The following is a 72,089-nucleotide window of genomic DNA, read 5'->3' as shown; positions in this document are numbered from 1 at the left end:
TTGGTTTGTGTCCTATTGTTAATTTTTCCCCCCAATTGATTTTATTTTCAGTTTCTTTTGTTTTGCTTTTTAGATTTGGGAGCTATCTTTCACTACATGTGGTTATTGGTTATGTAATGAATATGCTTATTTTGTTTTCTGAGCAAATAAGTGAATGCCACAAAGTGTTCATCTTCAAAAATACAACATTGATCTTAGCAAACATAAAAATTAGAGCAGATCAATCATAGATTATGGATAAAAAAACTATCTGGAAACTCTACTTTAAGACTGGCATTTAGTTTGGCTCAGTGGATAGAACATAGGCCTGCAGACTGAAAGGTCCCAGGTTTGATTCTGGTCAAGGTTATATACTTTGGTTGTGGACACAACTCCAGTGAGGGGTGTGCAGGAGGCAGCTGATCAATGTTTCTCTTTCACTGATGTTTCTAACTCTCTATCCCTCTCCCTTCCTCTCTGTAAAAAAATCAATAAAATACATTAAAAAAAGAAATATTAAATATGAGAATAATTGATTAGCTGCCTCAACTTCCATTAATTGGCTGCATGTCCCCACAACTCAGGTATATGCCCTGACTGGAAATTGAACCATGACCTCCTGGTTCATAGGTTGATACTCAATCACTAAGCCACACTGGCCAGGCTTCTCTGATGTTTTTTTGTGTGTTTTTTTAAATCTCTATTTTAAATTTTTTTTAAATGATGGCTGTAATTCAGTAAGTTGATCTGTGACCCATTAATGGACAGTGATCTGCAGTTTAAAAATATATATATGTATACATACTATATATTATATACTATATACTATATACTTATACTATATACTAATATATATGATTGACCTCAGAATAGGTACATCCAAGTATCAATGATCCATGTTGCAATGAAGCAACTCTACTGTGGATAGTTGCTTTTTGAAATCAACAGCAATATTGATCCTTTTTCATAGTCAATAAAGGCCTAGGCCAGGAGCCATTATTGTCCCTTGCAAAGACTATTCCTTGATGTCAGTGGCTTCCTCTGGACCCCAGAGTTTCTGCTGAGAGTGGGTTTATCTGATCTGACTTGGAGAAACAGGAGCCTCTCCCATTGTGGGCTTGGGGCATAGAAATGATGACAGGGAGAGGGTGGGGCTGTGGACAAAACTCCACTGTGACTGACTGGTTGGCCTGATACACTGCACTGACCTGGGAGGGAGAAGTATCATTGTAAGGCTCCATTGCCATTGATCCACTGACAGTCCCTGGGAAACTCACTGAGATAGTGTTGCTCATTGTTTCTTGTTTGCATAGCATGGACTCAGCTATTTCAGAGATTAAGATGCTCATCAATATCCAGGCTTTTCTCTTCTTTCTGGGCACATAGTTCGACCACTTTCCATGGCAATTAGATGTGGTTATGTGACTGAGTTTTGTCCAAGAATGTAACTGGAAGGGATGTGTGTCCCTTGCAGGCTTGGCCCATATAAACCTTCCACCACAGCCTGGCCCTCTTCCCACAAATGCTGCTTGGAAAGGCAAGAACACTGATGATCATCTGTCAGCCCACACTGTACTGTGACATGAGCATGGGATTCTCCTTTATTATGGTTAAGTCCTTGAAATTTTGGTTCTTAAAGTACTTTTCCTACCTCCAAATGTTGGTCTCCTTCAACAGTATCCTAAGTGTGCATTTGAATCCCATTTTGTCTTCCTTCAATCCATTCTTCATAGTGTGGCTTCAGTGGTCTTCTCCTATGAACTAACCATGTCAACTCTGCCACCTCCATCTTGTCTTCATCAAGCCTAAAATTCAGATTTCTTCTAGGATAAAGCTAAAACTACTTAAAAAAAATCTCAATGGTTTGGGCCTGCCTGTCCCTCTACCTTCATCTCTCATCATGTTTACCATGTCTCCCCACTTTGATTATATAAGCCTCCTCAAGTAGTCCCCATTTTGTTCTCTTTCTGGCCACAGAGCTTTTTGCATATCCTGTTTCTTCTGCTTAGAATACAGGCCAATAAAATATTTTTCTTTAAATGATAAAGTGGTAAATATTTTAGACTTTGCAAACCATATGGCATATGTTCCAACCAACTGCTTGAATTTGCCATTTTAGTGCCAAGGCAGTCTTAAACAATTTGTAAATAAATGGGTGTGGCTGTGAACCAATCAAATTTTATTTATAAAAGCATGTGATGAGCTGGATTTGAACCATTGGTCATATTTTGCTGACTCCTGGTGCAGAATGTTCTTTCTACACTTTTATGCCCTAATAAACAGTCCTATAAATTCTTTATCTCTTCACCAAGGCAGCCTTCACTGATGCCTCTGACTAGATCAGATCCTTCTAGTGTATGTTCTCATAATACTTGTTATAGTGGAAATTTTACATTGTTCATATTAGTCATCAGAAGAAGCTACTAAGCCTCTTGTTTATTCATTGTTCTTCACTGTTAACTGAGCAATAAGTGGACACCTCTGATTTGTTGTCTAGTACATAGGACAGAGGAAAAAAAGGTCATTGTCCTAGCTTCTGTGATTTAAAATAATGTATTCATTTATTTGTTCAATCGACAAATATTAATTGAAGTTCTATTGAGTTGCAAGGAGCATTCCAAGGTGTATAAAAACATGAGACACTGAGTATTATTTCAGATATCTTGGTGCTTGTTCTCCCATCTGGGGAGAAAAAAAAGAAGATAAAATGAGAAGGGAAAATGAAGAAATGGGAGCAATAAAGACAATGCACTGGCATAATAAGTATAATATTTTTATGATATTGTAGAGATGTAGAATTTGATTTGCAGGATACCATGATATGGAATGTTTTGCTGACACATATAGCTTTCTTCTCCCCACATGCTGTTCAACCTGGGCAAGTTTCATAGGTTTCTTTTTGGCATTCTAAACCTAAAAATCTAGAGCCTTTTCCATCACCTGCGCGACTTGAGAAGTTGCTGCACCTTCGAATCAGAATCAGACGCTGCTCTCTCCATACAGACATTGGTCAGAGCCACATGTGCTCACCCAGCTCTCTTGAATCCTCATGTTTCATAGCAGCTATTTTCTGAAAAGAAGCCCAGGAAAAACAATACTCCAGAATCAGACTTTCCAGATGCTTCTGGGTGTTCCTGGCTATGTATGTAAGTTTATATATATGGGGACTCAGAACACCTTGAGCAAGCTCAACATTATTGCCACATTTCAGCTGAAGAGAGAAGCTGTTGCTGAGCAAAGACAATGTCCGGGACTGTTAAGCATATAGTTGGCCCTGATTGATTTCAACAGCCTACAAGTGAAAACTACCTTAAACGCAGAGTTACTTTAAATCTAATGCAAAAAAAATCATATGTTCCACTCTGTCTTTCCCCAACCAGCTGCATCTGGCCCTTAGATTGTTTGGTTTGGCTTTCACAGTATTTAAACAACAGCAACCACCAAAAATTGGATTTGTGGATGTGGGAGATTTCATGTAAAAATCTGAGTTTCTGGCATCTGAGCGACCTGGCAGCCCTGGGTGTCATTCCAGTGTGGGACTGTGGCTGGATACTGCCCTGCTCAGATGAGCCATGAGCTTGTCAGGACGCTGACCCTAACTGACCGCCTTCCCTCACTTATTTTACCTTCCTGGCACAGCATTTACATTTGCGCTTGCCAGATGGAAAGGAGGATCAGTGGCACAGAAATATTTTTTAGAAAGAAAACAATTCTTATTATTAAATGCTACTGTGTTATTTCGGTATTTGTATATCACCTTGTGTTTTTTATAGTATCTGCCCCTCAAGGAACTCAAAAGATCTTGCTAAAGTTCCAGGGCAAAAAAGCCATTGACCCCTCTTGTCTGGGTGGACTGGTGTCCTAAAGATCTGAAGAATCTGGGGAAGTGTCTGATGAGAAGAATATGCCTAAAAGGACGTTCTGCCAGAGACAAAGTTCTCTCAAGGGCCCTTTGTTTCTTTGTTTCTTTGTTTTTAAATGTATTTTATCGAGTTTTTACAGAGAGGAAGAGATAGAGAGTTAGAACCATCGATGAGAGAGAAACATCGATCTGGGGATGTGCCCACAACCAAGGTACATGCCCTTGACCAGAACTGAACCTGGGACCCTTCAGTCTGCTGGCCGATGCTCTATCCACTGAGCCAAATGAGTTAGGGCATCAAGGGCCCTTTGATGGGTACTGAGCAGCTGAGTCAAATAAGGATGGGCAGAGGAGCCAGTGGAAGCAGAAATGTCCCATTCAGTCTACAGAGGCTTATTTAGGGACCTGGCCACCTGCATCACTGGGCAGGCCTACTCCCAGAAGACCTGGCTTTGGAGATAAACTTCAGAGGATAAGTAGCAATTTAAAAGAAGGAGGTGGACTTTAGAGAGCAAGTCAGCAGGAAGGAAATGAGCTTTAGCTTAGAAACATGAAAAACAAGATTGGGTTGGTAGGTGGGATGGGGACTGAGTTTATGAAACATTCTTATCCAATTTGTGTCCCCTATAATATGGGAGCATTCAGACCAGATACACTGTTATGCCCAGAATCCTTTCAGAGTCAGCTACTCAAAGAGTGGTTCATGGACCAGTAGCATCAGCACCTATTGGAAGCTTATTAGAAACAGAATCACAAACCTTATTCTATACCCACTGAGTTAGATGCCCAGTAAATGATATAATTACTATTACTTAGGTTTGTTTTTATTTTAAAGAACTAAGTCATTCTTTTTCTAAAAAAAAAAAAAAAAAAAAAAAAATGGAGTCTTTGTTTGCTTATTATTATTATTATTATTATTTAATCATGTGGATAGTTGTTATAATAAAGACCAGGTAGAAATAGTCTCTTAAAAATAGAGCCCACTCTTGCCCTTTGGACTCAAACACTAATAAAAAAAACACAGATTATTGAGTTATTTATTACATTCATGAGTTTACTTAAATTCCAGTTTATGGCAGGAAGCTATGTACAAATACTCTCATTTTTTACTTAATAAGTAATGAGGATGATAAATTAATGGCTTTGTAAGATAAAGATATCATTATTGAATGGGTATTGTGTGCGTAATACTTCACTTACTTTCCATCCTTCAACCAGCCTTAATTTATAAATGAAGGCTTAAAGGTTATAGACATTAAGTTGCTTACGTAAGATCACGCAGTTATTGCTTTGTAGTTAATATCTAAACACACACTTGAATCTGAGTCCCACATTATTTGCCATTCCCTACAAGTACTCCTAATGAACTTCAGATTTTTTAAAACTATTCTGTGATCTGGCCAGTTGTTGTTTTTTCCTTTTGATTTTGATTGTCAAAATTTGATTTCATCTTTTCTACTTAAAGAAAACAATTTTTAAAACTACTGGTTGTACTTTCAGAGAAAAGGGTAGTAGTGAGAATTGTTGTTACATTATTTCTTTACTTTTTTTTTTTCTTTTCAAGTCTTTGTCCTTTCTTCTTCCCTCCCTTCTTCCCTTCCTTCCGTTGTTTTACTAACACTTAGTTGCTTGATTTTACTCACCAGGACCAAGTTGGACTAAAACACATATACTATTTTAAGAGAAGAAAAGAAGCCTAGTTTCATAGTGCCAATAAAGCCTGCAGGCATCTCAAAACAATATGCATTACAACTTCAAAGAATAAAGATATTGAGTGGTGAGAATTTAAACATATCAAAGGGACTTTCAGGTGGCTACTTTACAATGTGAAACACACTTTTAACTTAAAAAGCCAGATTTTTATAACCTAAGCTGTCTCTTTATGCATGCATAAAACCATGGAAATTTTATGGAAAAATAAATCTTTTCTTTAGAAAAAAACTTGGAAATTTAAAAACTATAAGTTGACATTTGTTTCCCAGAGCTGATACTGAAACAGTAAACCACAATGAAACTGCTGGATGACATTAAGAAAAGCAATAATGGCAACTTTCTGAGGTCTGCCTGCTGGAAATAGGAAGTACACACTTCTGCAATTGAACTGACAACTGAAACTACTCAGGAATCCCAGGTTTGCTTAACTAGACCAGTCTGGCTGCTAACAGAGCTTCCTAACAAGTAGGCCATGGAACAATGGAGACCAACAATCAAGATGCCAAAGCCATCAGCAAGTCCTGCCACTGGATCCCTGAAGACCTTGCTGTGAGGGCTGGTATTACCACTGAAATTGTACATAGCAGTGCCAAGTCCTACGTGATCATTATCATATATTTATCTCATTTTGCTCCACTGAGATTATTTTACTAATGAGTGATTGAAACAAATATAGGAAGATGGTTACAAACAAAATATTTGGAGTAGTTTGAGGGTTAAACTCTAGCTCTGTCATATATTATTGTGGACATTTTGTGTGTTTTTGCCAGCCCAGCATCCTTTCCTCCATCTTCCAAAAATATCACCTTCTTTTTCCCTTAAGGAACTTCTCTTCCCCTATTTTGTGTTAATAATCAAAATCCCTGCCCTTCCCTTAAAAATAGGAAGGCATGTGATCCAAGATGAGCCAAACAAACTCAGTCTCACAGAAATTCAAACTGTGAGCCATACCAACAGGAACTGACCAGAGTTGATCATCTCTAGGTTGTTTTCCTGAAGAAACTGGCCCAGTAGTTCCTGCTACTTAGATGCTTGGAATTTTTTTAAATTTCATATTCTTCCAATGATCCAGTTGTTCAGACTTGATCCTGTGAACTTCTGCATACCCTTCCAATAAGTTTCAGTTTTACTTGGGTTAACCAGAATCTCTTTTCCTTGTTTGTGACCAAAGAACTTGAATATTCTAAATAAAGCAAATCATAACTCTAACCTTCACAAACTTCAGCAAATGTAAAATGTGTGGTTAAACCTAATACCTTTATAATAATGACTTCAAAATAGTTGACAGTTAAAAAATATTATGTTGGGAATTATGAAATACTACTTAATATTTCTAAGAAGTTATATGTAAAATTTGAAAATAATGCCTGCTTTCCGGATTCGTGAGAATTGAGAACGTGTCTAGAAAATGTCTTGCACAGTGCCCCCTAAAGTAAGCAATCAATTCTATTGACCCTTACCTAGGGTCTATACATTTGAACATCTTAGTCCCAGGCAAATTCAAAAATTAAGTGAATTATGTTAATAGTTTGTCTTTTAGCAACTTCTCTGAGTTTTTGGCAGGAATGACTGCTGGATAGTTGTATTTACACTAAAAAACTGGTAATTTGAACATTTTAGTGGGACACTAATTATATTGGCATTCAGTTAAAAAATTAGATTTAATCCCCCTCCCCCCCTCAAAAGAAGGAACTTGCTTGTTTGAATAAGATCATTTAAACAAGATTTTCACTTTAAAATGAGAAGTTTTGAATTTCCCCAGAAATTTATGGTATTTCATTCTAAATTATGAAGTAATCTAGTGGATAACATTTTTAGATTTATGGCAACCAAGCAAATGATTAATTTAGTTTTTATTGTACATATATTTTTAACATGGATGTACACATGGACACACAACAAAGCCACTCAGATTGTTCTTAAGCTTTTGTAGAATATAAATGTGCAGAAAAATTTTAAAAATCTGAGATGTCCTCAGCTATTTGTTCTAATTGACTCATGTGCCTGAAGGCTTAGAGGTTTGTATAGTATTGGTCTCACTCTAATAGGCATTTGGCATAAATACTAGCTAAAGCTTCTTTTTTGAAGCTAACATTTAAGAGTGTCAGGTCATTTGTCTCTACTTCCTCAGCTTTTAAAATTTTACCCAGTGTGGAGAAAACACATGGTGGTCTCTTTTCCCAAGAGCCTTTTGAATGAGCTAGTACTAAATTAGCCCTCTCTGATGAGGCAGTCCAGTTTTGCCAGCAGAATGAGAGGAGAAAGGTATTGTGAAAGATACTCGTCCAACAACCATTTCCTCATTGCAAGCTAACAGAATTCTGATTTCATGTAGATTTTTTAAATCTCAAGGCAGGTGGTGATCTCCAGGGCATCATATCTCTTAAGTCTTAGCCAGTCATGGTAATTTGTTTCCCCATTTGCTAGTATTTGGTCTAATGTCTGATATATAATCAACTTTCAACAGAAAAGATGTAGGAAATCTGTTGTGGTGGGAGGAATTCTAGAACAGATTTTCATCCTGGTTAAAAATATAGAGATTTGTGAGAAGGGCCCTTGATTTTAAACCTTTTTTCTTCTTCTTCTCCTTTTCCTCTTTCTCCTCCTTTTCCTCCTCCTCCTCCTCCTTCTTCTCTTAAAAAAATATTTTTATTGATTTCAGCGAGGAAGGGAGGAGAGATAGAAACATTAGTAATGAGAGAGAATCATTGATCAGCTGCCTCCTGCATGCCCCCCCTCCCCCCCCCCCGCCCTTCCCTCCCCCGACTGGGTGTTGAGCTCACAACCTGGGTGAGCTCTGACCAGGAATTGAATTGTGAACTCCTGCTTCATAGGTTGACACTCAATTGAGCCATACCAGTAGGGCTAAACTTTTTTCTTCTTGTCTTGAAAGTAGCTAAGTGAGGACAACTTGCTTGTAGCTACATCACCTATCTGTAACCACAAAGTCACAAGATAATTGAATAAAAAGCTGATGTACTAAAGATGGCAGAGTTGAAATATAAAAAGAGCCTGAATTCTAGAGGTCACTTTTAGCTACCATCCTCAAAATGGAACCACAACTGCCTTCCTAAGGACAATTTGTTAGCTGAGGGAATTAAATGCCTTCATTCATTTGCTGTTGAAAGCATTCCTAAGGCATTAACACTTATATAACTTCTCTAAACTCCTTAATTTTAAAGACTTTAAGTCACCAGATGAAAGTATTATTAACTAACAATAAGGTGAAGAAAGGTGGGAAAGCCCCTCAAATATAATCTTTCAAAAATGAGCTCAAAATTCTACTTATCGTGTTTACTGCCAGATATCAGAGGGCCGCTTGTATTTGCTGGAACTGTCAGAGTAAATTCCTGCTAATACAGCAAACTGGGATGGCAGAAGGAATTTTACAAGGGCCTGTGATATGCCTGATGATAACACTCAAAAATCCTCTTAGAATTTTAGAAACAGGATAAATCAGTTACTGTTAACTTGGAAATAAGCATCTTTTAGTATCTGCTCTTTTAGGAGTGGGACATTTGTTTGCATAGAAAGGGGCACAACTTTGAAAATACATCTGATATTAAAGAATAAAAATAATTGAGAAAGATTTTATTATTATAGAGAGAACTATAGTCTCTTGAATCATGTGGCCTTTTTTCCACAGATAGAGAACTGTAGACCATGAAGACTGTTGTACTATTGAGATGTCCTGCAGGCTTTCAATACTAGGAAGATTCCCTGAATGCATAATATCCCAGTAAAGAAGTTTCTGAGGGGGAGCATTCTTTGTTAGTTAGCACAGTGACTTTCATTTTTTTTCTTCACTATGACTCACAGAAATAAATGAACATGTCTTGTATAAGTGTACATGTGTAGGTGTACACACATGATTAAAAGTTTCATAAAAGATACTTATTTTTTTATTCTATGATGCTCTCATATGTTCTATTCTATTAATTTCTGTGAGTTTTTTTCCATTTATTTTTAATGTGTTGGTTTTAACCTACTAAACTGGTTTCACAACCAACTAATATGTTATCACTTGTAGTTTGAAAAAGAAGTGAGTCAAGATAGTTTCTGCTGCAGGTTACAGCTCCTGTTGGAACTGGAACCAAAGTTTGGCTCCCTGCTTCCATGAGAGCCAAACTCATGAGACAAATGCTGGTGAAAAAGGAACGTGGCTTATTAAAGTGCCAGACACCTAAGAAGATGGGGAACTCTTGCCACAAAGTCCTTCTCAGCATCTCAGAGCAAGCAGACATTTTTATAAGGAGGTGGAGGGAAAGCTGAACAAAGAAATAAAGGGGAAGGGGTTGAAAAGTTCTCCACATGCAGACCAGCACAGCCCACTCTGATAAGGACCTCAAAACTGGTCAAGTGATGGTCTATTGTGCATCATTCTGGTCTTTGTTATCCTGGTTCTGTGTCATCTTGGTTACACATTTGAAGTTTAGCAAATCTCCCAAAACTGGGATGACTGAAGGTCAGAGTCTGTACCTTCTGAAGTTAGTTCCTAAGATTCTTATACAAACATGCCATTTGTCTACAAGCTTCATATTAGTCAGAGTCACTATTTATGGAGACAATGTCAATGGAATGGAGGGCTGGGTTACAATTTCTCACTGTTACACTATGAATTACACTGGCTTGCCCTTTATGGAAACTTGTCTCACAGAGCAGAAAGCCCTGTGATAGGGCAGACTCCATGGTTGCTTATCATGTCACCTCGGTACTTTGTCTTCTGATTTCTATGGTGATGCTCCAATCTTAGGCTGCCTTCTCTTGTAGCTTGTCATAGAGGACAGAGTGTTGAATATCATCAGTTATTCCTTCAGACCCACCCTCTACCCTTTTGTATCTACTCTGTGCCCCACGAGGTCCACAGCATAAATTACATGAATATGTTTCCTCACCTGTTGGCTTCTGCCTAGATCTAATTAATGGGGAGCCCCTGAGGGAAACTGAGAAGAGAGAAGGGAATAAAGCTGGCTCCCTCCCTATGAGGTCAAGTTGTGCTGACAATGTTCCTTAATGACAGTTCACTGCTCTTCTCAAGTTGGCCTTATCTCCACCATACTCTCCCCATTCTAGGAACCCTGGTCCATGTGTTTTTGAGCATAGGAGTGATGAAAGAAAACTTCTTAAAGGGGCTTTCTCTTTATATCTCTATCACCATATTAGGCTGAAGGTAGGTATTAGGGGCAGAAAAACTTCCTAGAATGCTGAGAGGTCTGGAGAAATGGTCTCCAGGCTGAAAGTCAGGAATGAGTGTCCAGAATGACTGCATTGGATATATCTCAGGAATCTCCATATTTACTAGATGCTCCAGGTCACTACTATTGTTTCTATGATAAAGACACAGAACATTCTTCTTTTAATTGGCCAAAAGTAGCCTTAAAACACTAAAATCTTGGTGGTCACCAGAGGCTAGGAACAAAGTGGGTGGGGGTCAAGGGATAGGGCATAACTGTTTAATATGTGCAGGGGTTTTCTTTAGGGGAAATGTTTTAGAATTAGGTAGAGGTGATAATGAGTGAATATACTAAATGCCACTGAATTGTGCACTTTACAATGGCTAATTTTGTATTCCATAGATTGCACCTCAATTTAAAAAATCTACTGAGAAAGAAAAACAAACCTTATTTAGTGCTCTATAGCAGGAAATGCTTAATAATATTTTGATTGGTTGCTCATTAGTGAATAAAATTATAATTAATTAATGAGAAAGATGGGTTCATGAGTAGTCTAGAAGTTTTCTTGATTAACAACACGTTGGACCATGAGGATTCATTAGTAAAGTAAACTTGATTTATATCTAACTTGTCCTGGGGTCTATTATTTATCTTCATTGGGCCTCTAGGAAGGAAAATAAAGTAATATTTTGAGCTATATGGAAAAAATGTTTTCATTATATCCTTTAACCAATTTGGAAAAGTGCTGTTTGCACACATGACACTAAATATTAAAACAAGTAAGTAAATAATATAAAACATGGAAAGAAGAAAAAAGGCTATAATTATTCAGCGATTTCTAGACTACTGTATTTCAGCTTCAGTTTCCTGCCATCTCGTTTTAAGATGGAAGAGAGCTGCACATTGGGGACTAATTTGCATTGACAACAAGCTGTGCCCTAATGGACCCTCTGCAAAAGCCAAGATGATGAATGGGATCGATGCTGCATATTCTTTACTAAGGCTCCTTAATGCATGTAACCTCATTTGAGTATAAGTCTTAATAAGCTTTCTAAACTTTGACTATTATTGTTCCTTAGAGTATTAATATGAAACCAAGAATTGCAGATTGTATGCCCATTAAGTAAACAAAATCGTGTTAGAAATCACTATTAAAACAAATAATTTAGAAAAAGGAAAGTCATGCTGCTGGTTGAGAAATCTTGATATTATCTTCCCAGGATATGAAAAATATCCTTCATTCCTGGTGCATCTTCCCCAAAGCTATGTCTGAGTATATTTCCCCAAGCCAAGCCACTCCTTTTGCTTCTCTGCATAAGGGGAAAGTCCACAGCCTGCATGAACTTGATTTTCTTGCGTTAGGAGGCCTCCCCAAGGGCGAGGATGACCTGCAAGTCGGGCAGGTGGACTGTTACGGTCGTGGACTCTTCACTGGGTGCTCCCCGTGGCACCTGCCATTGATTTCCCGCTTGCCCTGTGCACCTCACATCTGCTAGCTTGTTCATTCCCCACAAACAGCAATCCTGGCTTCACAAGCCAGAAAACAGTCCACACATCTAGAAAGGGGGAGCTAAATTCCACACATGGGTTGGTAAAGCCCTTAAATTCTTTATTCCCTTGGTGGCCCAAACCCCTCTTTGCTGGGAATTCGCAAAAGGAAAACATCCTCTCTCCCCAGACAGACTGGGAGTAGCATGGCGGCTTCCTGTTTCCCCAAGGGTTGGGTGTGCCGGTGCTCAGTGACCGGCGAGGACCTGGGAGATGGGAGGCTGTGCTGGCCTCCTTCCTTAGAAGAGTGCATTATTGAACGTGGAAAGAGGATTGGAGTTATTCATTTGGCTCCCTGACACTTTCTAGGAAAAGGTAAATATTGCTGTTTTTCTGTTAGAGAAACATTAAGGCAGAAAGAGGTATTTAAGAAGCATCTCCCAAAGTTAGGGAGGTGGGAGGGGAGTGATGGCAAGAAGCCAGATATGAATTTTTGACTTTCAGATTTCTTACTTTAATTACTACACTATATTTTCAAACATTCACATGTCTCTTAAGCTTTTGGCAAGAAGTTTTAAAACATCAAAATTCAATTCTCTGCCAATTAACAGTCATTTAATTTAGGAGTACCTAACTGAGTTTTCTAGAAACTCAAATGCCATATTTTAGCCCAAAGCTATTTTTTATGGGCAAATCATAAGCTTGCTAATAGACCTTGCACTGCAGTAACTTTCCTTTGCAGGTCTAACTATAATGAGCTTTGATCCCTTGCTTGAGTGTGTTCTATACCTGGACTTGAATCTGTAATGAATCATCAGCTGGAGTCCAAGTTGCCATCTCAGGAGGACAGCTGGGCGAAAAGGTCAGGGGAAATTGGTCTTTGTTTAAAGTGGCTCCAGCAAAAATACCTCATTTAAAATCTGCTGGAGGTTGGCATTTTCTTTTCTTTATATCAGTGCCTGCATTCTGATGAGCAGGGCAAGAGAGAAGCAACATTTTAATGTAATGAGAAGTAAGGATCTAAGAAACCCCAGAAAGCAGAGACAATATATTACATTTCAAATACTAGATTGTATTTTGGATATCGTGGGGATGTTTTTGAACTAGTGTGACTTCATATGATACAGATAAATTTGGATGATGATGAGTCACATTCAAGTTTAAGGTATACGTGTGTGTATGACTAAGCTTTGTCCAAATGTTTCTACAAGAAACTGCTTCTTACAGTCAAGCAGAATTCAAGGTTTCCAAAGATGAAAACAACCTGAGTGTTTAATGCAAAGTGGCATGTTTCAACCTTCCTAGTTTTATTATAGTGATTGGAGAGATAAAATTATTATATAGAAATGGAGCTCCTGACACAGTGTCTTACAGGTAGTCAAGGCTATACACCTGTTTGTTGAATGAATACATGAATATATGAATACATAATAAAGTGTGACAGAACTAACCAAGTTCCTTCTGTGTCACATTGACTTTTAAAGGTTTTTTTTTTAAGTTGAATCCAAAAGCACTCTCAAGGTCACTATGACTTTATTACAGAAATAATCCTTGGGCAGAATAAGTTCTCTCAGTAAGAATTCCTACAGAGAAAATTAGCGTTGATGTCCTCAGAGTTTGGTTGGCTGAACCACTAAGGCCTTCTGAGGTAAAGGCAGCTTGCCCTTAGCCTCCAGTAGGACACGTATGGGTAGGTCTCCCTACTTCCAGGTATGACCCTATGACTGGAAAGGAGAAACTCCCTACAAGAAAAGGTGTCTTCATACATAGATGCATCCAAATGCTAGGGATCTTCTTACAAGGATTTCCTATGGACTCAAGAAGATGTTGTAGGCACTCTGGCTTTCCTCTATGATTGAGTCACTGTGAGGAGATTCACAGCTCCCTTAAAAGACCCTGAGTCCCTAAAATTGAACATGTGAGGAATAATAGAAACCTCACCATGAGCTTTGAAATCACAATTTAAATAAAAGCATAATCCTTAGCTACAACTCTTACTTCATTTATTTGAGACATATATATTTTTTAATGTGTAAAATGAAGGAAATTCTCTTAGGAGTTGCTTGATAAACAGTAACTATTAATAATACCAAATAGATACACATCCTACCTTGAAATGTTCATTACCTGCCTCTACCTCTTTAAATAGTCACACAATTTTATTGTGCACCTATTATAAGCCATAGTATGCTAGGTATCACTCAAAAAGTGTTGACTAAAAAGCATAGCTCCTGTTCTTATGGAGTTTACAATGTATGAGGAAGAGGAACATCAAACCAGTAATCCTTAGACAGAAAAAATAGAAAATGTGAAATGAACATTGATGACCCAATAATCTAAGCTTATTTTGAGCTGTTTTTAACCCTCCCTTTATTATTATTATTTTTTTATCCAATCTCTTTCCATGGACTCTAGAGAAATTCAGAAGAAATGTAGTGCTATCCATTTCCCTAATCTTAATAATTTTAAAGGCTTGAAGAATGCTTAAAATGGGCAATTCAATATAGTAATCAATATTCTTATTGCATACTAGTGGCCCAGTACATGAAATTCATGCACGGGGTTGAGGGAGGTCCCTCAACCCAGCCTGTACCCTCTCCAATCAGGGATCCCTTGGGGGATGTTCAATTGTCAGTTCAGGTCCAATCCCATAGGCAGTCTGACATCCCTCTCGAAATCTGGGACACCTGGCTCCTAATCTCTCACCTTCCTGCCTGGCTGATCATCCCTAATTGCTTCTGCCTGCCTGCCTGATTGCCCCTAATCCCTCTGCCTGTCTGCCTAATCACCCCTAAGTGCCCTCCCTACTGGCCTGATCTCACCCCCAACTGCCCTCCCTACTGGCCTGATCTCACTCCCAACTGCCCTCCCCTGTCAGCCTGATCTCACCACCAACTGCCCTCCCTTGCAGGCCTGGATCTTGGCCCCCAACTGAGCCTGATCAGCCCTTAACTACCTCTGCCATGGCCCCCACCACCATGACTTTGTCCAGAAGGAAGTCAAATGTTCGGAAGATGGCCTATCAACCTCGTCTAATTAGCATATAACCCTTTTAATAGTATAGATAGATTATATAGGATAGGATTGCTTAAATGGGGGTGGGGGAAACCTTTTTCAGCAGGAGAAAATGCTCTTGGCAGACAAAAATACATAATCCCTATATCTGGACTGATAACCAGTCATATGCACTATACTGCCAAACTGGTCATTAAAAAATTGAACCACTTTCTTATGCCTTATAGCAAACAGCTGTTGTTTTTAAAACACCTCCTGAGTCCCCACCTTAGGTACTGCCTTCTCAGTTCACCCAGATTCGGTTCTGATTGGTTAGTTTCTATGCCAGTCAGCATCAAAAGCTTCGCCTTCTAGGCAGCCATTGGTACCTCACAGTTCACCCAGATTTGGTTCTGATTGGTCGGTTTATATGTCAGTCAGGGTCTCCAGGCCTATCTCTGGGCCTGATCAGAGAGATGGGGCTGATCAGCAGCCGCCCCGCCCCCCCCCGCCCCCCCCCCCCCCCCCAGTTAGCCAGCTGAACTGCTAACCTCTTGGAGAGAGACAGAGAGAGAGAGAGAGAGAGAGAGAGAGAGAGAGAGAGAGAGAGAGAGAGAGAGAGAGAGAGAGAGAGAGAGAGAGAGAGAGAGAGAGAAAGCGAAAGAGAGAGAGAGACAGCTGCAGGCGAAACCCTTCAGTTGTATTAGATATTAGGGACCCTGGCTTTTTATATAGATAGATAGTTGTCCCACTACACTGCCAGTTTTTGAAATCCCTGAAGCCAACTTTTTTTTTTTTTTTTTTTAACTGTTTAGTATTATAACTCAGCTCAATTTATAATAAACTAGTGGCCCAGTGCATGAAATTTCTGGACATTAAAAGGGAATTAATTAGAGGAAATATCTTAATATTGCTATTTGCATTTAAAACACAGAAATTACAAAACTGAACATGTCCAACTCTTTTGATAATACTCTTGATAATGCTGCATAATCTAGAAATGCTGGATATTGCCACATGACATCTAAGCTTTAGGGTGAGAAATATAGAATCCAATATGTCACAATCTGTATCACTACCTATTGTCTTAACTGTTACTGAGTTTGATTTTCAGTTGCCATTTATTATCTTTCTTGTGCTGTTGCTTTTCTTATAACTGAGAAACATGAATTTTTTATATGTCTTCATAAAAAGTAAAGAAATGAAATATGCACTGAGAAGCTTATACATTCCAAGAGAATGTGAGAGAGTGCATTATTTTTTGAGCTGACCTCCTTCTCGCATTTACATTACCTGCCTGACCTCTGCAGCTGCCCATTTGTGGTTTCTACTCCAAGGAAGAGATGTTCAGTGGACAAAATAATTATCCTGGTTAGTCTTTTATAGAAATTGTCTTACTGAATAGAGAACTTAAGATGCTTCTTCTCATATATACAGCCATTTAAACATGTTTTCAAGGGATATTTGTTGACATGAAAACTATTCATTCAATTAAATTACTAGAATACAAGGTTTACCTTATGGAGTCTATATATACCTGTATGTTATGTTATGATACCAGTTAGGTAAGAAATATGTTACATATTAAAAAAAAAAAAAAGAAAGCACATCAAATATTTAAAAATTTTTATTATATAAATCTATTGGGGGTGACATTGGTTAACAAGAATATAAAGGTTTTAAATGTAAAATTCTATGATATATCATCTATACTTTGCATTGTATGTTCACTACCTAAAGTCAAGTCTCTTTCCATCACCATATATTTGACCCCCTTTACCCTTTTCTACCTCCCCACTCCCTTTTCCCTTTGGTAACCATTATACTATTGGAAACGCACCAAATATTAACACTCCAAAAAACAAGAATCTCTTTTTTTCTTACCTATTTACGTACTGACCTCAGACACATAAACCCTGCTGTGCGTCCTATAAATAAAAGGTCAAACTCTCCAGAGGTCTTTGTTAGACTTTCCATTGTTATGTTGTCCTCATTCAGAAACTTTAAAACATGAAAACTCCAAACTTGTAGATCAGGAATTGGTAAAAAAAAAAACAAAAACAAAAACAAAAAACAACCACCACCCAAAACACAATAACAACAAACAAACAAAAACATTTCTTGGAAAGAGCCATAGAGTAAATATTTTTGGTTTTACTAGTGCAGGCCTGTGATCTCTGCCCCAACTTCTCAGATCTGTTATACTGAGAAGACTACCAGAGACAATAACACAGAAGCAAATGAAGGTGGGTAGGTACTAATAATAATTTTTATGGACACTGGCATTTTATTTTCATATAATTTTAATGTTTACAAAATATTTCTTTAAAATATTTTCTCAACACTTAAAAAAAGGTAAAAAGCCATTTTTGGCTCAAAAAATAAAACAAAACAAAAAAGCCTGTATGTGTACAAGCAGGTGGTGGGCCAGATTTGACCATCTGGCTCGAGTGTGCCAACTACTGTTAGATATTGTTAGTGTTTCTCTCATTTAGGCTGAAGGCTCATGGATCCTGACAAGCCTTAGAGGTAACCTCTAGGGTGACAGTGTATTATTATGATCTCTTCTATGGAAACAAATACTATTACATAAAGATGCTACAACCACAAAACCGGATGTGACTGCATTGTATATGAAGTGTCCACGGAGGGAGGGAGGTATGGATTCACATCTGGCAAGCAAAGTGGCACGTTCACAACTGACTCACCCCAATACTGCCCCACTTAGTAGTTACATCTGCAAGAGTATACACTAAACTCACTTTGAGGAAACATTTCTAATGCGGACAGTGTAGCAGCATGATGCACCTGGATATTGAGTCATTGATTAATGGTTTGTATACCCTGTGAAATTGATGGATCGGCTTTAATTTTCCCCAGCTATAAAATTTTTTCATAAAGGGCAAGGAGAGAAATCATGGGTTCAGGGAGTGACAGAAAATTTTTCTCAGGGCTGCTCCTAGGGACAGGAGCTTGCTGGACTTTAAAGATGAAAAAAAAAAAACAAAACAAAAAAAAACCCCCAAAAAACAAACTAGGATTGCCTATTTTTAGAAACAAAATTTCTATTATGCTTATTTGCAAGGAAAAGACCCGCCTGGACTTTGCTTCACCTTTCCCAATGTTTCTGAGTGGAGTACTGCATCTGTTATGGTGTGGATATCTGAGCTCCTCCTGCAGCTACTACTCACTCAGAAGAGTACTTTTCAACAGGTGATTTTTCTGCCCAGGAGAAGCTTCTGGTCTCTATGAGTCTCCTACAGCCCTGGAATAAAGCGTCCTTCAGGCCCAGAGCCTTGCTTCCTGTCCATATTTGGAGGGTAAAGAACTCTCTCGAGAGGCCGAGAACCCCAAGCCTGCAGGTGCAGTGGTTGCTCTGTGCACGTTGGGCCTTCCCCTCAGGGTCCTGCCACCTCCTGGCTCTGCTAGAGGAGACACTGCTGTGGGTTCCCTCACTCTGCCACATTCTCTTCCTCCCATCTCACTGCTTACCAAGCCACAGCCCATGTCCACTGTGCCCACTCCCCATCTTCTCTGCTCTCTCTCCCCTTGCCCTTCAATAAACGCCAGCTTTCCCAGATGTCAGACCGACGTTGCTTTTGTTCTCAGCCCTGCAACAATGAGGCCATGCCAGGCTAACTACTAGGAAGAAAGCATGGAGAAAATGCAGAGAACACAGAATAATACCTTAACAAAGTATCCTGCCACATGCTGAGGCCTGAAAACCACAGCAATACATGCATCGGTTAGTGCGAAAGTGATGCTCTGAGTCAGAAAGCCTGCTGGCCAGCATGTGGCTGGCATGGAGGGGTGGCGGTCCGGTCCTGCCTGGAGATCACTGCACTCATCCCCTTACCAAAGCCAAAACTTCCTGTTGTTACCAGAAAAAAACAACACACACACACACACACACACACACACACACACACACACAAAACAGCTGCACTGTGGCTCTGAGGCAAGAGAGATCTAGAAAGCCCTGGGCAGACACTCAAGTCCAAGGCATTGAGTCACTCCCCACGCTTCCCTAGTCCTGATCTTAAGTCCAGTGTGGATAATGGGGCTTCGGGCTATTTCAGGCTGAAGGCAGAACCAGGCTGCCGAGAGCCCCGGTTCTCACAAGGGCCTTGCACTTATTTTCAGTCCAGGATTCTGCTTTCTAACTCACTGTGCCCTCAACCCCTGTGATACCGGGGTGCCGCCTCTATGGTTCTTGGATTGCATGTGGGAGATGGATCCTGCTCTGAACTGATTCCATTCCCTATTGACAGAGTTCCCCAAGCAAGCCTCCTTGTTTTTGAATTCAACTGCTCCTCAATTCTTTACTGCTGGCTTGGCCACCAGCTTACCTAGACTCCTGCCTATTGGTTTTGCTTACTCCTAGTAACTACCCAGGTCCTGTGGTTCTGAAACTTCAGTGTGCATCAGAATCTCTTGGAGGACCTCCTAAAATACAGATTGCTGGGCTCCAACTCTGATTTCCTGGTTCTGCAGGCCTGAGGTGGGGGGCAGGGAGCCTGCATTTCTTACTTGTTCCCAGGCAATGCTGAGACCAGCACGTTGAGAACCACCATAAGCCCAGTAAACGATTGTTACAATACAAGTTTCTCCCCCAGAAGCCTTCTATCCCCAGGAAGCCAACCTCATCCACGGTACCAGGGCTGATGATTTTTCCAGGTTCTGTTTCAGCTTATGAGGTCATGTCGATGATGACCTATGATGACCTATGATGACCTATGATGAAAGTAGGTTTTATTTAGTGGGTCTTTGACTGAATTCATTCATGCATTTCACTTCCAAGCCACTTTGTAGTGATATAGAATCACCTTTTTATAGGTTATTTCCCCTGCAGAGCAAGAAACAGGGCCACCCAAAGCACTGTCGAAAGCTGACCCTGATCACAGCGTCTGTGGACATCATCCCCATCTGCTGAGCCTCTAAGTATGGAACCAGGTGCTCACACAACTATCATTCAGGATCCTGGTGGAAAAGAGGCTCTGGAGCCCACCAGGTATTTCAGGAGAGTTCAATCAAGTATGGCCAAGAGCCTAAGGAAACCACACAGGACGGTGTAAAACTCTGGTGCTAGAAAGAGTGGGACCCCGGGGCGGGAACCCACAGAGTGGAGCTGCTTGGGCCCCACGGGGGCTATGGGCTTCCGTGTGAGAAGTGGCAAATCCACAGTAACCTGGTGGGGAGGAAGCTGCAAAAGTAACGCCTGAATCTCTCTCTCCTCACACCCTTGGCTTCCACTGCTGCCTCCACAGGCACAAATTACAGAGTTAGGCAGCTACTCTTGACTGCAGTTGATTCGTTGCTACTTAGGAGTATGTGCCCTAAACTTCCCAATCTAATGTCTCTTATAAAGCCAGGATCTGAAATATAAATTTTTATATTTGACCATCTATACTAATAAAAGGGTAATATATTAATTAGATTGGACATCTTCTGGATGTCCTTCTGGACAAAGCTATAGTGGTGGGGCCAAGGCAGAGGCAGTTAAGGGCGATCAGGTTTTCAGGGAGAGCAATTAGGGTGATTAGGCTGGCAGGGGAGAGCAGTTAGGGGCAACTAGACAGGCAAGCAGGTGAGCAGTTAGGAGCCGGATTGCAAGAGTGTGCAGGCTGGGCTGAGGGCCCCCCCTCCCATGCATGAATTTTGTGCACCAGGCCTATAGTTAAAAAATAATGGACTAAATAAAACATGTTTAAAATAAATGTAGCAAAATTCAAAACACTAAAAGAAACACACTCTAGATAAAATGAATCTAATATTGTCTGTCCCCCTGAGTCCAAGTCAGATAATCTAAGAATAAAAACCCATTATTCTAAACATAAAGAGACTTTGAATGAACTATCTCTAGTCTTAAAATATAAAACTTATCTTCCAGGATTAAAGTTTATGAGGAATGTGGGGCTAAATATGAAGAACATCATTCTTGGAAACTAACTTTACTTAGGGATATTTGCTCTGATACCATCTTTGACCTTTCCCCCCCTTTGTGAAGAACAGAGGTACTACTTACATATTTGCTCTTAATATATGTTTTAAATTCAGACTGGAAAGCAAAAGCCCCTTGCCTCTCAATCGCTTAAGTCTGTTAGGCAAAAATAGTTCTCTTTTCCATTGCCATTTGCACACACCATCTATTAATGAATTCTCATAGTGTTCCGTAGCAGAGAGAAAGCAGACACCTACATGATCATCACGTGTCAGGGCTCTTCAGTGCCCTTAATTTCCCTGCACCTGCTGCCACCTGCTCTCTCCCTTCTTTCGAAGGCTTGTATTTTCTGTTATGCTGCCTATGTAACCTTTAGCTTCACCTGGCAAGTTGCCTGGGGAGGTTGCTGCTGACGAGGGAAAGCAGATGGATAGAGCTTGTCATAACTCCATTTTCACCCAACCCCCACTTTCACAGGGTCTTGATGAAGACTGGGGCCCTGATGGAATCAGAAACATCAATGCTGATCTTGGCTCAGCCTCTAGCTCACTGGGAAAGGAGGCATTCACAGGACATAGTCCCTTATTTAGGAAATACAGGTATCTGACCCAATTTTAGGTTGCTCTTTCTAGTTCGGAGGGAAAGCAGATTCCTCACCAGATGAAATCTTATGTATGACTACAGGCCCATTGCAGGAAGATTCCTGCAAGAATAGGGCTTCTCCTTGGCCTATTCCTTCAAGAATAGGGCTTCCTAAGGCCTTCTCTACTGCCTGCTTCCCTCCCTTCTCCACTGCCCCGCTTGCTTCTCCACAACTTCACTCCCTTCTGCAGCACATAGCTTCCTTCTACACTGTATTCAGTCTTTGCTCTGCACCTGGATATGCAAATTAGCCACCATCTTGGTTGGGTTAATTTGCATACTCATTCCTGATTGCCTGGTGAGCGTGACTTGTGAGCATAGCAGAGGTATGGTCAATTTGCATGTTTCTCTTTTATTAGTATGTCCTCAAAGGCAGTTACTCTCTTCTCAAAGACTAAGCCAGACAGTGGGAAGCTCAGGACTTCCTGTCAGTAAACTTCCCTTCCTACTGTGTCTGACTGGGTATGCTGTCTTCTCTTGTCCTCTGCAGAGGGGACCCCAGCTGCAAACTCTTGCATAGCCTCTATGAACAAAGCCTCTCCTTTGAGCAAGTATTCAATCCTTTGGAGCTGTTGGTGTTCCTAGAAATACCATGTATTAAGCACTGACATGATTATCTCATTGACTGTCATTTGAAGAGCTAGGAATTATTGTTTTCATTTTGAAAATGTAACACAGAGCTGAGATAATTTAAAGGCACAGAGTTGGTAAAATATACAGTTGAAATTTGAACTCCTCTAAATGATTATCTGCCACTGTAGGGTGATAGAAAAGGCATTTTAAAAGCTTCTCTCTTAGTCACTTCTCTCTTTTGCTTAGATTCTGTCCACACCAAAAAGATCTATACTACTGGATCTTTGAGCAGACAGAGGACTGCAGTATAATAAGCTTCTCTCTGAGGCCTGTGAATCTATGGCCACATGGACTCTGGATGATGGTGAAAAGAAAGGAAGGAATAGCAGAGGGGGAGTTAGAAATTCCAACTGGTTGTGGAATCTGCAGGAGGAAAGGGAGGAAAGAGAAATATCCAAAAGTGGAAAGCAAGTACTATAGGAAGTGCTATTCCCACCAGAGTGGCAACTTTCCCCTGGGTATTAATCAGATGCAATTTATCATCAACATAAGCAGTTTGATTTTTTCATGTGGTAATTCTTTAGTTCTTGATTGGGGATCAGATTTATAGCATTTATTCTTTTTAAAATATATGTTTTTATTGACTTAGAGAGAAGAGAAAGGGAGAAAGAGATAAAAACACCACAGATGAGAGAGAATCATTAATTGGCTGCCTCCTGCACACTCCACACTCGGGATGGAGCTCATAACCCGATTTCTGCATGTGCCCTAAGCAGAAATTGAACTGTGATCTCCTGGGTCATAGGTTGATGCTCAACCAAGGAGCCATGCCGAACGGGCAGCATTTGTTCTTTTGTATTCTTATGAAAAAAAAAGAAAAAAAAGAGAAGGGGATGAAAAGTATTACCACACAGAACTGAGGTTACAACAGTGGAATTTTGGCCATCAGCCCAAAATCTATATTGAAGATAATTTGGGCAAGGATGTTTTCCTGGAATCATTCATCCTCTTGCCTACTTTCTATGTGGTCACCTATGCAAGATCACTTGGGTTAAAGAAGTAATCTCATTTGGTCAGTAAAAAAGATGAAATCAGACAGCCAAACTTCTTTGCAGCAGAGATTTTATCAAAGAGTTGGTTTTTTTTTTTTTTTTTCTTTTTTTTTTTTCACAAGAGCTGTCATCAGTACAGTGTGATGGTTAAGAGTGAGTCACCCTTGAACCCTGCCTCCCTACTTCCCAACTGCCCTTGACACTGGCCTCTGCCTCAGTTGTCTCACGTGTAGGGGCACCACTTATATGCTAGAGTGTGGTTTTAAGCTTTCATTGGAGTAATGTGTTTCTAGCACTTAGGACAGCATCTGACAAATGGTAAATGTGCTGTGTGTGTTTATATGCATCATATTTACATATGTATGTAAACATGTAATCAAACATCAACTTGGAACCACCTAGGGAATGCTGCACAAGAACAATATGTGTTTTGTTTTTCTAATGCATGTTAGAAATCACAGTTCAACAGGATGAAAAATATGATAAAACAAGGCATCTAGGGACACTTCTATTTATACATTTGTGGTTCAATAGAATATTGGTTGTTTCTTTTTGCCTTTTACTGACATGTTGTAATGCTGGGATATCGTGAAAACATCTCTATTCGGAGCTCCCACAGCCTCATGCCTTTATGCAGATTGGCTAAAAGGGCCACACCTCAAAAGAGGGATCAAAGGAAGTATGCAGTGATTGTTCTATCCTCCTTCCCCATTCATTTCCTCTGCCAGGTCCCTTACTTGTCTTGATGGAGCCTAAACTGGACTGAATGGAATTCCTTAATTGAGACTAATTGGATACGGGGTGTTGTTCTGACCTAGAAAACATGTTGCTGATGATTCTGATATTTGTCACTTAAAGACACCCAGGAAGAGATTATGAATCTCTGAGGACTCACAAATGCAACTTTTTTTATGTCTGTGATTCCCTGGTGAAAAAAGAAAGAAAAAAAAAAAAGGAAAGAGAGAGAGAGAGAGAGAGAGAGAGAGAGAGAGAGAGAGAGAGAGAGAGAGAGAGAGAGAGAGATTGAGAGAGAGAGAGAGAGAAAGGAATCAAATTCATTAGTCAAGAAATCACTTTTAGGTCTCAAAGTCCTGGCTGTGCTGCAGGTGGGCGAGTTCTTCCAGTGTACTCATCAGTCTATCAAGTTATCGGTTTTGCTGATGCCCCTCTCCCCTCTGCTGCATCCAGAACCTGTCTGTCACTCATCTTCTTTCTAGAACTTACTTACTGCCGAGTGCTATTATGAGATTTTGAATATGGAAAATGATACATTTGAAAAGCATGCAGAAAATGTCCTATTTGAGTGTTTGAACAAGATTCTCATGGAAGGGGCGGGAGCTATTTGAATAAATAGCACAGATTAAATACACTGTTATCTGAGCCAGTCATTGAATTAAATGGGACTTGTTTCTAAAAGCTGGAGACCAAATAAAAATGGGTTAAGGATGGATTTATCCATAGAGCACACAGGGCAGTGGTCGAATGCCCTGGCTTTGGGCTCAGCCAGATCTGTGTTCTACCTCTGGTTCTTCTTAGGTGCTGTGTGTTTCTGATAAAATCAGCTAACCCTCTGAGCTTCAATTTCCACATCTGAAAATGGGGTGGGGGTAGGGGTGGTAATACCTACTTTAGAGGATCATAAAGGATAAATCAAATAACACGAATAAAGAACTTAGCATAAGGCCTGGCACATAGGCTTCAGTCAGTATATGTTGCAGGCGGCACAGCTCCAGAATGAATGACTGTCCCATGCTAGTTTCACCATTGGAACATGAAAATGAACCTAGATAACCCCGACTTTAGGGCAAGACTTCTGACTGACCTTTTGTTCTCTTCAGAAACAAGGCAATGTTGCTTTGTTTGTCCTTCTCAATACTTGGGAGGTTTCTGTATTTTTTAACAAGAATCCAGAGGTTCATGACCCCATCCACTGCAACAATGTTGCAAATAGTGCGGATCCCCAAGCCAGGCCAGGCCACAACAGCTCATTTAAGATAATAGTTGAATTGTTATAGAGCTAATGAGTTGTTCTACTCCACACCTCCTACAGCTGCCACTCTCAAGGTTCAGAAGTATATTTTGTGTCTTTCCTGCTCGGAGATTTATGTTTCTCCTTCACTTTCAGGATGGGCCAGACTCTTCCTGGCATAAGAATCTAAACTCCACCTCATGTCCCGCCACTCTGTCCACTAAGATCATCGTACTTCCTGCCTTCAGCCATCCTCAGACTGGATTTTTCATTATTAGCAGGAATAAGTTGCAGAAGTGTTAAGAGGTTCAGTCCTAAAGATGATGAAACTGCTTTTTTTCTTCTTCTTGGGTCAGGCTCTGCTCTTCCCAGTTATAGTTACATAGATATCACAGTGGTATCTTATGTGTCTTTCCTGGAACTGTAAACAAATGGACATGAGAAAGGTGCAGGAGAGTTAGCCTTCACATCACCTAAGTCATCTCATTAAAAAGTGGATGTGTTACGAGGCTATAGAGCACCCATTCTCTCTTCTACATTTATCTTTGCATACATCTGTCGGTTCTGGCCCTGATACTAAATTGTAAAGTCTTGAGAAACAAGGATTCTTAGATCTCCCAGTGCGTGTAGTATGGCACTTGGCCAATGGGGTAGGGGGGAAGGTCTATTTTTTATACTTCAGATACTTGTATGTACTTTTAATTTATCTTGTCTTACATAAATTGAAGGGTCCAGGAAAAGACAATAATTTAATGTGGACATGTGGTCTTCCTATCTAATATAATCCAGAAGAGATCCAAATATAGCCCTATGGAAAAACAATATGGAGGTTTTTCAAAAAACTAAACAGAACTATATGACCCAGAAGTTCCACTTGTTAGGAATTTATCTGAAGAAATCCAAAACATTGATTTAAAAGAATAGATGTAACCTTATGTTCATTGGAGTATTACTTACAACAGCCAAGATATGGAAGCAACCTAAGTGCCCATTGATAGATGAATGGATAAATAAGTTTTAATACAGCATGATATTATTTAGCCATAAAATAATGAAATTTTACCATTTGTGATAGCATGGATTGACCAGGAAGGTATTATGCTAATTAAAATAAGTTAGACCAAGAAAGACAAATATCATATGATCTCACTTATCTGAGAAATGTAAAAAACAACATGAACAAATAAAACAGAAACAAGCTCATAGATACAAAGAACAAATTGATGGTCACCCGGAGGAGGGAGATGGAGAATTTGAGAAAAAGTTGAAGGATTAAAGAAGTACAAATTGGCAGTTACAAAATAATCACAGGGATACAAAGCATAGCATTGACAGTAGAGTCAATAATCTATATATATAAAAGGCTAAGCAACTGGTTGATCAGCCAACCCACCAGTAGATATGACACACACTGACCACCAGGGGGCAGATGCTTAACACAGGAGCTGCCAAGCAACAGCAACTTTGCAGAGTGCTCTCTCAAACTCTGGGACCCCTTGGGTGATATTGGACTGATGGTTTTGGCCTGATCCTCGCAGACCAGGCCAAGAGACCCCCACCTGCTGGAGGGACCACCACTCATTTTGCAGACACTCTCGAGTCTCAGCGCCACCCCAGGTGCAGCTGGCAGAGGAGGGACTGTGGAAGGTTGGCTCCAGTTCCACTCTGCCATCTACCTTCTAATTAATTTTCTTTCAATGTGCATGAATTTGTGCACCAGGCCTCTAGCATTGTAATAACTACTGTGTTTCCCCGAAAATAAGACATCCTTCGAAAATAAGACCTAGCGCATGGATAAATAAGACATCCCCTGAAAATAAGACCTAGTTCAACTTTGGGAGAAAAAATTAATATAAGACACTGTCTTATTTCCGGGGAAACAGGGTATGTATGGTGTCAGGTAGGTACTAGACTTATGGGGGAATTACATCATAAGTTATAAAAATGTGTAATCACTATGTTCTACATTTGAGATTAATAAACACTCTATGCCACTGAGATTGAAAAATAAATTTACAAAAGTAAAGAGAACCAGGTAAATTTAATTTTAGCAATAAACTTCATTTAGCCCAATATATTGAAAATATTACTATTTCAAAATGTGTTTAATACATAAAACTTATTGAGGTAGTTTACATTCTCTTTTTATGCTAAATTCTTAAAATACAGTGTGTTTTATACTTAGAATGTATCTTAAATCAGACTAGCCACATTTTAAGTCCTCAATAGCTATTTATGGCCAGTGGCTACCACATTGGGGAGTGCAGGTTGACTATCGTCAATGCTGAGCACCACATCCTGTATGACAAGTATATTGGTTTGCCACATATATAGAGAGACTAATTTAAGAGTAGTAAAAAACTATGTTTTCCGTCTTTGTGTGCAGCAGTGACAAATATTGCTCTAATCTGTGAGTCCCTGCAGAGCCACCAAGTCCACTCCTAATATTTGTGGAGTTTGAAGCAAGATATGAAGACCTATGCATCATAGATCTAAATATATAAAGGCTATCAATCATATTAACAAACCATAAAATGAAACGCAACCTGATCTTGATTAGTGTATCCTCTTAAGGACCTGGAAGCGCAAGTTTAAGAACTCCTGGGCTTCTCAGAGAACCAAGCAGAGAACCAAGTAAGGCTGGCCTCAGCTACAGCCTCCAACCCCACACTTCCCCCACTTCTCTTACTACCTCCCAGCTCCCTCCTGGACCATGTGGGCCTTGCCCACTCACACATAGGCATACCTATAGCCCTGGTAATATATCTATAGTCTATATCTATAGCCCTGGTCATGTCACCACAGGCAGTGCTCTGGGCCATCTTTCGGGCTTAGGAGTGTGCATAACTGTGACTCCGTCCATGTTCATGAGGAAGGATTCAGGAAGGAGGCCAGCTCAGTCCCTGCTAATGGGCTCGGAGCTATTTGGACAACAGGGAATTTTGAGGTGGAAGGATGTACAGGTTTCAGGTAGGCAAGTTTAAGCCATCTATACTATGAGGTCTGTGAGGAAGGGCACAGGCAAGGGAAGACCAGGGCAGAGCCCTTTAAAATACAGGTCCAGGGCCAGAACCTAAAGGGGCTATAGGAACCATAGATTAGAACATAAATCGATACAAGAAGAAGCAAGAAAATGGCACTACTGGGAACCATTATGTTGTTATGCTTCTGAGAGGAAGAACCATGGTAAATATTTTGGCTTGCTAGAATTGCCATAATAAAGCACCACAGCCTGCGTGGCTTAAAGAACAGAAATTATTTTCTTATAGTTCTGGAAAATAGAAGTCCAAGATTAAGGTATAGTCACTGTTAGTTTCTTCTAAGGCCACTCTAGTTCACTTTTAGGAGGCTATTTTCTTCCTGTGTCTTCACATGATCACGCATATGTGTGTGTGTGTGTGTGTGTGTGTGTGTGTGTGTGTGTGTGTGTTTGTGTGTGTCCAAATTTCCTCTTCTTATAAGGACAACAGTTGGATTGGATTGGGGCCCACCCATAACCCCATTTTAATTTAATTATGCCTTTAAAGACTTTATCTCAAAATATAGCAAATTCTAGGCACCAGGGGCGAGCTGTTCACCATATAAATTTTAGAAGTGGACACATTTCAGCCCACAACAGCTACTTATCAGTCTACCCTTTCACCTAAGTACCTTCTCACATAAATTCCTCAGCAATGTGAAGGAAGCTGTGTTTTTCTCTTAGATAGGTGATGACACAACTGTCATGTTTAGTGACATTCAGATACTGCCTTTTGTTTTGGCAAAAGAGATGTGGAGAGGAGATAAAGACCCGTGTTTCCCTGGGGCTTGAACAGTGTTAGTCACGTGAGTGGATGTTTGGCATTGCGGGTTGACTTTTGCCAATGCTGAACACCACATCCTGTATGACAGTCACTGTGTCCTTCAACAAGTTTTTGTGTTTGTGAGAGGCATGTCCCCTATAGCACAGTACCCAGGGGAAGGGTCCTTCCTGTCTAAATCTCCAGGAAGTATTGCAAAGAGTGATGAGGGTTTTCATTTTAGCTGTGCAAGCTGGCATAGAGGGATAGAGGGTAGGGAAAATTTTCATAAATATTGGCAGGAGGCAAAATCTATCATATTTGTAGTAGGGAGGGAGAAAGAGCAGCTGTTGTGGGGTCTGTCCCGGGTGATTAGCTGAATAGTAATATTACCAACTAAGAGAGATTCTATTTTAGGGGAAAAGAGAAGCTGGTTTTGGGGCACACAAATTCCACAGGTAAATGCTATCAATCACAACTCCTCAAGCTCATGTTTCTGTCATATATACTCCGAGTCTTTGGTTTTCTCAGGAGGACTTCCTGTGTCCCAAGAAACTTAAATAAAATAAATCTGTGCCCTTTTCCTCTCAGTGCCCTTTTCGTGTCAGTTGAATTATCAGGCCCTTTTGGGCCACAAACCCTGAGAAGATAGGTTTTGCCTCCTGACATCTTCCTTTCTGGCATCTTTGCATTCTACCTCCTTTCTTGACTCGATTCTTCAGGAGACTGATGTGCTTTCAGCTATCACCTCAAAAAACTCTGTGAATGTGAATGGTATCTTTCAAAAGTAAATAGACATGCCCTTTCTATAATAATTATGTCAGCTAGCAGAAGTTGGTTTATAAGTTATAGTTGTAGTTGGTGTGCTAATTAATAATTTTCATACATCAATTGAAATCTGAATTACCCAAGTTTATTAACAATAGTATAGTCATGAAAAAATGGAGACAGAGCCTGGCTGATGTGGCTCAGTGGTTGAGCATCAACCTATGAACCAGGAGGTCACAGTTTGATTCCCATTGAGGCAAATGCCAGGATTGCGGGCTCAATCCCCAGTAGGAGATGTGCAGGAAATAGCCAATCAATGATTCTCTCTCTCCCTCTCCCTTCCTCTCTGAATTCAATAAAAATATTTTTTAAAAAGAGTTGTAGAAAAAAAAAACATAAATAAACAAACAACAGAAGCAAGGCTTTCTGAAAGAATATTGCCTGTTCAGGTAAGACTTTGGTCTGGGGCCTCTAGATGCCCGTGACACTAAATGAAGTGCTTCATTTCCAGCACATTTTCTTATCATTTGGCATCAAATGCCACACACCAATGATAAGTATACTTCAGCCAAGTTTTTAATTCCAGGAAAGTTCCCAACAAGCTTTCTTTTTTTTGTAAAAGACTTACACTTATAAAACCTGTTGTGTAGAATAGCTAGTAAATGAGGATAACCCTAATGTCCATCAATGGCAAAATGAATAAATGAAGTGTGGTATATGCATACAATAGAATATTATTCAGCCATAAAAGGGAATCAAGTTCTGATAGTGTTATAGCATGGATGAATATTGTAAATATTATGCTAAGTAAAATCAGCTTGACCCAAAAGGACCAATGATAGTGCTATAACATGGATGAATATTGTAAATATTATTATATGCTAAGTAAAATCAGCTTGACCCAAAAGGACCAATACTGTATGATTCCACTTACACAAAATGACTAGGATAGGCAACTTCATAGAGGCAGAAATTAGATCAGAGGTTATTAGGGGCTGACAAGAGAGAAAAACAGGAAGTTACCGTATTTTTTAATGGATACAGAGTTTCTGTTCTGAGAAAAAGTTTTGGAAACAGATACTGGTGATGGTTTCATAACATTGTGAGTGTAATTAATGTCACTGAATTGTACACTTAAAGAGGTTAAAGTGAAAAATTTTAGTGTGTAAGTATTTTACTGCAATAAAGAAATACAATATTTTGTGTTTTTCCCAAAAATACAGTAAAAAAGTCCTGGTCCCAAGTCCAAGAAGCATTATCACGGTCCCTGCTGACTTTGGGAAGGTTTATGAACAAGTATGTTAGCCTACCTTGGAGTCAGGGTGGGGTTCTAAAAGAGATAAATAACTGCTAACATTATATATATATATTTTTAAAAATGTATGCAAATTTTAAGAAATTATTTAGGTGATTGTGATATCTCAGGGTGGAATATTGGCTATGACAAAATAACTTACCTGTATTGTAAATGTATAAAATAATCTTAGCAAAGGGAGTGGAGGAAAGATTGCTGACCTCAAAGTGACTTTGGAAATAAATGGAGACTCTAAGACTAACGACAAAGGAACTGTAGATAAGCACTGTACTCTAGTTGGTAAAGTTGTATCACAGAGGAGTGTGATTAATTTGAAACCACTGTGCATGTGTAATGGTATTGAACAGTAAGTCAATGGATGGTGGATGTTGGGAACCTGATTTCTCACTATTGAAATGGAAGGTTACAGACAAACAAAAGGGAAAGGTTAGAATTATCCATGTGGTCCTGGAACAGACCAATCCATGTGGTATTGAATTGGACACATGTATTCATATTTAGCTTAATATAGATACAAATAAACACATATGGAAATATTTATAGATATGTGTACATATACTGGTTTGTGCACACACACTCATATCCTTGATTTGTTAACTGAGAAGCCCTAAAAGTAACAATACCTCAGTAGCAAAGAGATACAGGTTTCAAACAGCATTCTCCAATAAAAGGAACCAAGATATTTTGGAGAAATGGCTGACTTTAGGACTGGGTAGGAAATATGCAAGAGGAACATGATACCCTTGGAGTGCTAGAAAGTAAGAAAAACCCCCCAAAATATGGGGAAGTATCAAAGGCTCCTAATAACCAAAGCTGGAAAAATTTGAGCAAGAAAATTAAGCAGTATTGGATTATAAGTCAAAGTATAAAATAAATATCTACATGTCTATATTGATCTAAACAAACAAGCAAATTAGTGAATAGATAGATAGGAGAGAATAATTAAATCCTTTCTGCAAAAGAATTTGAAATAATTTTTGTACATCTAATTTTTATATCTCTAATTCTCATTTCAGCATCACATAAAATCATGAGTTATTAAAAATACTATATTTGAAGAGGCATGACTAAGGGATGATAAGGCCACAGGGCATGCTTTAATTGAAGTGAGCGAACTAAGGGTCTTACAAAGCAACCAGTAGGCAGATTTTCAACTACTTCCCACTCCGGTTTCCTTGGCAATGAAACTTATCTAGCAACTCCTACGTATTCCTACTTAGATCTTAAGAGGACGCCTCTCTTGAGGCTCACCGTAGCAATTTGAATTGTTAGGTGTATGTGTCCTTAAGTAAGAGTACAGTTACACCCACATATATGCACTTTCAAGAAAAAAAAGAAATGTAAAGTGTTCTAGTTTCATTTGTAGCTAAAAAAGTTTTCAATGTTTCCTAGTTTCTGAAACCACAACAACAACGGAATGCAGTCATCTTCCTGGTCACTGGTCACTGATTGCTCATAGAATGTCAGGGCAACAGTGATTCAGTAGTAAACACGGCGGGCACACCCCTTGTTCTACTGAAATGCACATTCAAAGGAGGGCGGGCCCTGTGATTAAGCCTGGGGATATTTACAGTAAGTTATGTGTTACTCAGAAGTGGGCACCAAAAATGACTTGGTTTAAAAAAAAAAAAAACAAGCACCACTACAGTGACTCCTGAGAATTAGGTTTAAAAGCTTTGCTACAACATTTTGACATTTTGAGATGCTTTAATTGCTGTCATTGCACGCTCAATCCTAGTTATTTTTTCCTACATAGTCTGTGTCACAGTGTAGGTGCCTTGCTCCATGCTGTCCAGGCAGCTGTGAATGACAGGCCTCCCGAGAGAACCTTCTGAGAATGAGAGGGCATCTCCTATCATCACAGGCATGATAGATCACAGGGAGCATTCATACATTCTCGAGGAACAGTCTTGCCTTTAAACCATTTGTTTTTCTATTACAAATATAGCAAGGGTAAGAGTAGATATCAGCTGGAAAGAAGAAATCCAAATTAGGTTTAATTACAAATAATGGATGTGCCTTTAAAAATAACTTATCCCATCATGCAAACCAGATAGAGCAGCAATCAGTTGTCGTATAATATCTAGAGAATATAGGTATATACCGAATGTCACAACTGGGTTCAAAGGCTTCTTTTCCATAGGTTACTCTCTTAGAAGTTATCTCCAAACATACATATAATGATGATGTACCTAAAAGCACCAATGACATAGAGATTTTCAATGGAATTAACTAAATAACATTAACTAACTAAATTAATGCTCACATTAAATATTTTCCAATCCCTGTCTCTGGCCAACATTTTATGCTGCTCTGACATTGTTAAAACATAGAAAAAAAAAAGATGCAGCATTATAATTATGCTATGGGGTTTGGGTACATTATTTTTGTAATTTCTTTTGTGTAATGGAAATAGTTCCCTTTCCAGGAGCTCATACAGAGCTTAGGAAAGGACAAGGTCAGGTTGACAGATTGTAGAATTTAGATTGGCCCCCTGAACTATTTAAGGTCTCACTGTAATCTTGAATGTTTGCACCTGCTGTGAAGTAAGTCCATGACCTTGGGCACCTCACAAAGCTGAGATTGGGCACAAGTTGGGAAGAAGAGGAGGCTGGGAGAGTGACTTTTTACCAGCTACGCAGTTTCTCCTCTTCCCTGTGACATTTGTTTACATCAATAGCAAAGACATAAGAAAAATCTTCACTTCTTAGCTACAAATAAAGAAATGACCTCTGACACCCACAAGCATGACTTGGCACTTAAACACTGACACAAAATGCCAGGCTCTGAGAGTCCCCTCCATCTTCCATACTTCTGATGACTTTATTTGGGGAATATCCTACCCTGTTGACCTTTCTTCATGTTAGAACTGCTCTTTGGCTTCCATATTCACCTTATAAAGATAGATGAGTTGGTCGCTGCCTCTATTAAGAATCCTGTCATTGTTGCAAATTCTGGAATGAAGACAAAACATTAAAATTAATACTTCATTAAAATAATTCTCTTTCTTGCCCAGCTAGTGTGCTTCAATGGTTGTGCATTGACCTGTGAACCAGGAGGTCACGATTTGATTCACGGTTAGAGCACATGCCTGGGTTGTGGACTTGATCTGCAGTGTGGGATGTGTGGAAGGCAGTGATCAATGATTCTTTTTTATCATTGATGTTTCCTCTCTCCCTCTCTCTCTCTCTCTCTCTCTCTCTCTCTCTCTCTCCCTCTCTTTCTATCTCTCTCTTTCTTTCTCTTCCTCCTTCTCCCTCTCCTTCTCCTTTCCTCCCTGAAATCAATAAAAATACATTTAAAAATTCTTCTTCTATATTAGATAGCTCATAATTAGGGTAACCAGATTTCTAGAACAGGAATAGAAAGAAAAGGAGGGGTGGAGGAAGGAAGGAGAATACTAGAGAGAAATATCACATGGATAGGTTATGGGTAAGAAAACACAATGAACAAGGATTACACCTTCCATAAAGAACTTTTATGTCACCTTGCAAGGATTATATAAAATTTTCAAATTATAATCCAAATAAATAAAATATTTAAGGGAATGTGCAGCCTTTACATAATTATTGATTGTAGTTGCCAGTCACTGTGGTAGGAACCTGGGATTGAGAGAGAGAACTGAACTTCGTTGATGAAGGGTCCCAGTTTAACATTAGAGACAAAATGAAAATACTAACCATTTCTGCTCATGTTTGCAAAATAGGGAAAAGTCATGCCATCCAAGTAACTGAAACAACGAGAAGAAAAAAAAAACTTAAAAAAAATGGGAATGATGTAATTAGCCGGTCATTTTACTGTCCATTTTATTGTACTTAAACATATTTACCCACTTACGGGTACGTTCTAAGGGAAAAATCAGCAGGTCTGTCTAGTTCTGCCAGTTTGGACATTGATCTGTCATTTATTTCCTCTATATTTTTGCTTTCTTATCAGGTTAAAAATGTCTATCTACATTCTAATTTGTAATACAAGACTTGGAAATCTCTTTCAACTTCTCTGGAGGATATCTGTATTAAACATAAAAATTAAAAAATGAACCTTCGTGTATGCCAACAGGGGATTAAGAAAGGGCAGTGATTAATGATCTCTGAAGTATTCAGGAAGTTCGTCTTTTCTAGTTATTTCACCATATCTTAGCAGAATTGCAACTGAGAGATGACCAAGAGAGGAAATAGCAGAGGAGTCTGGGAAGGAGATAGCAGATTAACAGAGCACAATAAATCTCTTGTGGGCAGTAACACTATGAAAGTCTCAAAGGCTTTAAATTTCATGAAAGATTGTCTCAGGTTTGCCAGATATGAAATGGTTAAAAATTATGAAGAATGATGTGGAAAAGAAGACTAAGGTCTATTCAAATTTCCCATTTTAATTACATGGCTCAAGATGTTTTGAAAGTTACACAAAATCTATCAAATTAAATGTTGTTTTTTCAGGTAGTGCTTGATACTAAATTGTTTGCAACTATGGGCATTTGGAATAATATATTAAATATGTATTTTAATTGATTTCAGAGTCAGTAAGAGAAGAGAGAGAAAGAAACATTGACCAGTTGCCTCCTGCACGCTCCCTACTGGAGAACAAGCCTGAAACCTCAGCATATGCACCGACTGAGAATCGAACCAGACAACACTCAACCAGCTAAGCTACACAGCTGGGCCAAAAGAATATTTTAAAACTTACTGGTTTTATTCTGGAGCAATAACAATTCAGCAAGGCATTGTGGGACAAAAACTGAAAGACGAAAGAAGCCAGATAATTGAGCTTGATATTGGGGTCTACTTTTCCTTAAGATGATTAATAATTCCAATACTAGGTAAGTCTTCATTTAATCTCTGAAACATTTTAGACCATAATTGGATTTATAGTAATTTTAGTTAGCTAATGCTTCAAGCCTAGCTACTTGACAGAAGCATCCTTAGGGAAAGATGATATCATTAAGAGCTTAAAATTTCTTCCAAAAGTCTTCATATATAATTTGTACCATCCAGTTAAAAATAACCAAGCATAAAAGAAAACAAGGCCATATGACCAAAAACCAAAATAAACAACAGTGATTCCAGTGATTCCTACTGCTGAGCTATACCTGCTAGACGGTTGCACTATTTTGTATGGCTTATGTTAAACAATGTAAATGTTTGGTATATGGACTAGTTATTATTCAGTACAATGGTATCTGTTCTGCATGACAATGTAATCTTACACTAGTACTGTATTAACTGCATAATATAATCTCTTTTAATACACAGTCTTTATTTTTTAAAATATTAGAAATTATCTGGTGGCTAGTAGCAAATGCAATACAGTACCCCCTGCATGGCATAGGGGATTGTCTTCTGTAGTCAGACTTCTAGCAAAAGTAATTTTATTAGGAAAAAGGAAAAAAATCCAATAGGATCACATTAAAACCTAAGCTGCAAGAACCTAGCACAATGTCCTAATCATAGGAGGCACTCAGTCAATACTATTGACTTGAACTGAAAATTGATCCAGTGGTTTTTTTAAAAATTATTTTGGGGGTTCTACTTTGATTAAATAAAAGTACTTATCTTTAGGCTTGTCCACTTTAGGGTTAGTCAGTTTATTTATTCTGCTTGTCTTCCATCTCTAAATGCTTCAGTTCTTTTTAAAAAGATATTATTGATTTCAGAGAGATGGAGAGAGAGAGAGAGATACATCAATGATGAGAGAGAATCATTGATTAACTGTCTCCTGCGCTCCCCATACTGGGGATCAAGACCACAATCTGAGCATGTGCCTTGACATGAATCAAACCTGGGACAGGCCAATGCTCTATCCATTAAGCCAAACCGGCTAGGGCTGTTTCAGTTCTTTTATAAGTTGATTCTTTTCCTGTAATCTTTCCTTTCTTCTTTTATTAGTTTTCCTAAGACATTTTCATTGTTAATACACAATCAATACACCTTACCAGTGGCATGAGAGGTTAACTTGTTTAAAAAGCAATCATGGTATTCCTTCTAAAACTTAGCCAGGCACAGTAAGCCCTCACTTAATGTTGTTTATAGCTCTGCAACTTTAAACAAAGCGACATATACTAAAACCAACTTAACATACGCTAGTTGCTATAAACATGAGTTAGATGTCTTTGGCATCTTTTCAATGTTATAATGAAATAATGCTGAATGAAACGATGTCATTTGAGGACCTGCTTTACCAACTTCTGACAGCCTGGCTGGGACCACAGCTGCTGCCCTGCCCTGTGGCCTCAGCCTCTCTGGATTAGAGGAAACCTGGAGGAGTGGAATGCTGGAACTGGGTCTCACTAGCTCACAAGAGCTGGCTGTGTGCATCTCTGCCAGCTCCATGTTCAGTACTGTCAAGTGGGTAACTTCAAATCAGCCATGCCAGGAGTGTTTACTCCACAATAATCAACAAACATTACAAATTGGGGCTTTTGTGCCCCCCCCCCTCCCGCCCAAGAAAGACAGTAGTTAAACATTTACCATCACACCACTGGTTGGATATGAGGTGGAGAGAGAGGCTGAAGATAGGTGGAAAATGAGATCACAAACTATTGAAAAGGTTCCAACATAAAACAAGAGTGAACCAAATTGGCTTCATATTCTCCAGTCCTCATCAACACCAACAGGTCTCATGGGCAGATGTCTCTTTCCTAGAGTTAGTGCAACATTGCAGAGGAGCATGGGACTGGGACTTGAAGGAGCTGGGTTGCAGTCCTCATGCTACCACTGCATGTCTATGTGATCTGGACAAACACTCTCATTCTCCCATTTTCTTGCCTGTAGTACAAACGTTGGAAGATGACTTAGATTCTTCTTATTTAAAGTGTAAAAGTGTGGTTCATGAGCCGTCAGCATGAGCATCACTGGGAACTTGTTAGGAAAGCAAAATCTCGGGCCAAGCTGAGTGCCACTGAAACGGAAACTGCTTTATAATGAGATCCCTAGTTGTGTTGTGTACATATGTGGAGAAGTACTAGACTAACTAGGTTTAATATTTCCCAAACCTGACCAAATATTTGGAGAGATTACCAAGAAAAGAAAGAAAAAAAGTATTTCTGGCCGAGACCGGTTTAGCTCAGTGGATAGAGCGTCGGCCTGCGGACTGAAGGGTCCCGGGTTCGATTCCGGTCAAGGGCATATACCATGGTTGCGGGCCCATCCCAGTGGGGGGTGTGCAGGAGGCGGCTGATCGATGTTTCTCTCTCATCGATGTTTCTGACTCTCTATCCCCCTCTCTTCCTCTCTGTAAAAAAATCAATAAAATATATTAAAAAATATATATTTCTGACCTTTATTTCTGACCCATTGAATTAAGATTTCCGATTTCTGGGGATGAATCTGAGAAAATGTTAAGAAGTCCCCCCAGAAGATCTTGAAGATCAACCAGTGATAGGATCCAGTAGCCCAGATGGTCCCTTCCAGTTTTGTAGTCTGTGGAAAGTTGCTCACCTTCCAGCTTTGCAGTTCCTACTTTGTCCAATCTCTCTGCTGACAGTTACAAAAACTGGTGAAAAAGCAACTCTTGAAGGGCATAGGGATTATGGATTTTTAAACCACATTTATTTCATGAAATATGAGAAGCCACTGTAAAAAGATTAGATTTTGCAATTGATACAACTATCTTCTAAATATAAAAAAACAATGCCAGCAGAGACAGATTACTTCATAGAGTTGGAACAGAAACTAAAGGAAAATAAATGACGCTGTAATTGTAACTGTCCCGTGAAATACTAGCTGACTTATTAAATTCATGGCTGGCCCTGGAGAGGATTTTAGATGTGTGCATCTGAGATAGTGAGGTTGAACGCAGTACATTGGTGGAAAGCTCAGGAAGGCTGCTTTTAGCTGCAAATTATGAAATGGATATGCATACATTCATATGTGTATATATAAATTATATACAAGGTGGGGCTAAAGTAGGCTTACAGCTGTGAGTATGGGAAACACAGAGTCTACGCTTATATTATTATTTATTACTAGAGGCTTTGTGCACAGAATTTGTGCACGGGGGCCGGGGGTGTCCCTCAGCTAGCCTGTACCCTCTCCAATCTGGGACCCCTTGAGGGATGTCCGATTGCATGTGTAGGCCCGATCCTTTGGATTGGGCCTACACAGGCGGTCGGACATCCCTCTCACAATCCACGACTGCTGGCTCCCAACCACTTGCCTGCCTCTGCCTGATTGCCCCTCCTTCCCTCCCCTGCCTGCATGGTCACCCTTAACTGCCTTTCCCTGCAGGCTTGCTCCCCCCTGCAACTGCCCTCCCTGCAGACCTTACCCCACCAACTGCCCTCCTCTACAGGCTTGGTCCCCCACAACTGCCCTCATCTGCCAGCCTGATCACCCCTATCTGCCCTCCCTATAGGCCTGGGTCCCTCCCCCCACCCAACTGTCCTCCCCTGCAGGCCTGGTCCACTCCCCCCAACTATCCTCCCCTGTTGGCCTGTGTCCCCCCAACTGTCTTTCACTTCAGGCCTAGTTCCACCCCATGCCCTCCCCTGCTGACCTGGTCTCCCCCAAATGTCCTCCTCTGCCAACCCAGTCAACCCTAACTGCCCTCATTGCTTGCCTGATCACCCACAACTGTCATCCCTGCAGGTCTCGTACCCTCCAACTGCCCTCCCCTGTAGGCCTGGGTGTCTCCCCCTCCCCCAACTGCCCTCTTTTGCTGGCCTGGTCTCCCCCAACTGCTCTCCCTTGCTGGCCATCTTGTGTCTTGGAGTGACAGTCAATTTGTGTATTACTCTTTTATTAGATAGGATTGTATTATTTTCCATACACCATGTATATATAATTATTTGTTATTAAGTAAACTTGTAAGATATAAAACAATCATTTTGTCATGAAGTAATCCTATGATCATATGTATTTTAATTTTAAAATTAGCTTTACCAAATGCAACTAAAATATGGGCAACTTCTTCCTGGTCAATAATCTACCCAAGAATATCAGTTGGGAATATGCTCAGCTACAAATAATAGAAAATTTGACTTATAACCTACAGGAGTTGTTTTCCCCACATTAAAAGGGAGGACCCAGAGATGCCAATTCCAATATCTTGTGATTCTCTGGCCTTTCCTTCATGTTGGAAGATGCTGCTGCAGCTTCAGATATCTTATCTTCCCAGGCAAGGGTGAGGTGGGGAAGGTTGGCTGGGGCTGTGGCAGCCTCTTTGCATTGAGATAAGCAAAGCGTTCTCACTCTGGCACCCAGCAGAATTCTGCTGACTTGTTGGCCAGGACCAGGTCACATGGCCACCCTTAACTAAAAGGGATTTGTGGAAGAGGTGAGTTTTAAATTTCAAATGACATTACTGGAGCTTTTTGCTTTCTACTTTTATTTTCACTCTTCATCCACAACTCAAAAGGCATTCTCCTTCTACTTTGCCAAACTAAATCTTAGAGTTCTTACAGTGATCTGATTAGTAATTAACACCATAATGAAGTCTGCTGAGATTATTTCCACATAATGATTAGTTCATTTTCTAAGCATTTGTTCGCACATTTCCTTTTATGGCAGCACGTATTTGTGTTTCTATTGTTCTACCATAGCTTATCTCCTGAGCTCCTTAAGAATACCTTATCTCCTGAGCTCCTCTTGCATGACCATCTTGGCTCAGTGGTTGAACATTGACCTATGAACCATGAGGTCACAGTTTGATTCCTGGTCAGGGCACATGCGTGGGTTGTGGCTCGATCCCCAGTGTGGGATATGCAGGAGGCAGCTAATCAATGATTTTCTCTCATCAGTGGTGTTTCTGTCTCTCTCTCTCCTTCTCCCTTCCTCTCTGGAATCAATAAAAATACATTAAAAAGAAAAGAATATGTTACTCTTGCAATTCCCTCTGCACTGAGGACAGTGCTATGCTGAGTAATTACTTTATGAAACTGAACTGAGATACATGACCCACATGGGCTGTGCCACTATTCTCCACTCTGCAGGATAGCACGTGCATGTGGGCTCTGCAAGCAGCACAAACCCTTACCATCTTTGATGCCTTTTTTGGGTGTGCAGTGAACTCTTTCTGACACTTTGGAAGACTGCTGCTAATACAAATCACAAGGACCCCAAATACAAATCATAATTGTGGGCCTTGTATATTTCAGAGATCCCTAGTGAAAGATTGGATTTGAGTGTTTTGTACAGCATCCAAGAGATTTTCCTAAGAACCTTGTGATCAGAATGAAGCTACAACATTTCATCTCTTAGAAGAGTAGCCAGGAAAGGAACAAGCTAGATGCTTGAATTACCACTGACAAACATGAACTCTGAAAGTCAGAGGCCTGGAACCCCACAGAATGCTTAAGGCACAGGCCCTGGGTGATCCCCATAGCAGGGCCATGTGGGTAGTTTATGGGGGGAAAAAGGGGGGAGTTAATAAAGTACTTACTATGCACATTTATTCTCCTTCCCACTTCCAAGCCTTCTGTTTTAAGTTATTTTTGCACTGATCTGACACATTCTGTATTTTTCAGACATGCATTAACAAATTTGAGAGACAACTTTTATTGGCACTTGCATTTTCTACTGATGGATGTATCCCTGGAATGTATGTTTGAAACACATTAGTATGAAAACAATCACAAGTGGCAAAATGGTGATTCATGAATTCTGGGGTCAAAAATGAAGAAAACAAAAAGGAACAGGGTGAGAGAAGGGAAAAAAGCTATAGCACACATGGAAAGTAAGAAATGCAAATTGTAGCAGTTAAATTAAAAAGTCAAAAATAAATTCAGTCTCTTTTCTCATGACACCATTGATCAAGGTAGCATATTTCTTTTTTTTTTATTAAATATTTTTAATGATTTTTTACAGAGAGGAAGGGAGAAGAATAGAGAGTCAGAAACATCGATGAGATAGAAACATCGACCAACTGCCTCCTGCATACCCCCCACTGGGGATGTGCCCGCAACCAAGGTACATGCCCCTGACCGGAATCGAACCTGGGACCCTTCAGTCCGCAGACCGACGCTCTATCCACTGAGCCAAACCAGTTTTGGCAAATGTAGCATATTTCTGAGTACACATTCTGTTCTTCAAATCATAGCTACATCGACAAGCAAAGCAAATTTGAGAAGAGAAAACTCTACCAAAAATAACACTGGGTTATAATATAAAAAGGAAAAAAAAAGAAAAAAATAACACTGGGTTATTATTTTTAAATGAACTGATACTAAATGGTCAATGTGATTAAATTTTTCACTCTCTACAAGTTGGCATATAGTCAGATCAGCTGTCTGCCTGGGTAAAAAATATGATGCACATCATATTAACCAATCTTATGGTTTATTTATTTCTCCATTCTTAATCTTTGTTTAGAAGGGGTGACAAATCCTTTCAGGAAAAAAGTGTTCACCTATACCTGCTAAGTTGCTGTGCTCATCTTCCAAGTCATTGTGTTATTCTGGACTTCATGGTCTTATAGTTCTAGGAAGAGATTCATAAAAAGCCAGACCAGATACAATGTCATGTTTCCACATGGAATGTTTCAGATGTTATTAGTTTATACTATTAATACTTTTTAGAAGGCAGGATTTTTGGAAATAACAAATTTTGTTGTATAAAAGTGCTCCGTAGTGAGCAAGCTGGTGAAAGTACCACAGCGAATTTTATCTCCTACACTCATTTCAACAACCAATGGTTTCTAAGACTTTTGGTGGGCAAGAGGAGAAGGAATAGACAGAATAGATTAGTTAAACTCTATACTCACACTGTACTACTCTTGGGTGAAGTGTGGAAACTCAAGATTCAGGTTAACATTTAAAGCACCAACTTCCATTTTATTTATTTATTTTTTTAAGATTTAAAAGGCATAAGTAGATATGCTTATAACCCAACAGTTGTTTTCCTAGGCATATACCCATGAGAATTGAAAATATATGTCCACACAAAAACTCAGATGAATATTAATAGCAGCCACAAAGTGGAAATAACCCAAATTTACAACAATTAATGAATGGATAAAATTATGGCATATGTATACAATGAAGTATTATGCAGCATAAAAGGGAATGAACTACTGGTTTATTCCACAATGTGAGTGAGAGAAGTTAGACACAAAAGGCCACAAATTGTATGATTTTTATTTTATGTGAAATGCCCAGAATAAGCAAATCCATAGTGATAAAAAGTAGATGAGTAGTTTCAGTGGCAGAGAGAAGATTGAGAATGGGATGAAGACTAATAGATAATGAGGTTTCTTTTTGGGGATGATAAAATTTTTCTAAAATTAGATAGTGATGTCGGTTATACAATTTTTGAATGTACTGAACACTACTGAATGTTATAGTTTTTTAGGGTGAATTTTATGCTATGTGAATTTCCATTAAAATAATAAAAGATTACTTTTGGAGTCAAACGGTTTTTTTTTTAACATGAAAGTTACATTATCACATAAATGACTCTGAGATGTATGTCCCAAATCCTGCAAAAGTTTTCAAAAGAAACCATTAAAGGAGCCGATTTCAATATGGTGAAAATTTTAATCGATGAAAAATGTTTGAGTTTGTTGTTGCTTCCATATAGGGAGCCTCGTTTTTCAGCCAGATAAAGTAAGTAAACCTGAACTGAAACTACACAGATTCACAGGCTCTGTGGTGAGCCAGTCTGGGAACGGGGCCTGGCTGTCTCAGGCCTTCGTGTCTCCTTTCTGGGACTTCCCCGCCCTTTAGTTTCTAGTGCTCGCAGGTAACCTGTGCCCTGGTGACATTTTGTACCATTGTTTCTAGATGCCTATGGCTGCCCTTCACACTGCTTCTGAGAAGTGTAACCAGAGCTTAGTATGTGGGGTCCCTATCTCAGTGGCTATCAGTTCAGTCAACAAGCAAAATTTCAGGCTTCAGGTCCAGGCAGGTGGAGAGGTATCCTTAGACACATGAAGACTTCTTGTGTGTGTCAATAATATGCTTGAAACCAGCCTTTTTCATTTGCAAGTCTGCCATCTACGATGAGCCGTTACAAACATCCGTAATTTCACTTTCTTGGGGGTCTGTACTTCCTACTCTCTTGACAACTGCAAAACACTGTGGTAGCACTTATGCCCAGAGAAATGTTTGGGTTCCCCCTTTGTCTGTCCTGAGCAGGCTGAGTCAGGCATGCTTATGTCTTAGGTGGTACGGCCCTAAGTCAAGATTTTCTCCCACAGAAGCTGTTCCCTGCATTTTAATTCTTTAAAATGAATTTTGTTTTGTTTTAAATGGAGAAAAAGTTCAACTCATATATGAGAGCACACACACACACACACACACACACACACACACAAAAAAAAAAAAAAAAAAAGAAAGAAAAAGAAAAAGAAAAACAGGCCCAAGTCTAAAAATAGGAAAAAGATTGGCTTTTAAAAGTTTCATCTGATAGAGCTGTCTCTTTGTAAATTCCAAGGAATCTACTAACATGACTCAATCTGGAGAGGGTCATTTCTTAAAAGCATGGCTGACCCCTGTGCCCCTAGGCTTCTGTGGCATTTACAAAGGTTTATTAAGTGGAATTGATTCTTCTAAAGGGTGCAAAAAGTAAAATCTTCAACAAACAAAGAAAAAAAAAAAGATGTACTCTTAGTCCTTAGCACAGGATTCTGTCTGTCTCAGTTAGCCCAGCCAATAGGAGGATTCTGCAGGAGGTTAAATTATATGTAAAACACCAGGGAACTTCGAATAGCCTAGTGAGCATTTCCTATGCTAATTCAGTAAATTTTACTTTCAACTCAGCTGCGTTTCTCATCACTATAAATGATAAATTTAAGGGATGGAGCCTATGCAGTCCTCACAACTTTCTTTCAGCTAGAGAATGAGGCCCCGATATAAGGTCAACCTTCTGTCCCTCACTCCCTCTGCCTTGATGGCTCTTCAGAACCCTATGCATCTGGTCTCCTGGAAGCACACCCAGTCCTAACATTTGCAGACTTGGGCAAGTGTACAAATGAAGGTCCCACCCCTCCAACCCTAGCCTGCCCCTTTTGCTTCTCTAGTATCTGCTTAGGCTTGCAACTTCAGGGTCCTCTCACATACACGTAGGTATATGGATGCCCCAGCTCAAACACAGGGGCCTATAAAGGAGCTGCTCTTTCCCCATCACCAGGCTAGGGATGCAGTTAATAGCTCTGATGCTGTGACTGGAAAAATTGGTCCATACAAGTTCTGGAAGTAGGTTTAGACATTTAGGAAGAACATTTGGGGGCTCAGGTATGTAAGGCATGAACTACAATAGAAGGAAATATATTTGCTCAAGGTAGGTACAAGTCTTTGACTTCATGGTTTTATCTCCTCTTTAACTAAAACATGCACCTCAAGTTGGGGCCCAATTGCTTAGGACTAAGGACAGAACTTCCTGGACATCTTATCCCACTGGTCTTCTAGACAGATACCACCGGGGAGATATGTCTTACGTCTGACAGGAAGCTGAGCTCTGTCTTAAACCACCCTCTTACCTACACCCTTTTCTCTGCAGTACAGGACACATTTTATATGTGTCTCTGAGACACACAAATAAGTAAGAAGATCCCGGCTATTTCTCTTGTTAGAAGAAGGGAAGAGGTTCATGTGACTTGGAGTAAATTGGGCCAAGGTTTAGGTCTGAAGGGACCACCTTAGAACACACACTCTTTCTTTCACATGTAATTACTAAGCTCTCGTTTTCTCTCACTGAGACAATCAGCAGGACTCAGCAGTTTAATGGATATTTCTCCCTTTGTTGAGTATCTAAAGTGGTTTTTAATTCTATGAGGGCAATTTAGAAATGGTTGTAAAATGTAATTGATTTTTATAAACATGCATAGAGTATATTCTGCACTAATAAGCATTTGCATTGTGATTTGTTTGTGAATGTGTGCCCTCTACTCCTCAGAATGCTAATAAACAAAGTACGAGCATGTTCTCTTAAAAAAAACCCCACATTTTCATTTAAAACAATTAGCTCTTTTTTCAAAAGGAGAACAATAGAAGTAGTTGGAAAGATAATTTCTAGGAAAAAAGTTGAACTGAATGCATTTTTTATAATTATGTTTTTCTTTCTGACATTGTTTAGCAAAAGCCAAAGAACTTGTCTGCTGGACTCCCAGTACTTCCTTTATTAGTCCTGGATTTATATATAGGGAGAGAGACTATTTAGAATAATTGCTGAGACTGCATATAATTAAGCAGGGCTGTGTCCTGGTCTGTAATCACTAGAGATGCTTCTGGGAAAATGCTCTTCTTACTCAACCTCATAATTTGCTCTATAGTGTGATGCTTTCAAGAGGTACACCCTTCCCGGGTGAATTAGTTTTCTCAGGCAAACCAGAAATGCTCGTTAAGGGAGAAGTTTCTTCCAATAAACCCTCCCTTTTAATTTATACCACATTTGTCCCTTGATTTCTCCTGCCTTTGTAAATCCTCATCAGGACCAACTCTCGGATGAAAACCCCATAGGGTCTCTTCCAAAAGCCGGAAAAATCACTTCCCTTTTTTTCCCTCTGTCTCTCTCTTGACCTGTCACATGGTTTTTATCTGCTTTTAACATTGTGCTTCCTTGAGCACCAGGATACTTACAGGGTGAGTTCAGAGCCGCCTAGGTGCCCTGGGGCCTGTCCGACAACAGGCGACTGTCTCCTGCAGATTCTCCTACTGCTTCCCTGTCAGCAACCACCATTGGGAAAACCAGGGTCTGGTCAAGACATTCATTTGTAATTTACACCATGGCTCTGCCTTCAGAAAGTGACATACCTTCATCACCACTGTAAGATGGACAACTCTTCTATTACAAAAGAACTTCATCGAAGGGTCCACAACTTCTGTGCTAGGTTAATATCCCGTGGTTTCCTTTCTTTCTGTCTCCTGTGACCATCAGGAACATACAGAGCCAGCAGTTTGCCAGGCCATCTGCATTGCCTAAGGGATGACAGACTGGGTCTGTATTTCTTGGGCACATCTGGGGATGGCAGAAGAGCAGAGAATGGTTTCCAGCTGAATTTCAAATTCATCTTGGCATCTACTCCTCAAGCAGACAGAATGCTCTTTTTTGAGACACAAGTAGACTAATATTTGTTTTATTCATGTCTTGATTTTACTATTTTTAGTCTTCTACTTCTTGCTCACGTGTTTATATTCGTTTTATTTTTTTAGATTAGATGGATTTTTAAAAAATCTTTTGAAAATTTTATGATTACAATTGATATATTAATAGAATATTATATTAGTTTGGGGTATACAACATAGTGATCAGACATTTATATAACTTACAAAGTGACATCATACATAATTATTTCAATGTTATTGACTATATTCCTTATGCTGTATTTTATATGCCTGCGACTGTTTTTATAGCTGGCAATTTATATATCTACACCAGAGTTTTCTATCTGCAGGTATAAATATGAAGTCCCTACTTCAAAGCCACATATATAATGACACATGCATTATACAGTATATGTGGCTTTTAAAAATAACATTGCATTTCTCATTGAAGTTACACACGTTACAAAAGATGTAAAAAATTTAGAACAGAAGAATTTAAGATACCACCAGAATTTCCATTTTCCATCCATCCAGAAATAATTACTTAACATTTTAACAAATGTGTTCTTGGTCTTCTTTATACATATATGTCGATGGTACCCATATTATTGAGATACTATATACATATTTGCTTTGTGATATGCTTTTATCAACTCAATAACATATCAGAAATATTTGTCATGTTATTAATTATTGATCTAAAACATAATTTTTAAACTTTTGGGTGTGTAAGAATCACCTGGGAGCATGTGAGAAATAAAGATTCTAAGGTTCTGCACTCACAGACCCTAACTCATAGATCTGAGATGCGGACCAAATATTTGCATTTGAAAGAATCCTAAGTAATTCTCAGGGCTTGCTCTGACAATGTGAGTGTCATGATTTTTAATTGCTGCACTGATTTTTAATTGCTTCACTGTCTTCCATTAACTAGATGTGCCAGAATTTATTAAACCAATCACATACTCTTTGTTTAGCTCTAGTTTCCAATTTCCACTTGCATGATAAATGAATAACCTGCTATGTAAAACTTTCTAAACATCTCTGATCATTTCCTCTGGAAAAGGTTGCAAAGTGCAAATACTGACTCAAAGGGAATGCATACCTGAACAATGTAGATGGTATTTGGGGTGAAAGAGCAACTTTGTAAGCTGTAAGGTACTAGACTAGTATGAAGTATGTAAGAGCTGCCACTTTCTGAGGGACTTTCATTGGCCAGGACAGTGGTCCTCAAGGTTTTTGTGCATCAGAATCACCTGGAAGCCTTGTTCAAAACAGATTGCTGCTGCCTCCTGCCTTTCCCCTCTTATTTATTAGGTCTGGGGTGGGCTGGGAATTTGCATTTCTAACAAGTTCTCAGGTAATGCTAATGTTGCTGGTCTGTAAGTTATTTAAATGTCACAACAGTCCTTTATAATTAAGGACTGAGACTCAGAGAGGATCTGAGGTCATGAAGCTAAATGATGGCAGAGCTAGGAATGGATTCCAACTTTGATCATTTGAAGGCTGATGCTTTCCCCACAAGCAGCCTAGTTTCTTACATCATTTCACTGGCCACAAATAAAATATTTTTGATATCTTCATCATAAGCACCAAAGGTTCCAGTATAAACCACCCCCCTTCTATTAGGGATACATGAGGGAGAAGAGTGGTTTGGAAATGGCTGGTTAAGAATTTGTTCAGGGGAAACTGGTTCTTTGAGTTATGCTCTGACATTCCCAGAAATCTGAAAGGTTGCCTCTCCACCCTCCAGTGTCTTTATTGACATGTAGGTATCAAGAGAATCATGTCTCATCAGTAACTGCAACCATGCAATAGGCCTTCTGTGGAAGAGAGCTCTATCTTCTCCAAAAACCACCTACAGGCTTCCCTGCACAATGGCCTAAATAACCTGTTTGTCCAGGCACTCAGAAAACCAATCACATCAGTGCAAAAAACAAAGAACTCCTGACAAACCAGTTGGTTGGTTAATAATACCCAGCAGTGCAAACACTTAGGGGATTGGCAAAACATGTATCCCGGCTACAGGTTTAAGAGAGGTGAACATTTCCTAACTTACTAGTACACCCAGAACCAGAAAGTGAATCACACATATGTCACAACTGAAGAAATTCTAAGACCGAATTATGCAAATCGTTACACATTTATTATCTTGGGCTCTAGTTACCCTGCTGCCTTTTAGAATGTTGATAATCGTATGTGTAAATTTTTATTTATTTTTTTTGCATGCCATTCAGTCTTCATTTATTCATCTTGTGAGTTGAGGACTCTGCTAAGCACTCTACAAGGAGAAATGGAATGTTGTCTGTTCCAAATGAATTTTGCGTGGCTTCTACTACAGCTACATTGGCTGTAGAGCCCTGAGAACACTCCATTCTTATTGTTCAATTACATAATGCAAACCGTGTTACTTCAACCCTGGCCAGTGTGGCTCAGTTAGTTGGACATTGTAGTATGCACTAAAAGGCTGCCAGTTGATTCCCGGTCAAGGCGCATGCCTGAGTAAAGGGCTTGATTCTTAGTAGGGGGGATGTAGGAGGCAGCAGATCAATGTTTTTCTCTCACATTGATGTTTCTGTCTCCCTCTCTCCCTCTCCTTTTCTCTCTAAAAATATTGTTTTTGAAAGCATTGTTTTCATCCATGTTGAAAATAAATTCAGTCAAGGATGCTCTATCATGTAAGACAAGGCAATAAATTCCAATAGTTATTTTGTCCAGAGGTTATAAGGAGCCTTGTACACTACAGCTTTCTGGCTTTGGCATTTCTGATAACTCCCTAACTGGTTAAAGGAAGGTCTTAGCAAAACCTTGGGAAGAGTGAGTTTTGTGGAAGAGTGGGTGTTCTTAAGCTGAGCTGCTCCAGGTGCCAGAACTGGTATCAATTGTTGATTATTTGGGTGTCAGGAGGATTATAGCAATTAGAATTCTCTGACAAAAAAAGAATGTCCCATGACATAGAGGTCCTTATAACCAAAATAATTAACATTCAGACTGAATTGTGGCCTGTCAGGAATGCTGCCAAAGGCATGTCTACACTAGATAAGAAATTTGATTAACTGTCTGAGGGAGAATCACACATACACTCACGGTCTCTTTCTCTCTCTCTCTCTAATGGGCCTAAATGAAGAATTAAAATGGGTGTGTAAGGGACAAGGGAACCAGAATCACACCTGCCCTTCTTCTCCAAGGGCATAGCTGGGGGGTGGGTGGGGGGGGGGGGAAGAGGGGAGAGGTGGCAGGCATGGGTACTCTGTAAAAGAACAGCTTCCTAGCTTTTACAAACAGCACTTTCAGTGTTTATCCTGCATTTAGTCTCTTTCACTCCAGAGCTCTCTCCAAGCCAGCAATTTGAGAATTATGCATTTGTGGGACTGTTTGAAGCAGTAGTATGAGGCCAGACCCCTATTAGCTGAAGTCCATTCAGCCAGAATCATTTTGAAAGCTCTATTTTTAGAAAACATGGGGCAATTACCTAAAACAAACCCAAACTGATGATTTAGTTCCAAGAAAGGACATTTTCCGGGACACAGCACAGTTTCAATATAAATTCAGCTTAACATATTTTTAAACAATGATCATCGGTTCAGCATTTATAGTGATTGCATAAGAAATTCTTTCATCAGAAGAAGATCCTTTTGCTATTCTACTTAGAAACTAAGGTATATTAATATATCTCAGAAATCTCTTCAGTAATAAAGAGAAAAACAAAAGAAGTTTTATATTCCTCACTTATAGAGCCAGGATATTGAATCATCCAGTGTACTCCAGTTACTAATGGCATATGGATAATTCTACCTATAAAATAGTAACCATACCGTGAATACCAAATACTTCAGTCAAAATTAAATATATATATTTTAGTATATATAACCCTGAATTTCCCAGAGCCTAGTATTAAATAATTTTTATGATTTTTTAAGCTTCACATTGCACTACATATGTATAAGGCAGAGTGAGTCAACTTCCTTTGGGTACGTCACAGTTCTATGTCCCAGAGCCAGTGAAGAGTAAGGGATTGTCACATGGGCTCCCTGTGTCTGGGCTCAGAATCGCTGGACTCCCTCTAAGTTCACCTCTTGCCAGCTGCATGCCTTTGGGCAAATAATTTCCTTCTAAGTCCTCTGGAAAATGAGCAGGAAAAGCACCAAGGTTACAGAAATCTGGAGATTTAGGGAGATAAGTGTGTAGCATGCTTTTCACAGAGCCCTGCATGGAACAAGCCTCACACAAGTCTAAGCTGTGGTTACTACCTTTTCATTCAAGTCTTCATGTTATGAAGTTCTGTATTTTTTTTTTAATTTTAGTAAAATATGCATAGCATTTTAACCATGTTTATATTTAGAGGGAAATGCTGACCATATATGGCAAATGTCTGCATAGTAACACTATACAATTTGCTTTGGAACTAAAGACTGAGAAAAAAAAATCAACCCTAATAAAAACATTTGGTATGACGGTTAAAACAATAAAACTTCTCTACAGCTTCCTAATTTTAAGATGAAGTGTATGAAGGCTTAAAATAGCTTCTCCAAAAGGCTCAACAATATTCCAAATACACAGAACTTATTAAAAATACTTTCAGGAAATATAAAAGTTATCTATGTACAAAGCAGATAACGGAAAGCCTAGGGAAAGACATACAATGAGAGGAAAGGTCTCCCTCATCCTTTACAAATCCCTTTCCCCTCCTCCCGCTAGTTTGTGCATCTGTCTGGAAATGCTTTATGCACCTACAAGCGTACAAACCTGTGCGCATAGGTTTCTAAGTAGGATCACACTGTATCCTCTAATTTCCATCTCGATACTTCACTTAAAAGTCTATCTTAATGATTTCCCCATGCTTTTAAAAAATTCAAGCTATTGTAAAGCTGTGTCACAATTTATCAGTGAGGTTCCTGATGACATGAAATATTCATGTTTCTTTTTTCTCTCACAAAGAAAACTGGAAGTAATGCCTTTGCACATTGAAGTGTGATTTTGTAAATAAAGAAAATCCCTAGCAATGAAGACCCAGGGGACCATTTTAATGATACTTGACAAACAAAACTAAAATACATATTTAATAAGATTTGAGGCAGATTGTTATGTTGTGGGTCTGCCATGTCTTTACGTGACATCATGTCTCCTTAGGATGAAATGAAGCTATATAACTTTGTAGCTAAGAGTTTAGGATATTGGAATTCTGTCATTTGCTAGTTAGACAAGGTACTTAAGCTTTCTAAGCTTAGTCCTGCCTAATGGGGCTATTGTGAGAGTCAAAGGAGATGTTAAACGTAAGCATTCTGCACAAATAGCAGTGTAGCATTGGTGACCTCTCCATAAAAGATGACAATATAATGACTAATTATCTGGTAATGATGATTATTGTTAAGAAACACTAGACTGGGGGTGTCGAACTCAATCAGAGAAGGGACCAAAATCTAAAATCCAGCCTAAATCGCGGGCCGAATGGTTTACTGAACAGTCATAAACTGACAATGTCATAAACTGACAGCAGAGTGCAGTGATGACAGCGCGGTGCGGGCCACATTGCAAGGCCTGGCGGGCTGGATTTGGCCCGCGGGCCTTGTGTTTGACACATGTGCACTAGACCATGGCTTCTCAAATTTCAATTTTGTTAACATCAACCTAAGCAATTTAAATTATTTATGCATCAGTTATTCCGTGTATATTCCCTCCCATGCCTCAAACATTTTTCCACAGAACTATTCCTCAAACAAATGTAGTTATCATCACCCTGCTTCAGGCCTTTACCTGGCCTGGAATAGGGCTGGGCATGCATTTCACAAACAACCTGGTTTAGAGTTGACGGTAGAGAGAAAAAAAAAATCATATCTCTTGCAAGAAAATGTGCACAGATCATTTAGTAATGAGCAAATTAATGATTGAGAGAATACCATAGGATGCTTGCCATGTTGGCTGGTGGTCAAGCCCTTTATGATTAGCCTGTCAGCGGGAGTATGTTCTCAAATTCTCAAGCTATAAACTAGAGCCTCACAAACCAGCAGGCTCTTCTGCAGCCTGTGACCGGGATCTGCCCATCAGGTGCCCCTTATCAGAAGAGGGAGGTGAGAAGCAGGAGCTTGTGAAATACTTTATTTATACTTTTTCTGGAGAAGGTGACAGTGACAGCTGGAGCTTTGGCAGCAGAGGCAGAGCTTCCGGTGTCCAGTGTCAGCCTGGACTGGGGTTGGCCCTGCCCAGTGGCCGTGGCCCTGGAGGCTTCTCCGGAGCAGCCCTTGGGCCGTGCTCCTAGCAGCATGCCTCCCTGTCTGGCACTCTGCTGTCCTGCAGCAGCTCTGAATGTTGCTTAGTTCCTCTGCTGCTTTGACAGGCCAAATGTGGAGGTCACATTTTATTTGGGGACAGGCAAAAAAGAGAGAAACACACATAGCAAGTGCCAGGTAGTAAATAATTTCCAAGAGGAAAATTAAAACAGGTGAGGGAGAGAGAGCGGGTAGGTAACAATCAAAGCTAATGAGGTGACATTTGAGTAGAAGCCCGGATGAGGTATGGGAGGCAGTCATGGAGATGGTACTCTAGTTAATATTGAAGGCATCTTAGTGTGAGGAGAGCAAGGTCCCCTGCTGTCCACATGGTGTAGCCTAGATGCCATTAGCTTGGAGTTTGTGTTTTAGACTACATTCCATGCACAGTGTTTTACTCTACAGTATAATGTATGCACTTTACTTTAAAAATAATTTGTTATAACCATAATTGAGCTATGTGACCTTGTCATATCTCAAAATGGTGAGGAAGCATTTTGTAGTGGTAATCATTGGTCAAGTTGCTAACCTTCTACAGAAGAGAGCAGAGTCAGTAATTAGAAACTACTTTTTTTTTATGTTGTTGTTAAGCAGAAAATGAAAATAAAAGGCAGAGGTGAGGGAGTGCCTAGCTAGATTTTTTTCTTACTCCTTTCCTTCTAATTTTTCAAGTACTGGATCTTGGGTTATAGCATTCTGGATTGATGAAAAGAACCCTGATTTTAGATATGTTTTCTCAAAGCCAAATTCAAGTCATATTTCGGGATGTTTGGATTCTTTGTTTTCCAACATTTGGCTGTTTGGGTGAATTTTATACTTGATGTCTAGTGTTTGTACAGAATATTATGTTGAAGGTACAACTACAAAATTTCTCTATTGCTATTTTATTCATATACCAATTGTGTAACTTTAAACAACCCCTCTAGCCACTCTGTGTTACATATATGCAACCTGTGAAATGAGGGTAATAACTGATGAGTATCTTCCCTTAGAAATACTCTAACAGCATCATTTATGCTCTCAGAGGAAAAATGACTCATGACATCTAAATTAGCCTTATTCTTCTCTTTTATCAGCCCAAGTTACATATCTCTATATGCTTTATTGGATAGTCTAAGATTATGGGAAAACAGGGAGTAAAGAAATGTGTGCCACTTCTAAAAAGAAACCTTTGAGGGAGGAGGTACATCTTTCTTTTGGCTTTCCTTTTTATCTGCTGAGCATAGTCCGTGTGGCTGGGGCCATCTGGTCACATGAGGTGATGTCCTCAGAAAGGAAGAAGCATGACTGAGAGACATGGGTGCTGGGCATTGGGAGCCTGCTATGTTTTGCTTGGACTGCTTATCCCAGGTCATATTTCATATGAGAGAGAAATCAATTTTTTTCTCATGTATGTCACAATCATTTTGGATTTTTCTGTTGCGTAGCCAAACCTAACACTAACTAATGCACATCTCTGACTTGAAAACATTTTAGTGCTTATATGTATAAGAAAAAGCACAATTTATAAATTACCTCATTTCACATGAACAAGTCTATGAAATGCAAAGAATAAGAACAGTCATTTCCGTTTTTCAATAAAAAAAAAAATGACCTTTTAAAAAGATAAGTGGCACCAAAACCGGTTTGGCTCAGTGGATAGAGTGTCTGCCTGAGGACTGAAGGGTTTGATTCTGGTCAAGGGCATGTACCTTGGTAGCGGGCACATCCCCAGTGGGGGGTGTGCAGGAGGCAGCTGATCGATGTTGATGTTTCTAACTTTCTATCCCGCACCCTTCCTCTCTGTAAAAAATCAATAAAATATATTTTTAAAAAGAAAGAAATGAATATTTGATAAAAAAAAAAGTTAACTGACTTGCTCATGGTCAACTAACTAGTGAGTACAGACTCTGAATCAAAGAGAAGCTTAGTATCTTTGTACAGCAAATCATACATGTGCAAATGCACAAATACATACTTTTTTTTGTCTGCTCTTTTATTGCCTTAGGCCAATTACCTACCTTTTCTGACCCTCATTTCATTATCTTAAAGGTGAGTAAAGAATACCTGTAGGGATTGAAATTTTCAGATGAGGTCATGTTTGTGCGCTCCTGGTCTATGGCATAGAGGTCTTACTGTGAACAGGTGCCTTTCACCCGATAGATTATTCAGATGTGGGAGTAAATCAATGGAAGGAAGAGGAGAGAATGGAAAGTGCTTGTCTCAAAGGTTGGTGGGTCTGTAAAGGATGTGAAATATTTTTTTTCTGGTTCAAAAGACCCAGATTAATGGAAAAGACCAAGTTTCTTGTGTCTTCTGAACATCTTAAATGTATATATCCATATCTCTTAGGAAGATATATCACAGAAAAATGCCTTTTGATTTCAAGCTCCTCACAAGAATCAAGAAGGTGAAAGCAACTTTTAAATTTCCATTAAGTAACTAAGAGTGGGAACTCATAGAGTAACATGTTGAATTTTGTTTTCCAAATACTGTTTGAACAAACCCATCAAGTATGTGATGTCAGGTGGGGTTGGATAATGGAGAGCAGGCTAAGATTATGAGGTTGTTGAATTGGCAGTTTTAGTTGGGATCATTGAATCATTGACAGTCAGTGCCCCCAAGTTGAGTGAGCATACCAGGTATTATCTGATTCAGACTCTGGTTTAAGTTAGAGCCAATCCTACTACAAATGTGTGAAGGGTCTGAATAATAATGTGAATCTGAATTTGTTGCAAGATGTATGATTTTATGAAACTGCGAGCAGTGATGTTTTCTTTTCTCTTTTTTTTTTTTAAGTTCAACTCAATGAAAAAAGTGTCATTAAAAGTCAGAATAGTGTCATTTAAGCCCCTCAGACCTTTATGCAAAGTTATTCGGATGTACACATAGACATGACCTTGTGATAAGTTGATATTTACTTCATTGCTGTTCAGGACAATTGGCTAGATCAAATAATCACCCCATTTATTTATGCCAAGATTAGGCAGTGTTTGTTTGATGGAAAGAACTCTGATAATTCAACTCAATGTCTCACTATACCTCTCAGTATCACACAGCAGAAAAGGCCAGAGCCACAGCTGTTGAAATGACTGCACTCTCCCTGCTCTTCTGACATTTTCAAGATGGAATTTGATTACAACTAGCAATGCAAAGTCTGGGAAAAGAGATGAAGTGCAGAGACCAAGAAACATTAAGTGACAAAAATAACAAGGCAGTGAGACAGTCTGCATTACATTGCCTTATCAGGCTGCGAATCAGGCTAAGATCCTGATAAAAAATACATCCTTGTTTTCAGGATATAACAACAGATCAATGCTTCTCTCTCTCTTTCAAAATCAATAAGATAAAATAAAAAATAAAATGCTTTAAAACAAACGAATGAATAAATAAATACATAAATGTATGAATGAAAGATGCTTTCAGACCTGGTCAAGTCAGGATACTTCATAGCATGGGCCTCAACCTGTATGATTCTAAACTGCTCAACCTTTAAAGTGCTCAACATCTCAGGCAGACTCAAGAATTTTTCTGAGAAAATGAAATGAGAAATTATAAGCATATGGATATTTATGTATCCTTTTGTGATGTTTTAGATGCAAGTCATATATATCTCCTCCCACAATTCAACTGCAATCACATTTTAGCAATTAGTCAAAGTTTAGCATATCCTAACTAGCTTCTTACTTTCTTTTAAAGTATTATTTTTTCTACATATATTTCTTCCTCCATTTTTTCTTTCAAGTTTCCCTTTTGAAGCCTTAATACTTAAGAAAAGATAAGCAATAATAATGATGGTGATAATACATACATATATGCATACAACAATATATGTATATGTATTATATAATGTGGTATAACTTACAAAGCACTTTCACACACATTATCTCAATACTAATATTAACAAACTTCTGAGAAACACCATCTGAAGAACATAAAGTTCTAGTATGGTGATAAAATTGACCGTGTATTCTAAAACAGCATGGCCAATATCCTGATGATGAAGAGATATTTTCACCCATTGAAGCAAAAGCAAAAGAACTATTTATGGAACGAATATCCTAATATATTAAAACTCTGGGTCATAATGAGATCAGGTAGGCAGCAGGCCCCTTACAGGGCTAGTCCTGCCCCCAAGTAAACGTTAGGGGCAATTAGGCAGGCAGGCAGAGTGGTTAGGGGTGATCATGTAGGTAGATCAGCATTTAAGGTTGATCAGATAGGCAGGCCAGAGGTTAAGGGAGATCAGGTAAGCAGGCCAGCAGTTAGGGGTGATCAGGTAGGCAGATAGTCCCTTGCAGGCAGCTGGCCCCTCCCCCAAGCAAGTGGTTAGGGGACAATCAGGCAGGCAGAGTGGTTAGAAGTGATCAGGTAGGCAGACAGCCCCTCGCAGGGCTGGCCTCACCCCCCGGCAAAGAAAGAGGGAGGCTCAGGCCAGCTAAGCCATTGCACCCCAGCCTGTCACCTGCAGAGGGAGGCCACCAGTGGCAGGGGAGAGGGGGCAGCGCTGCACAGATTGCAAGCAGTGGCAGCAGTGGGGGGTAGGGCCAGCTGCCTGCAGCATGGGGAAAGAAAGCCCCAATAGGACCTGATCTCAGACCAGGCCTATGGACCCTACATGAGGGATCCCAGATTGTGAGAGGGTGCAGGCCAGGCTGAGGGACTGCCCTCATTCCCCTGCAGTGCCCGAATTATGGTGCACCGGGCCTCTAGTTTTCAATAAATTTTTTACTGTCAGAATCTTCATTTACCATTCATTTTTTTAAATATGCCAGGTATTCTGGAAAATCTATATCATTTGGACAAACTTTACCTTTGCTGAAACATCAAGTAAATTTTCCATCAGATGGTTTTTCATCAGAGAAATTTAGTGATAGGCAAAATTAACATGTAACAGTCATTTCACCACAACTATGTTCAATAATTGCATCCTCATTTACTCCATTTTTGCTATGAAGGCAGTTCCTACCAGTACTGGTAATTCTTTTCGATGACAGTTTTTTCAGACATATTCTGCCGCTGCCTTCTTTTGGCTGCAGAAGTATAATCTGGGCTAGCCGGTCGGGGAGGGGCAGTGGGAGGGCTTCAGGGAGTGTCTGGCCCCATCTCGCCTGGGCAGCCCTGCCAGGCACCCTGCCTTGGCCTGGCACTACCTGCTCACCTGCTCCACCATCCTGCAGCATTCCCATTCTTGTCACGTTACTGTCACCTGCCATGTTTCGAACCGCCCCCTGGTGTTCAGCACACATCATAGCTACCGATCAAACCCCGATCTCCTGGTTGAACTCCTGAGGAGACAATTTGCATATTTGGCTTTTATATATTAATATATAGATACATTTGTTGAGCACTGACTATTGTCCCTGGCACTGGGTTAGATCTAGAGGAGTAAATAAAGCACAAGTTCCTTAGCATTTATTCTCTAGCAAGAAGGACAGAAAAATAACGTAAGAGCTAATATCTGGTGTTGCTCCCGTAGCAAATGGCATATTAGAAGATGATAAGAACAATGTAAAAACAGTTTATTCTAAATCTACAGTGCTGAAGTATAAATTCTGAAAACTGCAAAATCAGAAACTGATTTACTTAATCACATACATGTGTGGTCAGGTTTGCAGTATAGTCAGCCTATATGGTTATGATTGATCTTTTTTCTCCTGAGACACAGTCCTGTCTCCTCGTCATTCCTGACCTTCTCTCACAACTGCACCCTAGGTAATGATGCTCAGAAAAACAGCCAATCAAGGGGTTTGTTTGTTGTCCTCTTTTAGCACTTCTAACTCAGGCAACCAAACCAGTTTGAACCGGATGGAGGATCAGAGCCTTCTCTGGACTCCACCCAGAGTCTATGGATATTCAGTTAACTTCAAGCCTGCAAACTAATACCCACATGTACCAGCCAAAACAGCATTCTGCTGTGTTATTCATATTTAGAGTTGTCATATGACCGCATCTAAAAAAACAAAACAAAACACCGCTGCATAAATTGCTTGAAAAATAACATGAAGTGTATCTGTGCCTATGAAGTCCTTGTTAGTTTGAGGAGGGTGGTGGTGGTAAATAAACAAAACCAAAATAACCTACCAACATCTATATGTTTTCTTTGTATAACCTGTGATCATTTCAGACCAAAGTGGGGAGTCATGTTTCCTTCAGAAATATACAAGCAGCAGAAAGGAAGTTGGTATTCCAATCAGAATTAGGTTAGGAGGTGTGGTTTTGGTTTGATTTAATTTCTCACAGTTGACTTTCTGCTTATAAAAAAAGTTACCCCTGGGGGGACATACATGCGGAAGGTAAACCTCACATGGATTACCTAGTTACCTACAAATTGCAGCCTTCAGCAATTTTTAATAAAAGAACACCACCCGATTCACGCTAAACGGTAAAAACGGATTCCATTTTCGTAATATCAATGTTATTCCACTGAACAGTGCTATTAGAAGATATCCGAGAAGCAAATGCAGTGCAATTGTGTAGAGGTGGCTTCTGAGCTTAATTGAAAATGAACGAGAAAAATAAATCAAGACAGAAACTCTCCCCTTCTGCCGACCTAGAGATGTCAGTTTTAAAGCGACCTGCAAGAGAAGTTACACAGCAGCTGAGAGTGACAGTAAAACACCCCTCTTCTCCCTCCCTACCCGCCTCCCACCCTGGCCTGCTCCAGCCCTGCTGGCAGGGGTAGTTGGAAGTGCAAGAACTTTATTTGGAAATCCAGATTACATACTTGAGACTGCCCGTGTTCCAGAATTTAGCTCCTTGGCAGAGATGCGAGCTGACTGTGCACATTGCAGAGCCAGATGGCAGCGCACGGCCCCTGGGCAGGTAACTCACCTCCCAGCTGCAGGCACAGGGCTGCTTTGAAGGGCATACTAGAGGGACAGTGCCTGGGCAGGCAGGCAGGCGTGACGCTTGCAGAGAGAAATGACTGGAGTTTGGGTATTGTTGTTGTTGTTGTATTTTCCATTGCCAGGTGTTTTTAAATATAAAAGTGAATTTTTGAAAGCTGATTGGAGTTGGATTTTCAGCGGAAGCCTCATGCCCAGGAAATGCCTGGCCATCAATGTCACCCATAGCCTGGGACCTCAGAAACCATCCCTTGGCAGCAGCTCCCTGCGCTGCCCTTTGCTGTGTCCTGCCCTTGTCCTGAGGCTGCTTTGCCAAGCACTCCACCTTCAAGCACCGCTTTTAGGGGAAGAGGTGCTTCACCTTGAAGAGGGAACAGCTGAGGGAAAGGACAGTGCAGAGGGCGGCTGGGGCTCCACGCTGCTTTGGAGCCATGCCTTGGGGCCTAAAATCTGCATCCTTCAGTGCAGAACAGGGAGACTCTGCTTTAAACAGAAAGGTCCTTGTTGCTGCATTACTAAAGCAAGCAAGCAAACAAATAAATAAAATAAAATAAATCACTGCTTTCACCACCCACTTAGTTGTAAAGGGTTAGTTTAATCATAAGACAGCACCTGGGCCTGTGGCTGTTTCTAATATGTTTTTCGTTACCCCTTTGCAGAAGGATCAAGAATTGCAGAATCAGAACAGTCGGTCGGTGTGCCTCTCTACAATATATCTTCCATCCATGAAGCTACTTATTCTTCTTCTGTTCAACGAGGAGTCTTATCTGGCCTGAAATGGCAAGCATGTGTCACACTGGAAGAAATTGTGTACTGTTATCTCTTCTTGAGTATCATTTAAAAGAAAATGTTTTCCTTTATTTTAAGCAAAAAAAACTGGGAAACAAAAAATTTCTTTTACACGGAGCCATGGCCTTTAATCAAATGTACGTTTGCATCTCAGATGTAGGAGTAATATAAGTTTCTTTGCCTCCCTGTATATTGTCCTGGCTTGTACCCTCAGTGTTTTTGTCCCAGTATCCGGGCAGGAAGGAGGTGCATTTGAGCTGGGCTTCGACTCTGCCAGGAGGATAATCCCCTAATGACCAACGGTCAGCATTTTCATCCCAGCGAGTCTGACCTTTCAGAAGCAGAGGTGGCTTTACGTTTGCAGCAAATAACCTTGGGGACAAATAAGACCCAGTTTGGGGTGAACTCATGGGACACAGTCCAAGCTTTCTTTTCCTAACGTGGACATTGCAATCACAGCAGCTCTTCAAAGCGGTATTTAGTTCCGAAAACATTTGGAGTGAGGGCGTAATTTGCATAATTCTATTAAAACATTTATACCTCAGTATTGGAAACGACTTGAGAAAAATGTGATTTGAGGGGAAAGGAAGTCTTATCTTCTGCTCCAGAAGGTGACTCATGGTACTAAGCTTGTTATGTGAGGAGTGCGTGGTAAGCACCAAACACTGAAATATAGAGACCGAAGGGCTCTTTTGATGTGTCTCCGAGTGCCCAGTGATCTGAAGTTGAAGATAGAGACGGATTTTCTGCTTCTTGCCTTATTTTGCAAACTTAAAAGTCGGAGTCCCATTCCAGCAATGGGAAACACAGGTGTGTTACTGTGGATTTTAAAATGAAAGACATTGGCTCCTTTCAGTGGAGGAGAGTTCATTTTGTTGTCATGACAGACTTAAGAAGATTATTTGTAGATCAAATGACTCTGTCATCATACCTATTTTGATCATATGATGCTGCCATCATTCACAGGTTGACAGCAATCTGGCTCACACATTCATATTCAGTTTCTTAAGACAGTACTTAAGGAGCCAGGAGTCAAACACCTTCAACAGCGTAAATGGTATAAAACCAACTGCAATTAAAATGCTTCCTCCTGTCAGTGGCATGGGCCTCCATTCAACCAGCCGCTGCCCAGAAGCTGAGGGCTGATGTCCACATGACGGCATGCTGTTCGTAAAGGTGTGTGAAGAGTGCACACAGCCCCTAGAAGCCACCATTTGAGAAGTTTCCAGACCCTGAAGCAAGCCTACCCTCCTCTAAGAAACCCTGTCCTGTCCAGAGCATAATGGAGTCTGGGAACTTAACTGGCACATGTCTTCATTCCCATTCCATATTAGCCTGAATTTTTGCTAGGGCCAGAATAAGGCTTTTAGAGCCCGTGGCCCTTAAGCATAAGAACAAAAATACAACTTTATTTTTTTTAAATAGCAGTGTGGCCAGCATGGCTCAGTGGTTGAGTGTCGATATATAAATCAGAAGGTCACAGTTCAATTCCCGGTCAGGGCATATGCCTGGGTTGTGGGCTCAATCTCCAGCAGGGGGTGTGTAGGGGGAAGTCAATCAGTCATTCTCTCTCATCAATTCTGTTAATTAGGAGTGCATAGTTAATTCTGTTAACTAGGTGCAAATACCCTACTTCTAGTCTTTTCTCTACTCATTTTATTTTATAAAATCATATCATACTATAACTCTTATAATCATATATATAGTTTTTGCCCATTATTATTGCCAGTTACTATTCTCCCACCTCACATTTTTCATACCTGTGCAGCATGTGTTATCATATACTAACATTTTAAAAATTACTCTTTGAACTGACAGGAGTATTTATAGTTTTACCAGAGGCCCAGTGCATGAAATTCATGCACTGGTAGGGTCCCTAGCGGCTGCCAGCTGCCGGCTGGGGACTCCCTTCATTCTGCACTGCCCCCTCGTGCAGTGTCATAGTGAGCGATTAAACTCCTGGTCAGTTGAACTCCCAAGGGGACACTTTGCATATTAGGCATATATATATATATATATATATATATATATATATATATATATATACACATATATATATACATACACACACATACATATATATGTATATATATGTATATACATACACACACACACACACACACATATATATATATATATATATATATATATATATATATATATATATATATGCCTTAGTTGCTATGGTAAGTTGATATAGCCCTTTGAAGGCATTTTAGTTTCCCACTGGAGTTTTCCACGTTTGGTATAGCATGTACAAGAATTAGGAGAAACATTGAAGGAATTAAAAATAATAGAGAATGATTTTTCTAAAATGTCAACCACAGTTTAAGTGGGAGCTACATTTTTTTTTTTTTACTATTAAACACAGCTGTATTATCCCATGTAACTAGCATAATTTGTCCTCTGTGGTGTCAAATGGTTGTATGTGTGCTATTTGGGAGAGAAAGAGAACAAGGAATTGGGAAAGTGGGTCAGGATGACTTGGGTTTAGTTCTCAGCTTTACATAGAAGTTGCTGTTTCTGTTTAGTAGTGGCCATGCTGTAGTAATAAGTTAATCCTGAAATATAGGTGGCTCAGCACACACACAAAAAGTGTATTTACTGCTCACATAGAGACTGATGGAGTCTGGCAGGGACTCCCCTTCACCATGACTTAGAAACACAGGCTCCCTCTACCTTGTGACGATGTCATCTCAAATGTGGCTTCCAAGGTTGTCACCTATTCCCCACAAAACACTGGAGGAAGGGGTCCAACAAAGGGAAGGTAGATTCACGCCCAGTGAGGTTGGGATAACATAGGGAAGGTACTTGCCTGTCAGTCACACCTGGGGACAGATATGATTGGCCAGAATGTGGATGGCAACTGCAAGTCCACCAAAATTTGGGAATACATCATCTCCTAAACAAAAGAATTCTCTTTTTCTTGTTGCTGTTGCTCTCTTGTTGAGCTTGACTCTGGTTCTCCTATGTCTCACGACTCTTGACTTATGGGGCTCTCTTATTTCTGCTTCCTTGCATTCACCTGTATGGCTCATGGCCATATGGATCCCACATGCAATGAACTGATGGACTGAAACCAGGAACACAAACTAGGCTAACCTGATGCTGGATTGGACTCCACTCCAACATGGAAAGAAAACTCTGGACACTGGTTCTAATTTTAACTCTATGGAAGCCTCAGTTACATTTCTATGACTGGACAAAGGGAAATGGGACTTTGGAAACTCAGGGATTTGATTTCACAGAAATAAAACTTTCTATGATATCGCATGCTCCTATGTGAGTCTCAGAAAATTCTTTCTCAGTATATCGCTAGGAATCCACTCCCACTACCAACCAGGGGAGATGAGGACCTCTCCCCTCCATTAACAATTCCAGGACATGGGGATATTTTTAGGCTAAAGAAGAAAAGTCTAATAGAAGGCACGCAGGGAGTGTTACTCATCTACTTGAAGGAATAGACTATGTTCTGTGTTGTTCCAAAAAAGCCAATATTTGAAATTCCAAAAAGGAAGGCTTAAAATAAAACATCCTAAACATGTCTAACATTGACACTGTCTTCCTGGGGTATTACTTGTGCTCTACCAAGTTCTACATGTAGGGGCTCCTTAGATTTCAATTTGGGGCTATCTTTTCTTCCTGCACATTTTTTTCAATATTTCATCCATTTTCATTGTTTTAAATGCCATATATATATTATAATGAACCCATCATTTTTCTCCAGCCAAATATCCTCTCAGTCTTATATATGCAATTATCTGTATGATCTTTCATTTGAATGCTTCATGAGCATCTCAGACTTAATATGTGAAAATGGAACTCTTGATTCCCCTTCATAATCCCTTGTCCCAAAGTCTTGTTGTCCTTGTCTGCCCTTGCTCAATCAATGATACCATCAGATGTTACTTAGCCCCAAACTTCTGTCCTCTCTGCCTGTCACACTCAGACCACATCAAACCAATTGCCTCCAGACTTTGGACAGACAACATGTGTTTTATTCATTGGGTTCTCTCAAACCACTGGCACACATTAATAAATATTTGATGAATGAATAAATGATATAAAATGATCATCTGGAAGAAATAATAATGAACTTTATAATTTGTAAAGCATCTACCATATGTTAGATGCTTTAAATGTTATAATTCATTCTTAGTAACAACTCTTCAAAATAGGTGAATTAAAAAAAAGACTCACAGAACTATGAGTTTTGTATGGTTTTACTTTATTAAGTTATATCAAGCACTTACTATGACTAAATGTTTTATATGGTATTTATCAAGGCACACATAGATATAGTGGTAAGTGGTTTATACATATATCATATAATCCTTACTAATACCTCTAAGGTAGGTTTTATTATTTTACTATTAAAATTTTATTAAATTTATTGGGGTGATATTAGTTAATAAAATCATACAGGTTGCAGGTATACAATTCTATAATATAGCATCTGTATATTGTATTGTGTGTTCACCTCCCAAAGTTAAGTCTCCTTCCATTCTAGAGTATGTTTGATGCACCATTTTATAGATGAGGAAATTGAGGCTAAAAAGTATTACTTAACTTGACCTAGGTCAAATAGCCAGGAAGTGATGGCATTCTGATCCATTTGGCTCCCTGCTCTATCATAAAGAAATATCCAACAAGGGTGCCAATATTTTATGAAATGGTGCATTGACGATCTTTTAAGTTTCTTTTAATTAGAATTTTCATAATTATTTTATTCAGAGTCATTTTCTCTACATCTTTAGATAACATTTCATTAACTTACCATATCAAAGAAAATAAAAATAACTCCTTAAAATTCATAGAAAGCTAGAAATGTTCTAAGCCCACACAAATTCTGCCTCATATGATGATAAGGATAATCATATATTCTGTAAGTTTGGGCACTTTCAAAATAGGATCCTTATCTTCTTAATATCTGGACCAAATTAACCAGCCTGACAATGATTCCTGAAGCCACGCTAGCAAATACACAGAACAGAATGCCATGCCAGCACTGACTCACCACACAGAATATCTAGTGACTCAAGAAGTGTTTTAAATGATCCAAGTTTACTGAAAGCTATTTTAAGTATCCCAGAACAAAAAAAGAGACTTTATTACAATTAGCATATCTTTAAAAATAGAAATGCCCATGCTCAAATTCTCTGCCTATCTGTATAAAGCTCATTTGATTCCTTAATTCTATTCCTTATGGTTACACAATTATGTGGGAATCATTTCGTGGCAATTCCTGCATTCCACCATCATTTTTAAGAAGGAAATTAACATAGATGCCCCACTTGACAAATTTGCAATAGGAAAAGAGCATGAGATAATCAAGTGAAACGAAACAAAGAGAATTGAGACAATGGAAAAGCGATGTCAATTTTCTTAGCAGGTCAAGATGCACAGATGCAATAAGCCAACATGTGATGAGGCTGAGGAAGAAGCACCAAGAATCTTGACTCCTCTTATTGCCCAGCACAAATGATCTTAGAGCTCTGAAGCATAAACCTATAAACCAGTATCAGGCTTTAAGTTAATCACTATAAATTGCTCTTTATATTCAGGCAACAGTATTCTTAAACATTTTTAGAAATATCTGCAACCACATGATGATAGCAGATACTTAGCCAGTGTTCAACGGGTGCTGTTCTAACTAGAGCTAGGGCTAGAACCCAGGGAGACTAGCTCCACACTGGATTTTATCAGTCACACTGAACTGCCTCCTTCATGACAAGCTATTTCATTAAGTCCCTTAGTTAGAAAACCCATCTGTTTGCAGTTCACATTGGCGGGAAAGTGGAAATACAAATTGGATCAGAAAGCACCATCTTTTCCACTGGCAAGGGGACCTGGAGTCTCAGCATTACTCCCTAGTCATCTGAAACCTACACTTCAGAAAAAAAGATATCAGAAGCTTGGCTCTTTGCAAGAGTGAAGGGAGGATGGTGTGAGGCGTAAGACCCTCTCTGTGAGTGTGGAGAGTCCCTACCTCCAGTCCTAGGAGGTGGATGGAATTGTAGAGGAAGAATCTTGAGAGGTGCAATTCAAGATAGTGAGAGTTTCAACTTTCCCTCTTCTATATTAGATGGTGCTTCTAAAATTGTCTTTGATTTAAAAAAATAAAAGTATTTGATTTTAGCTGTTCATTGGTGTTTTTGCTTTGTGTCAACTGAGTGGACAGGATGGCAAGAGAGGGGGTTTTATCTCATCCTATCACTTCAGTGGTACCCACACCGGGACATGCACCTACTGAGTAGACTATGACTCCAAGTCTGGGATATCTCTATCATATAAGAGAATGGGGGCTAAAGGGAGAGCTCAGGTAAGACTGAGATATCATTTTTCTCACATCTGCAGGCTAGAGCAGTGTTTCTGGAGCTTAAATGTGCATGTGGCTCACCTAGGGATCTTGTCAAAATGCAGATTGTAATTCAGCTGGTCTGGAGTAGGGTCTGAGACTCTGCACTTCCGACAAGCTCCCTGGTGATGCCAATGCTGCTGGACTATATAGCACAGAGTTAGAGGAACTTCGACTGGGAGGCAGAGGGATCTCACACATGTAATTTCTTGGCCCATTCCGGTTTATTCTCTCAGTCTCATATCCAATTGCTTAGAGAAGTGCCACCATTCCTCTGGTCATATGTTCTAAGGGAACATTCATAAAAAAGAATGCTTCTGGACTCTCTCTGCCTGTCACACTCAAATCATCTTAAATCAATTGCCTCCAGACTTGCGCAGGGAATATCAGTATATTATTCATGGTTTCCCTCAAACCACTGGTGCTTAGAAAGGAGGAATCCCTCTCCTCTCTGCTGCACAGATCAAGTACAGGCAGAGGGCATGTTTATCTTTCCCCAGGGGTGCCTGCTTTCTATCTCTGGGACAGTTAACTGTACACTTGGTCAACACCAATGCTGTCTTCCACTGCTATGAGTAAAAGAGCGCAGGGTCTCCTGAACGGTGACCTATGGCCAAAACTGAAGAACTAGTGATTCCTCAGTTCTGCTTAAGCAAGCATCATGGACAATCCCTCCACTCCCCAGCTCTGAGTTTACTGAGGAAACGCCTGAGGCCGCGCATCCATGTTCAACTTAAGCTCTGGTTAAGGGAGTCACTTAAAACGTTGCCTCCTTGAAATATCTGCAAAGAGGAGGATCAGTTGCATTGTCCAAATTATATTCATAAGAAATGCAATGGAATTAAGAAACCTAAATTTAGATTATGTTCCATGGAACCATCTTCCTGAGTGAGAAAAGGTAATTATAGAAAAGCCTTTCAAAGAAAAGTGGTAGAAACACTTGATAGCATTTCCCTGAGACCTTCACAGAGCCATGTTACAGGGAGAGAAAGCTCATATGATTAATCTATTACCTTTTTCCCCAAGACAATGCCATGGTCCCAATAATCACCCTGGAGAGCCAAGACAATGAGTGGAATCAGGCCATACATGGGGCCAAGATAAACAGGGCTAATGCACTGACTGTTCTGAATGGCTTGGTGCCCAGCTGCCCCTGTGAACCCTGGTCTTCTAGACCCTGCCCCAACTTCCAGTTTAGCTCAGTAGATAGAGCACTGTCTCAGGGACTGAAGGCTTCCAGGTTAGATTCCAGTTAAGCGCATGTACTTCTGTTGTAGGCTCTGCCCTGGCTGGGACCTGGTCGAGGCTTGTGCAGGAGGCAACCAATCTATGTGTTTCTCTCACATGGATGTTTCTTTCTGTATTTCTCTCTATTCCACTCTCTAAAAAATCAATGGAAAAATATTCTCGGGCGAGAATTAAAAAGATACAATTTCTAAGAAGAATCAGGAAAGGAAAACAAAGGAACAAAATATAGGAAGGATCAGTAAAAAATTAAGTAATAAAATGGCAGAACCAATCACAAGCATATCTAAATACTCTAACAGTCTAAGCATTCCAACTATAATATATAGTTCAAATGAATAAAGAAGCATGACCAAAATATACAGGGGCCAGCAAAAGTAGGTTTATAGTTATATGTGAAAGATAGTTTATTCTTGTATTATTATTTATTATCATATTACAACTGTAAACCTACTTTTGCCCACTCCTGTATTCTAGCTATAAGAGAGACCCTTTGAATATAAAGACAGAAAACAAGATTTAGGCCAACAAACCAAATAAATTGTATTTCTATATACTAACAATGAACAATTTAGAAAAATTTTCTGGCCTGTGTGGCTCAGAGGTTGAGCATTGACCTATGAACCAGAAGGTCATGATTGGATTTTTGTAGGGGCACATGCTCAGTTTGCAGGCTTGGTCCCCAGTGCAGGGGATGCAGGAGGCAACTAATCAATGATTCTCTCTCATCACTTATGTTTCTGTCTCTCTTTCCCTCTCCCTTCCTCTCTGAAGTCAATTAAAAAATATAGTAGCATAAGAATACTTGGGGATAAATTTATTAAAATATGGGTAAGGCCTTTATACTGAAAGCTACAAAGTCAATTTAAATAAGTGGAGAAATATACATGTTCATAAATTAGAAGATTCAACATTGTTAAGCTGGCAAATCTCCCTAAATTGATCTATGCATTCAATGTAAAATAATCAAAATCCTAATAGGCTTGCTTGAAGAAATTTATGCTTCTGAAGTTTACAAGGAGAAGCAAAAGACATAGAGTAACAATAATAATTTTAAACATAAAGAACAAAGTTGGAGGACTTACACTACCAAATTTCAAAATTTATTATAAAGCTATAGTATTCAAGTTTGTGTAGTAATGGTCTAAATGTGTACAATTAAATCAATGGGACAGAATCCAGAAATAGACATGTATATATAATTTATTTTTTACATAGGGTGTCAAGGTAATTCCATGTGGGAATAGGATATTCTTTAAATAATTGTGCTGAAACAATTGTATATCTCTATGGATTGAAAAAGTTTAACCTTATGCTCACAGCAAAAATAAACTCAAAATGGATCACAATCCAAAATATAAGAGTAATAAAACTCATAATAAAGGCATAAGAAAAAAATATGTGTGATACTGTGTTAAATATTTCTTAAATAGGGCACAGAAAGCACTGATTATAAAAGACAACAGTGTTAAAATGGACTTGCATGTAAATTTTATCTCCATAAAAATAATAATCAAAAGTTTCCAGGAAGAAGAGGGAAAATAAGGAGCAGTGGATTAGAACCCAGTTCTCCTGGACTCTTTAGTTTACCCAATTCAGGTAACACTACAGAGAAACAACTCCAACACCACTACTGCCCACCCCAAACTTCGTGCTCTTGTTTCCCTTTTATTTCTTTTGGTTACCATGTGGTTAGTTCATTAATTCTTTAAGTCACTAAACAAGATTTACTGCTCTGCACACCACTCTGTGCTAGGAATCTGTTAGGTGCCTGCTGAGAAGGAGTTCACAGTCCAGTGTAGAGACGGCATACCAAACAAATTCTGATACGGACTATGACAAAGAAAAGTACAGTGTGAAATGGGAGTGAGCCTTCAGAGGGAACTCTAAAGCTGAAGACAGGACCAGACGGCAGGTTCGGGCAGGCACGATTGCTTGAAAGAGATGAGGCTGCCCTATGCCAGTCAGGTGCTATAATGGAAAGGATGTCCCACAGGAGTAGGCCATGCAGAGACATGACATCATGACACATTGGCCTTTTCTGGAACTGCATGTAATTTTGTTTAACAGGTAGGCCCAGTTCCACTGGCGAAGGCATGAAAAATGGAGATTGAACAGTTAAATAGAGGTTGACTCATAAAAAGGCCCTGTATGCTTGGTTAAGGCTTTTGCATTTTATCCTAAGGCAATGGCAGGGCATTCAAGGATTTTAAGCTCCTTAAGCAAAGGAACTTGAACGTATTTGTGCTTTGGAAAGATCATGGCAGCAGGATTAGGGAGAAATGAAGAGTCAAGTTGCAGTTGCAATTATACTGGCAACATATAATGAATGCCTACAGTAAGACAGCTGCAGTGAAGTAAGATGAGAGAGAGATGGAGAGGACTGAGTTGGCATGCCACACCCACCAATTAGTCAGAATAAGATTTCTTTTTCTTTTCTCCTTTGCTGGTGTGAAGTGAAGAAAGTATACAGCGCTGATGGGTCCTGGGGTTGGATCTCAGTAGCTGGTAGTGGTGCCTACTGAGATGAGAATGCCTGGGAAGTGGGTTTTGCAATATTCCTTCTTTACCTGGATAGAACATGAAGCTAGTGCAATTACAGCTGTTCCCAATTGTTTGATGCTCAAGAGCTATCCAAATTGCTTTCACATTAATTTTATTGTTCTTCAACAGGACTATTCCACACTTTTGTCTAGTTCTTCAATCACACCACCATTCACTGATTAATAACCTCTGATATGATTTTTTTTTTAATTCAGGCTACTGGCCAGATGAAATTTATTGATTCTTCAACCAAAACCATTTTATTGGCCAAATGAATTAAATTAGTTAAAAAAGCATGCATGTACAAAAAGCCCAGTCCCTTTTCCCTTATCTCTTTTTTCTTTCTTCCCTTTTCTTTATCTTTTTCTTTTCTTCTCTTTCCTTCCTCCATGTCTTCATTTGTCTGCATATTTTTTTCACTTTGTCTTTCTTTTGCTTTCTCTCTCTTGCTCTCTTACTCTCATTCCTTCTTTCTTTGTTAATCTGGGAGAAATTTTTTCTCTAAACTTAAATTGACCTTACTGATTGGTCATAGCACAAACATTTTCAACTCTAAAATCTGGAGTCAGATAATATATAGATAATATATGAAATTGAGTCTCACATTTTCATGGAGAGTTGCATTAAATAGTCCTTCTAACTACCTTTAGCTCTTCACATGACCCAGGGTTTAACTTCTGCAGGATAAATTACATTCCCTCCTGCAGCTGGTATGCAGATACCACCTCATGGAAAAAAGTTTAAAAATAATTGCAAGCTTATTAGACGTGGCAGTATCCGGGTGAGAGGGAGGATATTGGATGAGGCGAGAGTGGACACAGGAGATGAGAGAGGGCAC

The sequence above is a fragment of the Pipistrellus hanaki genome (assembly GCF_964339955.1).
Source record: "Pipistrellus hanaki genome assembly, chromosome: 7".
In the NCBI taxonomy this organism is placed as follows: Eukaryota; Metazoa; Chordata; class Mammalia; order Chiroptera; family Vespertilionidae; genus Pipistrellus; species Pipistrellus hanaki.
Note: the sequence above shows the minus strand (reverse complement) of the source record.